Genomic DNA, 68,433 nt, shown 5'->3' on the forward strand with positions numbered 1-68,433 from the left:
CCTTTACAGTATCACACTGCACTGAGTATATGAGTATAGTACACATATGAAATTACAGCACATGAAGTTTACTATGAAGAATGAACTCCTATATTCATCTAAGGGACATATTCTAAATCTTGATCTTGTGTACACATATGTCTTAAGATAGATAGATAGATAGATAGATAGATAGATAGATAGATAGATAGATAGATAGACAGATAGATAGATAGATAGATAGATAGATAGATAGATAGATAGATAGATAGATAGATAGATGATTCAGGTTATGCTCAGAAATGAATTCAAACAATATATTTCATGACTATGTTTGTACCTGATCCGAGTGGCCTCACTTAAAGGTGATATACAGAGAGGTGCGATGCAATATGATTTAAAGCAACACCATGTAACTCTAACTGAGCAGCAGCGCCCTCTGCAGCCACACATGGGGATTCATTCTGTCAAGGGCCATTTTAAAACGATAAAGTGGTTTTCACGTGAAGAAAAAATAATTGAGTGGAGCTCTGACTGTGTCGTCTCACTGACTGAACGTTAACACAACTGATCGGTGGATGTTACCCATGATCCCCGGCTTCCTGAACCAGAGGAGCTGCTGTAACAAATCCACCAAACTCTGTTTAGAATTCTTCATATTTTAAAAGGTGTTTTTTTAATGACTTCTGAGTCTTTTTAACTGATCTATAGTTCAGCTTTAGTCTTCAACTCGCTGGACCTGATTCTGACTGTAGAAGCTGCGACTGTCAGGTCCACACTTCTCCCAGGAGATCGAACCCACTCACCAAAGAACAGACTTCCAGGGTGAAGAGTAGGAAAGGAAACATTCTCCATATTCCAAGTTAGAGAAGCATCCAACTCCAACTTGCAGCTGCTATACTGAGGTAAAATGTTGCTTTAAAGATGAAGATGATGCTGCAGAATTTCCGACAGCCTCTCCTGGAACACATTTATTCTTGAAGACAACAGTTGTGCAACAAATGAAAAAGAGCTAAAGCGAGAAGTGTAATGCCTGGCTCCTTCACCTCTGCACAGCAGGAAGTGGTTGTGAACATCGGATTGTCAGTTTCAGAAAGTCACACACAATCACCCGCAAACCGTTGCTGGAAAGCTGTGGGGTTGAGTGAAAAGTCAGTTTTATTTATATACCACCAAGTTATCTCAGGGCAATTTTTTCACACAGAGCAGATTTAGACCAGACTCTTTACGATATTATTTACAGAGACACAAGATTTCCCCCATGAGCGAGCACTTAGAGACACTGGCAAAGGAAAACTCCCTTTTAACAGGAAGAAACCTTGAGCAGAACGTGGCTCTGGGTGGGCACCATCTGTCTCGGCTGGTTGGGTGGAGAGAGAGAAAGAGCGACGGGTGAAAGAGCGAGAGCAGGAAGAAAGAGAACATAACACAATGCAAGTTCCACATAGAGTTATATAGTGATAATAAATTAAATAAAAAGTGAAAGAGGACGACTAATGATAATGATTGGAGCAGTGGGTGTTGAGAAGGATCACGGAGGTTTCTTGCAATCACAGGATCTCCAGAGGAGAAAGCAACAGGAGGAGAGAGACGAGAAAACACAGAACTATGGGAGAGAGAAGATGCTGAGTTAGTAACAAGCATCAATGAGATGAACATATACAGATGGGAGAGGAGAGGATCTCAGTGCATCGTGGGAAGCCGCTTGTGTCCTATAGCAGCATAACTGAGGAAAAGTTCAAGGAAAAACTTAGCCAGCTCATACATGAGCTGCATTTGAAGACTGAAGCAGCTTCAGACACTGGACTCTGCAGTTCCTCTGTATTTTCTCTGGAGGAGGTGTATGTGTGAACGCAAATGTCCGAGGCTCAGCAGCTCCTGCAGACTTTATCCGCCTGGCCCCCCTGAAATAAAGTCTTGACTAGAAACAAGGTCATTTACACCATGTTTGTAGCCTCAAATTCAACTGGAAGTTTCTAAGCTAGCGGACGTAGCACCACGATGGTGCGTCCGAGGGTCCGTGAAAGCTCCTCATAGGAAGATATGAGTTGATTTTCAGGCTTAAACATGTTGTAAATGACGCCTTTTCGAGTGGAATATGAATGTCGGGGCTTCTGGACACTTAGATGACACCACAGCAGCAGTATGGAGACATTTTTTCTGTTGTTTTATTACATCTGAAGTATCGGTCACCATTTACTTCAATTGTATTGGATTTGGCTGCAACAACGTTTATCCCTTAAACTCCAGAAGTGTTTTGTTGATTCAAACACTGAACTATCCCTTTAAGATATGTGTGTGGGGGGTGTGTGATTGTGTGACTCTGTGTTTTAACTGAGACGTGTATGACCACATGAATTTCCCCTTTGCGTGATAATAAAGTTTACCTTGACCTTCACACACACACACACACACACTCACACACACACTGGAGGTCTGGCTGCACCCTCAGGCCAGATTAGTCTGAGTGACTCAGACTATCTCAGATCTCCTGCTGTGTAACTTAACACTACCTCTGTACCCTCTCTGCTCACACCCTTAAAGACACAAGCACAAGGGCATGTTTACGTGCATGAAGGTCACTGAGTTAAATAATACACTGTGGAGAATTCTGGAGGAAAAAGATAAAGCAAGTGTGAGAACGAGAAGAGAGGACGGGAATATTAAAGTGAGGAGAGAAAACCAGAGAGAGGGGCACAGAGAGATGTAAGATAGCAGGGTAAGAAAAAAGCAGGGGATCCTTCTCTTTCCTAAATCCTCCTGCTGAGATGCTGCTCCGCTGATCAAATGGTGAGAGAAAGGAGGTGAGGGGGCGCATGTGGGAGGAGGAGAGAGATGAAGAGAGAAAGGGAAAGAGAAGCTGCTCAACAGAGAGAATGAAAAGAAGGTAGAGGAACAGTGAGCGCCGGCAGCCGTCACATTAGAACCGTAAGAGGAGTGATGGCACGGACAAAGATTTGACTTCTACAAGATATCGGGACCCTCTCGGCTCTGTGAGCTGTCCACGTCTCTTTCTCCCTCTCTGTCAGGTTTTATTTCATCACAGAGGAGTCAGCCACACACCTGTAACACTGACATCAGCCCACTGGCACTCGGCTGATGTCAGTGACGTCCGCCATCTTAGGGATCTATCGCACGGAGGCAGAGAGGGAGACACTGTTTAGGGGTGTCCTGCTGAAAGGGTGCTCACAGTGTGTGTGTGTGTGTGTGTGTGTGTGTGTGTGTGTGTGTGTGTGTGTGTGTGTGTGTGTGTGTGTGTGTGTGTGAGACATTGGGTCTGTCCTGGACTTTTGATTATCCTTGTGGTCATTTCTTTGAAACTCTATAGTTTGGATTAGGGTTTTTAATTCTTTAATTGTTGCACTGTGAAGTTAGATTGTGGATCCCTAAGCCCGTCAGGAACTTACCCCAGCGTGACACAATCTCAGTGCAGCTTAAATTCACTGCATCCGGCTCAGGTTTGGTTCGTTCACAACAAATGAAGAGCTCGGACGAGTTTGGTTAGAGAAATTAGGTCCTTGTCTATTTAAAGTTTGATGTCGGTACATTGGACTTGATATTTCCCTCTGTGTTTAGACTTGACCCCAAATTCAGGCTTTAACCTAAACTGACAGTCAGAACACACACACACACACACAAGCAGGTTTGCACGGTTACTTGTGAACTCTTGAATTAAATTTTGCAGACTGTGAAACTATTTGAAACCTCCTTTAAGAGGTTAACAGTATTTGCTGCCTTTATTTGACTCCATCAATACCTCATTAATAGAAATGGGACGAATGCCCTTGAAATTCAGACGACACAAACATGGACTGAGATACTTGAGAAACATTTCAAACAAACTCTCTGCTCCATCAACATGGGCAATAGGCTAAAATTTAAGGCAGAGGAAATTGGTATTGTTAATATTAATGTGTGCCCTCCAGTCTGTTGCTCGGTTGTTTTATTATGTCTGTGAGGAGATTTTTTCCATCTTTAGGTCCATAGATTCTTTCTTAAAGTCTCATTTCTTTCATCAGCTGATGTTTCTGCGTTGCTATCCATCGCTTGCTCTTTGTAAATCAAGAGTAATTCCTCCCAGACGAAGTAGATACCGAGTCGGTGACATGGCAGAGACTGTGTTATCTTTTGTGTGAAATGTCCGGGGCTGAAAACTACACAGAAGATTGTTTCTGTCGACCTCAAGATCAAGTGCACGCTGAGCGCCTCACAAACACTCCACTGGACGCTACCTGGCACTTCAGCTGTGAGATCCCCTGGAGTGAAATGCCATCAGAGAATATTAGGGAGGTTCAAAAAACAAAGAGCAACCAGAAGGACAAGAAAGACATGAAGTGATTCACTTGATGCTGGTGGGAATCTTATCTGCCCGACACCAGGGAAGTGTCACCTTCGTGAAACAGTTTCACCTCTTCCTCTGTTGTTCACAGGTGTTATTGAAGTTGGAGGTAGTAGTTATGACTCTTATCCAGCACTGCCGAGCAGAGTTGACAACCTGGTTGGGGGGGGGGGGGGGGAATCTCCCCTTACCTACAAATAACAGGAATCAAGTCTAAGTGAGACAGAAGACCTATTTTTTAAGATGATGAGACTGGACGCATATTGGTGTTTTAGTTGGCAACCAAAGAGGCAAAGGGAAGAAGAGCAGAATAGAGGAACATCCTAGCCGGCCGGGAAATCACCAGAGTGAAACGTCTAGATTTGGATCGTCCCAGATCTGTTTTGCTGTGTTTGAATTCAATTAACTTCTTTCCTTTGAAGTGATGTGCTTTTATCTTTTTGTCACCCTTGGTTGGAATGAGGGCTCGTTCATTATGGGACCGCATCTGATCAATACAACTGTGGGATGTCGGTTTAGGGTTAAAACACGTGTCTCGTGATGAGAGGTCACTTTTTTTTTGTGCGCTAACCACAAATATTAAAACCCTGTTCCTGGTAGATCCTTGAATTTACTTGTAAAATATCTCAGAGCTCATTCAACTGATAAACTTGTTGTATGTATCAAACCATTTGATTTAATTTAGCTCTTTGACCAATTATAATAGATATTTGAAAACAATTGAGGTTTATGAGTTTCATGATAGGAGCTGGATTCATACTCATACAGAGTAAAATCTCTGTCTACAACACTGTTGTCTGTGTTGTAGAATATATTTTAAATTATGTTTCGGGCAAATAGTGAAAATAGGAAAACGTCATTTACCTGAAGTAAATAAATCCAGTGCAAGTGAGACAGAAGAGTCCATTATTTGAGACGATCCCGGTGAAGGTGGAGATGTGGAGAATTATGAGCTTAAAGGGATAGTTCACCCAGAAATGAAAATCCACTCATTATCTACTCACCACTGTGCCGATGGAGTGTTTGAGTTTCAGGGCTAAAAAGCGTTGCAGCCAAATCCAATACAATTGAATTAGTGGACTCAAACACTTCACCCCCCACCTCCATCGGCACAGTGGTGAGTAGATAACGAGTGGATTCTCCCTTTAACTTTGTGTGTAGTTGTGTGAAGTCAACACATTAGACTCCTTCATTCGCATTGACCCTCACAAGTGCGTATGTCATGCATTTATTCATACATTAATTCAATTAATTCATGCTGAGTCTTGCGCTTATTAATATATGAATTACTGATAAGTCACGTACACTTATAATTAAATGTTACATTACTTTATGGAGCATTTTCATCAGAACATAAAAGTCAAGAATCGGCTGTCTTTTTTTTCATTAATATAAAGGATAGCGGGGTCTTTCAGGTCAGAAATGTGAGCTATAAAGAGATCCTCAGCGTTGTGATGCTCACTTATGTATTCATAATTCATAACTCAAGCAGCAGAGCAGCAGAGCAGCAAAAAAAAAGCCTTTGTTTAACCATTAGAGACGAACCCCACTGAGTAATTAGAAGTAGACCTCTACCAACAAGCATGGGTTCACACTCTGTTTTAGAGCTAATCTGAAAAAGCTTTTCAGCCAAGACATTATTGTACTGTACTGCAAGTACTTTACATGTGTACAAGGTCATTTGATATGTGTAAACACTTGGAGGAGAAAAAGAAACATATATTTTGAATTATTGTGAACCACAGAAGTCTGACTTGGGAAGAAAAGACAGCGGAGAGAGTTAGAAAAAAAAAAAACTCATTATGTAGCTGTAAAATTAATTTTCCGTGCATCCACCCGTCCCCTTTCTAGACATTTATTCGGGTCAGAGCGGAGCAGACGAGTTTCCCTCCAACAACTTCCCTCTGAAACTTCTTCCAAGTTCTTCCAGACGCTCCGGTGGGATTTCTGGGCTTAGGGTTGACTTGATTCCAGGAGAGTGAGCACAGCTTTCTCTCTCCCTCTCTCTGAGGGGCGAAAGGACTCAAACCTCATAGCAGTGACCCTGGCACCTCACACTCCTGCGCCTCCTCCGACCGGATACCTCGGGGGGGAAACAGGGATAAGCCGTTTCTAAATCCACAAAACACATTTACACAGGATTAACACGTTCCCCGGACTCATCTCTTATCTCTGCGAGGAAAGAGCGTTGCTTCGCCGCTCCGTGGTCGAACATATTCTGACTGACAAGAGGTTTGCGTTGCCTTTTTGGAAACACTGACGTCCATCTAGACAAGACTACTGTAGCCCATAATAGTTTTCTATCTGTAATTATTCAGGCTTTCATTCAGGGATTGAACAGCATTTCTGTTGAAGCCTCCAACGAGCATCCAAAATTAAATGTCAAGTAGGCAACAAAATATAACCCCAGTCTACTTGTTTTTCGACATTTTAATGAATATTTGTTACATATTGTGTCTTTAAGTGACTCTTTGTTTGGACAATCTCTGGAACTACTCACCGTCCGTGTCTCTTGGTTGTTCCTGTCCTTTTTCCTTCCGTCCTTTTTCTTCCTGCTCGTCCTGATGCGTGTCCAATACTCCCAACCTCCCTTGTGCATTTGGTGAGTCTCCGTGCTCCCTGTCCGTGTGTCTGCTGTGTCCCTGGTGTTCCCGTGGGCTCCTGGTTGTTCCTGCTGGTTTTCTGTTGTGCTGGCTACCTGCTCGGAGTTATTTCTGTCTGTCCCTGCCCTTTGTTGTCCTCCCGTCACCTCATCTGGAAGTAACCTTTGTTTTTTCCTTTTATTGAAGTTTCTGCGTTGCAACTTCCAGACTGCTGAAGCTTCATAATTGATTCAGCTGGACTTTAATATGAAATAAGGACTGTAGATTTCCGTCTTGTAAACATGTGTAGTCGTGTTATGAAGGGATCCGTTTCTGGCCAGTATGAATAGGAGGATTTATTGCAGCAACCATTATCTTTCAATGTACACGTAGACATAAGAGTATGAGATAGACCCCTGAAAAATTCATCACATATCCTTTAAGCACAGCGGCACGTCAGGATAAATCTCATCCTCCCCTGCGCCTTCCCACTTACCACAGGTGTAATTTTCCGAGGAGACAAGGAGACATGTCATCCCCAATATTTCATATGGATAATTTATCCTCCTCAATTAACTCTATAGAGGCTCCATGACCATCTCTCCTCTGCTTCGATGGAAGAGAAACTGACAGAAAGACGTGTTTCAAAGTCAAAGTGGACTTTATCATTCAGGCCATGCAGCAAGGAGAGCACGGTTCGATTCTGAGAACAGCAGCCCAGCCGCACAGTGAACTAAAGGTTAGGTCCAGGTGATAGTCAGAAGCAACACTTATGGTAATGCACAACAATAATTATTATGATTTAAAAAAGGGAATACAAATCTTTGATGGTTTGTAGCAGATGTAGCTCCAGTTTCTTTGACCTGTGATGTTACAAAGGAGTTGATGATGAATTGTGTTGTTCTGCTCTGTTGATGGATGTTTTGTGAAGGAAACTGGAAAGACGCTTCTGTGCAACACTTGTAAACCTTCGGAGGAAATGTGCCGAGAAGAGCAGCATAAATACGTCTGACATATTGAAAGTTAAACACTTGTTCACTCATCGATCTTTTTGTTGTGTGTGTGTGTGTGTGTCTCTCCCCGTGAGTGCGGATTCCTTTGTGTCCCTCTTCCCGGAGCCAAAGGCATTGAGAGTGATGCAGTGCACCGTGTCAGGCATCTGAAACTCCGGCTTGACGTCACTGCCCTTCACAGGGACATTAAGTGGCTCAGGGCCCTGGTTTTCTGCTGCTCGTGCAGACAGTAGACAGGTGGAAGCAAAACTGCAAGAGCACAGAAAGTGACTGTGCAAGAAGAAAGTAATGATCCAGCAACATAGGGGACAAGTTTCCCTGCTTGTGTTCCAGATGTCTCCAAAGCACTTGACCAGATTAACAATTGGAGATTGTTTGAGTTGATTGGCACAGATATATTTTGTGAACATTGGGGTAGTATGTTTTCTGATTTCTAACAATAGTGCTCTGGAGGGTAGCAGCTTGCAGCCCCTTGTTGTTTAGTATAAGTATAGACGAGCTGAGTTGAGTCATCTCCATTAACCACCTGTTTCATGCAGTTGGCTTATAGTATATGAGCTGCCCCTCAGCAGAGGCACTTCACCAACGACTTTCTGTCTGGGAAGATTTTGATCATTTAATCGAAGCTATTTTTAGTGAGTCGTTTAGTGTGTCTTCTCTCCCTTGGTTGTGCCCTTATTGGACTAACACCGCTCATCAGATGGTATAATATAACTTTGCAATGTTAATTCCACTAACTATTTTAGTAATGTGATTACTTCCAGCCCTGCAGCTACATGCAGGCCTCCTGGGAACAAACGCTTTACACATCACTTGATGTTTTTATAGTGTCTTTTATTCAGTCTGTGCTGAAGTATTTTAATTTGTCTGCTATTTTATTAGGTCTTAGTCCTGTGTCCTATGTCCTTGTTAGTTTTCTCATTGGAACTACACAGTGACAGACCCACTAGTCTCATCTTGTGATGATAGTGCATGTTGATAATCACAGTTTCTGTTCATCATCATCTCATCTCGGTCATGAAAAGGTTTGTTGACGAACATATTAATTCATAGTTTTCATTAAAGAATAAACACGTTTTTGGAAATAAACCTTGAAATGGTATGTTATCCCCTGCTCCACTGCTGCTGGTTAAATTTGAATAACAGCCTGTTCTCAATTCACTGTTCAGGTCGGTATCTCATGTTCAGTGGCAGTATATGCAGTATATTACACACTTGAACTGTATCCCATTAAGAAGAATATAATTGTAGTAGCCAGAGCAGTTCCCAGTGGATGTCTCCGCCAAAGCTGAAATGAAATTATGCCCTTTCCTTTAATAAGCTTTCCTCCAGCCCTCCGCTGCACAAATGGACCTGGAACCTTTTGAGTCTGCTGAGAACTGTGTCCCAAATTATGTGTCTGGCAGCTTTAGGAGTTGATGAAATTTTTTCCTCCCAACCTTCAGACAGAAATCTCCCCCAGGATCAGCGTGTCCTTGCACCTGCTGAACACAGGGGGAGCCTGGGTCGGGTCAATGATCTGTTTCCTCATCCGGAAGCACCAAAAACATTTTTGACATTGACGTTCCCCAACACGAGTCCAAACTCTCTCTGAACACCACTTTGTAGCTCACAACCTTTATTCTGAAGTCTCTTCTTCTCAAACAGGCTATAAAGATCCACTCTCGCAGCTGGACAGCTTCATTCAACATTCATGTTCGCCAGCAGGTTCCTCGGTTGCCATGGTAAATTATTTGTTGGCCATAAAAACAATCTTTCATCTTATAAAGTTGCTGCAAACAAGTGACAACAGCAACATTGAGGTGTCGGGACGCTTGAATGTAAAATACGTAACTTCGGCCTCTCAATCAAAACAATAACCACCGAACCTAGTTTGAGGACATTGTGAAGCAGCCTGATGAAAATCTGCCTGACGCAACTCAGACGCAAAACATGTTCATGGGTGAGATACATTTTATTCTCATTACATCACAATGAATAATCCTGAACCATTACGACCAATACAAACAGGGGACGGAACAGCCAACTGTCTAACTGGTGTCAGTGGGTTTTCCTTCGTCAGACGTTGCTTGACCTGGAAGTGACAGCAGAGACGCACAAAGCCACGGATAAAGCAGAAGCAACACAATTAAAAGGCGACAAAAATGAAACATCCCATTGAATAAATTTGGGGATTTTACTGAGTTTGCATAAAGTAAGTACACATAATAAAGAATTGTTACATGTTACATCTTTAAGACCTTGTTGGATGTTAACAGAAACATTTGACTGTGGACGAAGCCATTGACATGTTTGGAATTTGATGTGTTCAAATGACACACATGTTGTCAAATGGACAAAGTTCAATATTTTCTCTCTTTTTACTGCACAAAGATTCTCTCTGTTTGTTTATCTGCTATTGAGCATTGGAGTGGAGAAGGTAGTACACCGTTATTTGACACTACTGTTTAACATTATCAATGTATTGTGACAGAAATGCCCATCACTCATTCCCAAAGTACAGGATGATGTCTTCAAGATTCCCCCAAGAAATCAGATTTACATCCATAACTACATGTCCTGACAGTCTCATGGTTGTAGCGCTGGTCATTATCCACGACGTCGACAATTCCCCAATCTCTCTCCTCCCATCATTTATTTTCCTCTCTCTACTGTTGTCTATCCTATACAAGCAAATAAATCCCCCTCTGCCAAAAACAATTAAAAAAAAGGAGACAATTACACAGCGATGAGAGAAGCAGCAAATGCCGACATATGGCAGGTTTATCATTATTTTACTACATAAAACACAACATCACAAACTCAACGAAAAAAAGCAAGGATTTTATCCAGTAATTAGTCGACTTTTTACCTTTTATGCTACAAAATACTTAATTTTTATTGTTAAATTACTTCGACATTCCAAGTCTCTGTTAACTTTGATTAACAGACAAATAGTCGCAGCAGACTCACCGACAACATTTCATCATTTCATGCCCTTGACCTCTAAGAGAGGAGCACAACAAGGTAACAGTTAAAAAAACCACTGGGCGGAAAACAACATTTTCTGTTTCGTGGGCTCACAGGTGGAGTCCAGCGAGGGACTGGGACTCGAGCGATCGACCCACAGAGGAACTGCACGGTGGGTCGGGCACCTTCAGAAGCTAATGGCTCCACAGAGTCAGCCCGTGTGAAGCCTGCTGAAAAATTCAAAATGTGCCAAAACAAAATATCACTCCGAGCTGGGAACGTTGGTAAAATGGAGGAGTGCTGAAGAGAGGGCAAGTGGGACTGTGAGTGTGTGTGTGAGGGCAGGCGTGTGGGTGTATGACTGCGTGAACACGTCGAGGAGCTGATCCTATCGCACTCTTTGTCAGCTCCTGTTGTGTTTTTCTTTATAAACCCGTGAGCGAGGAGACTTATGCTGCCCAAACACTTTTTAACCCCCCCGTCCACTATTCATCTGTCGTTCACACACTCGTCCGTCTCATCTCTTTCTGCATTTCCCCCTTTTCTCACATCATTAGTCTCTTTGTGTGTCTCCTTGTTCTCTCCCAGGAGCTCACCGAGGATTTAGGCCTCCTCTCCTCCTAGACTCACCTACATCGTTTCATCCTGCTCCCTCCCTTCATCCTCATCCTCCTCCTCCTCCTCCTCACTACCCCCTCTCTCTCTCTCTCTCTCTCTCTCCTCCTTGCTTAACCTGCTTCCTGAGCCCAAAAAATAAACCCACACACACACAAACACTCTCTGACACATTACACACTGTGCACTCGCATACAGAATCAAGCCCAAACCCATCTGCAGCCAGAAGCACAACATCTAATCCTTATGCTCGGGGAGGAGGGGGGTGGCGGGGGACCTTGCAATCATTCCTGCTCTCTTTCTGCCCTACCATCATTTTCTTCTTTCTTCTCCTCCTCAATCATTGTCTCCATCTTTTTATTACGTGCCCTGCATCCCACTGGTATAGGAGCTGGTTTTGGAGGATGCACTGGAACCGCTTCCTCTCGTGAACCTTTTTTTTTTAATCTGTCCAGTTCGGTGGTTTGTCACTTATGTGCCGTGGAGATTGTTTGAAAGTTGACCTATTGATGTGCCCTCGGATAAACACTGGAACAAGCTGGTGTTGGTAGTGTCTTGTCGGGGGGGGGGGGGGGGGGGGGGGGGGGGGGACCTGCAGCCCTGTGAGCTCTGCGTGGCACAGGACTGAAAGCCACTGGTCCTGAGGGGATGGTGCCTGGTGATGCTGCGCTGGACGCTGCTGCCGCTCTGTGGCCTCGCACGTAAACTGCAACCCCTGCTTCAGTAATGACCGTTTGATTTTTTTGGAGGAGTTGCATCACAGCCCCCACAACACACACATACACACACGCACAGGCACACACACACACACACACACACCCACCACCTCCACCTCCCCTCTCCATCTACCCCACCACCAACACAACCCCTCCTCTCTGGATTGGATAAATACTGCTGGAAGATATATAACGTGTTGCTATGGTGATCAGCTCGTGGGTTAGGTTTTTTTTTTTTTTTTCTTGCTCCATGGCGTTTGTGGAAGACAGGGACATGCTGGTGCACAGGGAGCTCTGAAGATCTGGTGTGTGTGTTTGTGTGTGTGTGTGCGAGTGTGTGTGTGTGTGTGTGTGTTGACGTTTGAGAGGAAAGGATGGAGGGAAGGGGGACGTGGGGGGGGGGGACTCCTTTTGAAGAGGAGGAACACTCACAGAAACAGAGGAGACCCAAAAATAGGAGGCAATCTCTCAGACATTGTGTTTCCATGCACGCCACGCACTGCTCACCTGCCGTGGCCCATGTGCACAGAACTAAGCGCCCTGACGAGCAGCTGTCTCTGGGGAGTGTTTAACCTCTCTTCCTCCTCCTCCTCTCCTCCTTCCCACTCTCCTCCGCCACCTCTCCATCTCCCACCCGTGCTCTCCGGCTGCTCTATCTCTCTGGGGACACGTTCTCAGTCTGCCCGATTGGCTTCTGTTTATGTGCATGCGCTAATGTGCTAATGTGTGTGTGTGTGTGCGTGAGTGTATAAGCACGCCCGTCCTCTATCAATTAGCGCAGGCTGGTGCAGCAATTACCATTAGCCATTGTGTTTACGCTGTGTACGTCGGCGCACATCCGCACATGCACACCAGGGACAACTAGTGCATCACTGATCGCCAGCTGTCTGCCATTGAAGACTCCCTAATGGTCAAGCCCACACAAACCCACTATGATGGAGCGGACGTGTGTGTGTGTGTGTGCGTGAGTGTGTGTGTGTGTCTCTGCAAAGGTTCACAAGACACCACCAACTCTCTTTCAGACCAGACGGCATCCTAGGAGACACCTATATATGTGTGTGTGTGTGTGTGTGTGTGTGCGTGCGCGCGTGTGCGTGTGTGCGTGTGTGTGTGTGTGAGAGAGCTGATATCAGCGCAGCCCAGATGGCCATCTTCGAGGGGTTTTCTGGAACATTCAGACACTTGTTGCTTCTCGTTATCTCTCTTTCTCCCTCCCTCTCTCTCTCTCTCTCTCTCTCTCTGCCTCAGTCACACACACACACACACACACACACACACACACACACACACGCACACAGTGCTTCTTTTGAAGTGTGAAACAGCTTGCGGTCAGCTCTGCTCCTCTTCCATGGTTCCATCAAATAGCAGCCTTTAGAGCCTTCAGATACATGATGAAACAAAAACAACTATGCAGTGTTAGCAGGGGGAAGAAGGAGCAGAGACATCCTCTCTTTGTCCTCCGCCGCACTGATGGACCGGCAGAGTCAGGGGATCTAATGGTGGCGTTTACTTTCCCATAAAGTGTGAGGTCAAGTGTGTGTGTCTGTTGTTGGCACATGGTGTCTGTAGATCTAGAGGTTCTTTGGCAGTGATTTAGTGAAGACAGACAGCAGGGTTTTACAGGTACTGAGAGCAGGTGTGAGACTCTGTGAGTCTGTGTGTGTGTGTGCGTGTGTGTGCATGTGTGCGTGTGTGTGTGTGTTTGCTGGCACTGAGGTCAAATCTGCTGTCAGATCAGAGGGAGACATGGAACCAAAGACTCCTACTAAAGACGTTGTTGTCTCATTTTAGGGACTGTGTGAAAGTTAGTTTAACAGATCAGAAAAGGGGGCGAATATCAAAATCATCTAATTAATAACTAGTTACAGTGTGATTCAGTGAGGTTTGTAAGTTTGTCGCAGTCGTGGTGGTTGTGGCCGATTTGGACGATAGATTTGGAAAAAGATCAAATCATTTCATTCTTTTGATGAATCATTTTTTATTCAAATTTAAGGAAATGTTTTTTTCCTGTGCTTGTGATCTTGGTTTCCAGGATTGGTCATTGAAATCTGTACATTTGAAGACTGAAGACAACAGGACATGACTAAATCAGTAGTTATTACAGTTTACGCTTCTCTGTTACCCCTAATTAGTTTTGACTTGTTACCCTCTGATATTTTATATAATTGTTATATAATCTTGATTTGTCCTTCAGCAAATCTGTGGAATTAATACTTAGCTAAATTAATCTTCTACATTTTGGAAGCATAAATATACTTGGATTGACAGAAAAACGAATTATGGAATTAAGAATCGACTGGAAAAAAATCTCATTAACAAGCACAAAGCAAAGAAATGATTCTGTTGGGAACAAAAATGGGCTTTAACAAAAAAAAAAGAAAAAAGAAGCAAATCTCTGGTTGGACTGAAGAAAGAGTGAAGAAAGACAGTCTGGAGTTACAGAGGACGTTCCACCATCAACAGGCTGACAACTACTGCTGTGTCCGTAATCCCTGAACTTCTGTCCACTGGGCCTGCAGTGAAACTTTCTGAGAAACAGTCAAGCAGTCAGTTCCTCCATGTGAGGAACAGAGTGTGTGTTCCACATGTGCATTTAAAATCAACTTCCAACATCTGAAATTCTCTTCCTGCTGCCTCGATATTCTGTCAACTGGCTTTTTTCAAACATATTCCTCATTGCACGGCATCAGATCTTCCAAAGATTGTCAAAACTTCTCTCATTTTTTATTCAGGTGTTGTGCTCCCACAGGCTCTGAAAGCTGCTGTCATCACGCCCCTCTTTAAAAGGGTAACTTTTAAGGTTAAAATAAGTAAAATAATTTAAAAATCAGTTTTCAAACCGATTACAAGTTCGATTAGATTAGGAATAGAGTTTGCTTAGAGGTCTCTTGGATCAAAAAGTTGATCCAACAGCTGCAGTTAGATTCCGAAACAAGTCCTCACAAAGACGAACAAAGAGAATCGTATCACTTCAGTTGTCGGATCTTTACACTGAAGTAAAATAAATTAGGTTTTTCTGATTTGCTGCCATCCAGACCCCCCAGGTCGTCTGGGACGGGTCTTCTTTCAGTCTGAGGACAGAACTCCCAGTTCTTTTAAATCAAGGCTGACTACCTCTCTATCTTTTATTCAATCATCATCAATGTCTTTTGAACTTTAGATTTTTTTGTTTGACTTCTATTAGAATTTCTATCTAAATGTTTTTTTGTGTGTCATCTTATGTAAGGCACTTTGAATTGACTTGCTACTTAAATGTGCTTCCACATGTTTAAAACCAATATTTGAATGGAACAGTACTTATTTTATATGATCAATATTTGATTATCATTCTATTATTGTGGCATTTCAGGTCCGTGTGTGAGTGTGTTTGTGTATCTGTGTGTGTGTGTTTAGCTAAGAAGATACAACGGCAGTCTGTGTCGCCCTCATGTGTTGGAAAAGGTAAACTACACATTGTTCTCAGAATTGGAGTTTGTTGACAACCTTCACTGTGAAGCATAAACAGTGATAAACACACGTTCTCCTTTCAGCAGATCCCTTGTTCTCCTGCTTTTGGAGAATTATGACAGAATAACTGCCAGCCGGTTTCTTTCAAGGGGAGAAATGAAAGAACTAAAAGGAACAATGCACTCGGAGCGAGGTTAATCATAGACATGGTTTTCTCAGCAGCCATTTTGACATGAGGTGAGTACAGTCAGCTAATCACATCAATAAAGGTTTTCCTCCTATAGAATAGAACCTTGATTAATGTCATTTCAAACCACTCTTTACCTAATAAATTTCATTTCAAAATGGCTGCTGTTAAAGTTCTACAGTAGAACATGGAATCCAACAAACGGGAAACCAGACAACTTAGTTAAACTCTTTATTTTCTTTAATGTCAGAATTGTTATTGTACATGGACATCCCAATGGATTTGCACTTCTTTTTACAATATGTACCACATATAACAGCACCTACATGTTATTTACACACATTACACAAGATTGTATCACAAAGCAGTGTGTGAAACTAGCAAAAAACAAGTGGCCCTAGCCTCGTCGAACCATCACACCCAATAGTCCATGAACTGGCGAGACAAAATAAAGTATCACAGCCGTTGGCCCCCTGTAATTTAACAGGTAACTTCTGTTTAAAGCTGAAATCACAAGTGTCAAAGTGTCGCTTCTGAAGTACAAGAGACAGAATGATAACAAAGCATCTGTTTGGGTTCTTATCAGTGGGACAAATGTAAACATGTCGGTAAAATGCAAGATTTGAAACACTGATACTCGTCTTTATGCAAAAGTCCAATGCTGACAGGGAAACTCAATGTTTCGGTATTTGGAAACTAAATACAAAAACTTAAATACGATTTGGGACAATGGTTCTTTAGCAAAGAAAACTGTTGAAAATAAATCTTGCTTACTCTCGTCATCCCACCATTCAAGTGGCGAACTTACAGTTAGCGATGGTCACCGCTACCTGTGTGAATCGGACTGACCTGCTTTGTGATAAAACCCTGGTTTGGGCTGCAAAGAGCAACTAAAGAAAAAAAGGATGAATTTAAGTAAAACAGAAAATTGGGTCAAGTGGGTGCTGATGCAGAACCCTGCATCCACAAGCGCACACACATACTCAAACACACACACTCACTGTTGCACAACAACCAGAGATACTGTAGCAGCTTTCTCAAAGGCAAAGACGAGTACAACACAGTAAGTGGCAGTTCTGCTGTCAGATATGCAAAAAACACAAAGCAGCAGCAGAATGAGAAACACGCTGACAGGCGTTTGAGTGGAGCCACACAGCAGGGACGCTCAGCCCCATGGAGCCCGAGGTTCAGTCCAGCCTGGTCTGGCCAGCACTCCACAGAGGAGGAGGAAGTACATTTGAGGGCGGAGGGGAAGAGGACAGCAAACAGAAGGCTACAGCCCGGATCATCTGATAGTTGGATGTGAAGCACAAAGGAACCCGGCCATAAACAATGTCTAAATGCAACATTCTGCAGTTTAAGGATTTCAAGAGTGACGTGTGCTCGCTTCTGTTTTAGGTCTACGGTGGGAAACCCAACAAAAAGGAAAGAAACATACTCTCATAAAGACTACAACCCAAACATGGAGGATGTCTGAGACAACAGGTGTCAGGTGGTGGGAAACAAAGAAGGGGAGAACTATGTGGGTTGGTAATAAGGAAGGTTTTCTTTATTTGTAGCATTGCAACTAAGATGAATAGGAGGAAGATTTCAATGGTTGGCCAAGGCATCAGTCCTCATCAGCTGTCCAGTCGGCCACCGAGGAGAGGACAGAGGAGGGATTAGTGGTGTAGGAAAAGTTCAGAGCATCCTGTTACGTTTATGAGTGGGTGAGTCTGTGATGACGTCACTACAGGGGGCAGGGCCGCGTTTGCGATTGGCCGTGGAATCCAAATGAAGCGCCATCTCCTCAGCGATGAAGGTGTTGAGGTCCACGTCATGAAGGCCGTTCCTACGACGGCTGAGGGACTGGGCAGGATGGGTTGGGGAACCAGGAGGACCCGAGCGCACAGAAATGCTCGCCATGGCCCCGCTAAGACCTGGAAAGACAAAAAATGGATAAGGCTACAGCATACAGTAATGCAATCCAGCATCACATCATTCTAATGAAACAGATGCAAACTGAACAAAGCCTCTTGACTTACCGTGCAGTGCAATGGCCTCTCTGAAGGGCTGCAGGTCGGTCTCCACAGAGCTGCCTGTCTCAGGGGGCGCTGGTCGGCTTGCAGAAACCATGGCAACCCTAGGTGGGGCCCGAGCTGTTCTTGGAGGTGGAACTTTGCCACACAGGAAGCTGATGAGATCCTCTCGCCTGATAGTTCTTCTGCGTTTCTTTACCCATGCAATAACCTCCTTATTTCTGCGCTGGTAGCCTAAGTGTATGCCCAGGTCATAGCTCCTCTGACGGGCCTCCATACTCTCTGAAGACAGACAAGGACAAATGTTGTTAGGGAAATCTGAAGTCATTTAAATACATCGATTCAGGACTTGAAAAATAACGAGGAAACTGTTACTTGCCTTTGTACAGGTTAGTGACAGCTGTGGCTGCGTTCTGGAAGGGCACCCAGAGGGAGAGGCCTTGCTGCTGACAAACTCTGTCTGTAAATGAGATGCAAAGAGTTTAATTACAGAAACTTTAAAATGCCAACACTGCTGCATAAAGACCAAGCTCCTCCTGCAAAACTCACATTTCCCCCTCTAGAGAAATTCCAGCAAAAACAGTCCAACACTGACTGATACAACCCACAAACGTGTTTAGGAGACAAGTAATTGGGATATAATTCCCAGGGCTACTTTAAGTCTTATTATACAAATTAGTTCATAGGCCTAACAATAACAGTGTAATTATAGAAAAAAGTGACAAGTGATTTGAGCAAGTCTGTACCAATCAGTGTGAAAATAACTGCAATGGTGTTCTAAGGGAAGCAGTATATAAACAGTATAAATAAAGAGCTGGTGACTTCAGCCAGTGTTTAACAACAAAAACATGTATGTTTATAATAGGTGAAGGCCTGAGCTGCACTGTTTAAACCCTGACTGCAGTTATTTACACCCAACCTGCAGGAGCCTGCTATAGGGTTCATCTGGAAGTGACTCACTCAGTGGTATATAATTTTAAGAAGCTATTCTAAACATACAGTGGCGGGGGGGGGTGGGGGGGGGGGGGGGGGGTGGGGGGGGGGGGGGGGGTGGATGGGAGTTTGGAAGCTGAAGCATCTCACTGAGCAAGCTTTCCAGACTAAGTGGAGGAAGCAGTAAAACAATAATGCAAAGGATGATGCAACCGTGGAGTCAAATAGAATCTGCCTGGAAAGAATGAAAACAAAAACAGCCCTGGACATGTTCCTCTCTTTTACCCAAATTAAAGTCTGCGTGTCGATGTTTACTTCCCATTTCAATATGAGCCAATAGCAGAAGTCGATTGAACAATTTCCTCAGTGTCACGGTAAAACAGCTGATTGGAGACTTAAAGAAGACAACACTCAAAGATAACCATCTCGCCATTTTGTTCTGGATATTGCCCACACAGCTGTAAACCGTGTTAAGTCTATTGGATTACGTGTTGGTACAAAATGGTCTGTGTCAATAAGTCATCAACATCCCGGTTCTGCACCGCAAAGAACTATCGCTGCATTTCGGTCGTCAACAGTCGAGTTGTTTTCAGTCGGAGGAACTCCTCCCTTTGTATCGCCATTTTGACTGAGCTGGGTAACTGTTAACGGGTGGACTAAACATTTTTAGTGTGAGTCAAAGGACCAGTATGTGCTGGAAACAATGATCCCACACACAGGCACCGGTGGGGGGGTTTAGAGAGCCCGTGTTCGAGAGCCTCTGAGCGGGGCTGCTTGTCAATCTGTTCTATCCCTGGAGGTCTCCCCTGTCAGCTCCAGGCCACCGGGAACCAAAATCCAGCCCCGAATATCCCTGTCTGACACGGTCACCGGCTGCTAGCCCTCGCTGCTAGTTGACGTTAGCTCCGGTGAACTAGCTACAGAACCCGGGTCACAACATGGAGGAATTAACAAACACGTGAACTCGTGAATTGGATGCACGATTTATTGGAGGGTATAAATGTAGGTGTCACCCAACACAGCCGGGCACTAGCATCGCTGTGGGGGAAACAGCTGCTAGGAGCTAACACCGTTAGCCTAGCCGGTGCCCTTTGTGTCTCTGTGGCCGGCGGTGTCGCTAGCTAGCGGGATTAGCGTTCATTAGCGTTAGCCCTGACAGTTAGCTTGGGTACGGACCTTTGTAGAGCTGCGCTACGGCGGTGGCCGAGTTCTGGAACAGGTGCCACAGCTTCTGTTGACTCTGTTCCGACTCCTCCTCGGTCGGCTCGCTCTGTTCGGCCTCGGCCAGGCACTGTCGCTCCCACTTGGAGAACCAGTGCTCGGGGCCGTGCTCCTGGATCTCCCCCTCCTCCTTCCTCTCCTCCATGGCTAAGGCGCTAGGCGTTAGCCGGTTAGCTCCTGGAGCTAGCCCCTCGGTGCGGTGTGCTGGATGGTTCGGAATCCGGGGGGGGGGGGGTCGGCTCACCGTCGTCCTTGTGCGCGCTGTTAGGGAAACACGTTAGAACGTCGCTAGCGGCGCGGGGGGAAGTGAGACGGCGGTTAGAGCCACATTGTTCGATTCTTCCACGAAGCCCGTCCGAAGCTCAGCGTGAAACAAACCGAACAAGCGACCGCGATGACAACATCTAAAGGGCTCCGCTGCCGGACACGCCCCGCTCGTCGCTGCACCGACCGGGGATTGGCCGGAAATACTTTTTAGGGGCGGTACCCCCGTGCAAACCACGAGGCCTGATTGGCGGGTGGCGAGAGAGAGAAAAGGTCAAGAGAAAAACAGCGTTGATCCCGCCCACTAATGCGCGTGCGTCTGTGTCCGTGTTCCGGTAATTATACCTTTGTGAGGACCATATAAAGCATATGTCCTTACAAAGTGAGGACATTTTGGAAAGTGAGGACATTTTGGAAAGTGAGGACATTTCGACCCGTCCTCACAAATTCAAAGGGCTGTTTCAGGGTTAAGACTTGATTTTAGGGTTAGAATTAGGTTTAGGTTTAGGTTTAGTTTAGTTTAGTTTAGTTTAGGTTAGGTTTAGGTTTAGGTTTAGGGTTAGAATTAGAATTAGGTTTAGGTTATAATTAGGTTAGGGTTAGGTATAGTTTAGGGTTAGAATCCAGTTTGGGTTAGGTCTAGATTAGGGTTAGAATCCGGTTTAGGTTAGGGTTAGGTCTAGATTAGGGTTAAGCATCTTTGGATGGTTAAATTCTAGGGAATGTATTATGTCAATGTGTGTCCTCACTAAAATAGAAGTACACTCATGTGTGTGTTACTTATGTTGTGGGGACCTCAATCTGTTTACCCAGTCGCATTATGGGGACTTGTCTTCCTTATGGGGAGAAAAAGTAAGTCCCTGTAACGTGATTATTGAATTTTAAGGTGGAGACATGTTTTAGGTTAAGGTTAAGGTTAGGCAAGTAGTTATCATGGTTAAGTTTAGAGTAAATCTCCTGGAAATCAATGTAAGTGAATGTAATGTCCTCTGAAGTCATGCAAACACAGTCTCTCTCTCTCTGTGTGTGTGTGTGTGTGTGTGTGTGTGTGTGTGTGTGTGTGTGTGTGTGTGTGTGTGTGTGTGTGTGTGTGTGTGTGTGTGTGTGTGTGTGTGTGTGTGTGTGTGTGTGTGTGTGTGTGTGTGTGTGTGTGTGTGTGTGTGTGCATTCTATCCAGAAGGGGGCAGCCTGATCATGGAAATATTACCCATGATTCTATGTGGCCAAAAGTATAAAGACAACCCTGTCTGCAATCATTGGTAAAGGAAGCTTGGAAACATTTAACTAAAGTAAAAGTATATATACTCAATAAAAGTACTCCATTAACTTTTATACTTGATTAAAAGTAAGTAAGTACTTTATTTTAAACATGCTTAAAGTATTAAAAGTAAAAGCACTTGATGGGTGTAGTCTTTTCCCTAATGCAACGGTCTACAACATCATGAACTGTGGCCACAGTAAATTCTGTCTAATACAAGAATAATACAGACATATTAATAAATGGCTGAGTCTCGGTGGTGGCTTCCTCTGAATCAATTTAAGATGTAAAGAGTACAAGTGCAAAGTACCTAAAAGTTATAAAGTAAACTATGGATGCATGCAAAATCCAACTACTTATGTACAGTAAAAAAGTAAATGTTCTTTGTTAAATACCACCAAGTAAAAGTAAAAGTATCAACAAAACAACATAAATTCCAATCTTACAAGTAAAAGTTCTGAATGCATATTTTTCCAAAAGGAAAATAAAGAAGTTATCATCTAAATTAACTTAAAATATAAAAATAAATGTACTTGTTTTGCAGAATTTCAGCCCCTGTGATTGATATGTAACTATATGTTACATTATAGATGCTGATGCATCTCGCAAGCGTGGTTTCATAGAGCTGCTTTTAACGTGGACCCCTTCAAGAGGTGGTGAAATATTGAATGGGGGAAAAAAGAACAAACAGAATACTCACACACAATGTTCTACGTTTTCAGACTTTTCTCTAATCTTTGTTTTTCTTTGTTAAATAAAGGACAGTTTTATCTCTTTGGGCGTCAAACAGTTGTTAAAGTTGTCCAAGAAGTTAAGACGGGAAGTGTCTCTGGAACTGACAACATCTCAGACATCTGAAACATCACAGGGAGACACAACAAGGCAACGCTTCTCTGTAAGTGGATCACAACAGATATGGTTTTGATGTCAAATTTAAATCTCAAAACGAAATTGTAAACATAGATGTCAAATGTAGAAAGTACAATACTGTGAAAGTGTGAAAGGGCATAAAATGGAAATACTCAAGTGAAATACAAAATAAGTCAAAAGTGTACTCAAGTAAAGTACATGTGTAAATGAACTAATATGTTAAATTTAATTACTCTGTAAAGTACATCCCCTTTGTGTATTTTGGTCTGAAGTAGTTTTTTCATTGTTTGTTTTCAATTAAAGAATACACAGTTTTTGCTTAACATTGGCCACTAGAGCCAAGTTTTTAAACTGAACATGTATTGATGATGTCTGAATGGAGAACACATGAGCAGCAGTCATTTACACACAATGTAAACACTGTCATCTGTTATCTTCATCATCACAACCCGTAGTTATGTATTTATTGTTGTAATTTAGATTTTGGGGACAAAGTTCAATGTTGCACTATCTTTCTGACACCAGTCATAAGTCTCTGGGTGACAGATCGAGGGAGTCCAAAGATCTGATGATTTACAACAGAGACACTGAGGGCAAGCTCTCTCTCTCTCTCACACATGTCTGTCTCTCTGTCAGACTGTGTCTCTCTTTGATTCTTCCTTTCTTTCTCTCTGTTGGTGAAATTCCTGTTTTTCAACAATGTCTAAGGGGAAGGAGGATTTTCACAGCGTTGAGGAGCATTTCCAGGAACGAGGGCCAACTGTCACGTTCAGCAACTTGCACTACTGTGTCCAGGAGACGAGATTCTGCCGCAAGATAGGTCCTGAAAAATACATCCTCAAAGATGTGAGGTAGGACATGATAGCTCCCAGTGAGCATGTACATAGATGCACCATAATATAAAGTGTGTTATCACAAAAAGGTGACTGTAAATGCTCTACAGCTGCTTGTTGACCATCACACTCAAGGTGCTTTTCCTTTGCTTTCTGTTTTTATGTATAGTATAAATATGACAGACAACTTTGAACTATATTACCATTGTGGTTTTGTACATAGCATGTTGGTCATTAGGCTTTGAGTCTACAATATTTCATGTTTTAAAGGAGCTCCTGTCAAAATATTGACTTTACTTCGTATTTATTTTGCAGTGGCATCATGAGACCTGGGATGAATGCTATCATGGGTGCGACAGGAAGTGGTAAAACATCGTAAGGAAAATGTTCTCACTCACGCAAACACAATATGTCTCACAATCAAAGACAGCTAAATGAATCTCCTTTTCCTCATCAGACTTCTGGATGTAATAGCAGGAAGAAAAAACCCTGCCGGACTGCGTCAAGGAAGCGTCTTGGTGGATGGAAAACCCGTCACGTCTGAACTCCGGCTCTGCTCTGCCTATGTGGTCCAGGTGCACATATATAAACACACACACACCTTTTATGTTGCTGTGGATTGTTACTGACTGGTTTGTGTGTACGTTGTGCTTGTGTCTGCAGGATGACATCCTGATGGGCACTCTGAGTGTGAAGGAGAATCTGTTGTTCAGTGCAAACCTCCGTCTCAACCCAAAGCACCACTCCACCACGGATAAATACAGCAGAGTAAACACCATAATACAAGACCTGGGCCTGACAGACTGTGCAAACACTAAGGTACAAACACAAGCTCATTTATTGTGCATTGCAGTAAATCAGTTTGTTAAATATTATTATTTATTAGTTGAATATCAGTGATGGTACTTGTTTTATTTTGGAGCCGAGGACAAGGTGGAGAACCTCTCTTCAATGTTGAGGGTCTACCGCACAATTTAAGATGCCAGCCACCAGTTGGCAGTATGTTATCTATTATGATATTCTTGAATTAGGTTGCATTATAATAATTACCAGAACTCGGTAGATCTCATACCTCTGCTAAGACCCAACACTCTCCTTAAATTCAACCAAGCTGCACCACATTTTACACACTCATAAATATCAGTCACATAAATATGCCTTATTTCTTTCATTAAGCTCCATGAATTATCATCTGGGAAATTGATGAAAATGTTGAAAAACGTTCCATCCCACAATGTTAAAGAAAGTGAAAAATACTTCCTGGATCTGCCCATTTTTCTAGATCTGCTCCAAAATGTTATGCGTTCTTTCTTATAACCTCCTCGGCAGCTTTAGTTAAGAGTATCTATTTATTTACTGGATGATGTGTTTCTTGTGTGTGTGTCCAGATCGGGACCGAGTTTATTCGCGGTATATCAGGAGGTGAGAAGAAGAGGTGCAGCATCGGGATGGAGCTCATCACCTCTCCTTCTCTGCTGTTTCTGGATGAACCGACCACAGGACTGGATTCCAACACTGCAAACTGTATCATCAGTCTGCTGCACAAGTACTTGTATTAATAACATAACACAATAACTAATTAATCACACGGTAGACACATAAAATATAAATTACATCAGGAGCTTGTAATGCTGCGAGAGATGGTGGGTCAAACAGCGGGCATGGTTCTGTTTACTGTCTACTGAGATTAACATTAACTGTGGTTGGAGCAGCCATTATTGATGATCTCCGAGCAGCTTCCCTTTCTTCTGCCGTCTCTGTGTTGTTAACGATATGTGAGCATGAATGTGATTTTTTTTAAACATGTGTCCAGGCTGTCCAGGAGAGGTAAGACTGTGATATTCTCCATCCACCAGCCACGCTTCTCCATCTTCAGGCAGTTTGACCACTTGACTCTGATGCATAAAGGGGAGGTGGTGTATGCAGGAGCAACAGATCACGCACTGGACTACTTCACAGACCTTGGTACATATGTGTTTTGATATAATTTTATATAATGGTCATTAAAAAGATAAGGATGTTGTATTGCCATATGAAATGCTGTTTTATACATAATGTTCTACTGCCTTACTATGAAGGTCTAGATCGTGAACTACTGTTCTATGTACACTATCAAATACCATGTTGTATGCTCTTAAAGACACTTACTGCAGTTGTGCACATGTTGGATGCTGTGTGTGTGTTTTTGTACAGGTTATCAAATTGAGGCCTTCAACAATCCTGCCGATTTCTTCATGGACGTCACAAATGGAGAGGCAGTCTCCACATCACAGTCACTCACTGCAGGTACACACACACACACACGCTCACACACACACACACACACACACACACACACACACACACACACACACACACAGTATGTGCATGTAGTCTATGTATAATCAAGCTAAATCTGGTTGGAAATGACATTTGTTAGATAGATTATATATAATCATTGTTTCAGCAGTATTTTGATAATAGTATTTTTAAATACGTAGCTGATTTTATAATATAACTTACTATAAAGACACTTGAAAGCCTTTGAAAGTGGTGCTTATGTATGAGTATGTTGGGAATATGCTGGGAAGAGATAATGACTGTTATAAAAAGAGAAGTTCATTTATCTCTGTCTTTATGTTCGGTCTTTCCACAGATGATAGTAAAAACCCATTGGCAGGAAAATATCGCCAGTCCCAACTCTGCCAGACGGTTCTTCAGGAGCTGGACCACGTAAATCAGAGCATGGGTGACGGGGTCAAAGGTCAAGAGGAGGTTCTCACCTACGTTACGTCTTTTCTCTATCAGGTCAGACAACTCTGGAATCCCAAAGAAATGTAGATTAAAGATCAAACAATAATAATATTTCTCACATTAAAAATTTAATAAAATAATTTGAATTATTTGAATAAATGCTGATAACATTTTCTGATATTGAAATTGCTTTATGACGTTATTATGTTATTAAGTAATATCAACTCAACCTGCCAGACGTTATGTCATGGTGCCGAGCTGCCCGCAGAATGAACCCAGTTTATAATTTAAGTGTCATCATGACCATAAAAGATGTTTTCCCTGTGTGTGTGTGTGTGTGTGTGTGTGTGTGTGTGTGTGTGTGTATGTGTGTGTGTGTGTGCGACAGATGCGTGTGGTGTGTGGCAGGACGGTCATGAACAGTCTAAGGAACCCTCAGACTTCTTATGCCCAGTTTGCCCTAAACATCTTTTTTGCGATTCTGGTGGGACTCATTTATTACCAAATGCCTCTGACGCTGCCTGAGGGTTTACAGAACAGGTACCAGGTTTAACCAGCACTAAGAAATCTATTCGATCAAATCTATTCGATCAAATTTCAGAGGACCATTCTAGTTTTGCATGATATAGGCAGGAAAATGTGGTGAGACAGCAAACTGTGAATATCTCCACATTACAAAAGGCTGAAAGAATCGAATGAACTCCTAAGATAAGATGGAGATAAATGTTAAAGTGACTTTTAAGACAATGATGTGATGAATTCAATTTTAAAATGCAGTAAATGAGTGAGATAAGAAGCCACGATGTCAGGATGAGGAAACTACTTTTATGATGCTCTGGTTTATGGGCAGAATGACACAGGTCAGAAGTTGAATGGCCTTTGCTGACATTTTCTGCTGAATTGAAGATCATATAACTTGGTCTCACCCTCTGTCGTCAACAGGAGTGGAGCGTTCTTCTTCCTTATCATCAACATGGTGTTTGGGAACCTCTCCGCTGTCGAGCTCTTTATCAATGAGAGGGCGATCTTCATGTGAGTGTGTACAGATGTTTTGAAGGCATTAAATCTCTATTTTTAATTTCCCTTCATAGTGTAAGGCTGACATTACCATTTTTTATTCTTAAAAATAAATGCACAGAAAAAGACGAGATACAACAATGGTTCATTCCTCCGTTCATGGGATTTATTGACAAATAAAAAACATACATAATCAAACAGGTTACATCAGAGGCATTCATTTGTCTGTTTATTTCCCATTGTTTATATTTGTTCGTGTTTCTTCTTTGCAGTCACGAGAACTCCAGTGGCTATTATCGTACCTCTGTCTACTTCCTGTCTAAGATCTTTGCTGATCTTGTCCCCAACCGCATCATCCCCATCTTTGCGTTTTCAGCCATCGCCTACTATATGATGGGTAATTATTTATCTGTATACAAGCACGTGTATGCAGGTGTGTGTGGACCATATTACTGTACATCATCCAGATCAGAGACTGTAAATAAGGATGCGGTACGGGTGCGGCCATCTTGTGCTTCTGACACCCCGTTTTTTTGTAATCAAATAACTTTATTCAAACTAAACTTATTAGTGAAATTAACACTTGAACATACATCGGTGTGAAAATAACTACCTATAATGTATTTAACATGTACTTTGATGTCTTAGTTTGTTCCATGTCCTGTTTACTAACATGGAGGAGGTGGGGTTTATGACCTATACTGCAGCCAGCCATCAGGGGACGATCAGGCTTAGGCTTGACTTTATTCCAAGAGGATTCCAGTTTAGAGAAAGGAAAAATCTAGATGAATGGAGACTCCTCTGTCGTCTCATTTACACGTATCTTCTCCTCCAGGGTTGAAACCTGCCTTCGTGTCCTTCCTGTGTTTCGCTCTGACCATGTCTCTGGTCAGTCTGGCAGGAGTCAGCCTTGCTTTCCTCATCTCAGCAAGTGTTTCCTCCTTTGCCATGGCTAACATCCTGATTGCTCTACCCTTTGTCTTCATGATGGTGAGACAGAGACACACAGTTTAGACTCCATGCAACAATAACAATTAGGCTTATGAATATGGTGCTTTCATGAATATAGAGTATAGTTCTCTCCCTCATTCCCTGTTTGTTCTGCTGTTTCAGGTTTTCGGTGGGTTCCTTGTCAATCTCAACGCCATGCTGAGCTGGCTGTCCTGGCTGAAATGGCTCAGTATCTTCAGATACGGATTGAATGTAAGATGTGGAAGAGGAGGAGGGATTTTCGTTACGTGAATGAGATCAGTGGGACAGAGTTTAAAGCAACTCCCTGTCACTTTGCCTGAGAAACAGCGCCCTCTGCAGCCGCACGTGGTGAATAACTCTGTTGGGCTTCATGTCGGCATTAATGTCAAGTTCAGACCACAAGACTTTCAAAGTCGTAGAATCAGTGACTTCTGATCACCAGGAGAAAGGAAGAGGAAAGGATTCAATCCCCCCTTTTTAGTGGGTTGAAAAACAAACCTGCCTGTACCTGCTACTTTTGGTGTGAAAGAGGTAAATCAGCACTTCTCATAGGAGTTCATACACCTGCTGACTTGAACAGACGTTCAGGCCGAGGAGTGGGAATGAACGAGGAAACATTCTCCCTATTCCAAGTTAGTGAACCATCAAACTCAATTTGAAGCCGCTGTTTAAAGGTTAAAAAAAGTCAGTGTTGCTTTAACATGTCTTTATCTGGAGCGAGGAAGTTGTTCAGGCTCTTCTCTTCTCGTCTCTCATTTCTTCAGGCTGCGTTCATCATCGAATTGAAAGGACAGCTGTTCTACAACAACCAAACCATGTGAGTGTCATAACACAGTACAATACCCCCCCCCCCCCACCCACCCTCACACACACACACACACACACTGAGCTTCTGTTGTCTGTGCTGCAGCATCCCAGGCGAGGTGTTCCTGAAAAGCCAGGACATCGACTACTCTGTGTGGGGCTTCTGGCAGAACCAGGTGGCTCTGCTGGGAATCGTCACTGTCTGTATGTTTCTGGCCTACGTGCAGCTGCGACGCATCAACCGCTGGAAATGAAACCGGCGTCCAACTGTTGAAATGTATCCGTCAACCATGCACTACGTCTTTTTCCTATTTATTAAGCCGGGGGGAAAGATAGAAAGCTATTTGGTTTATGTGTGATCATTTAAAGTATTATTACAAATCATAATATCTGTTGAACATTACACATAATACTGTGTGTGTGTGTGTGTGTGTGTATGTGTGTGTAAACAAACACACGTGCTGTAACATCTGACCTCCAGGTGGATAAGCTGCAGATAAGCACACTTGGTCCGTGCACGAGGGGACATGTCCAAGTCAAAGTCAAGCTCTTACAAAGCTACTTATAACGTGTGAGACATGAGCTACAGTCAAGAAAACAGTTAAACACTTTGAAGGGAATCTTTTTATTTATTTATAAAAAAACGTTTTTCCCCCAGTTCTCCATGTGAAGAATAATAAATATAATATAAAACCATTTATTAAAGCCAGTAAATGATTTGTCATTGTATAATAACATTTTTTACAAGCATTACTGTATTATCACAAAGTAAAGAAGAACAGATGCTTTGACACCTGATTATAGAAGAATGAAAAATGTACAGAAAAGAATTAAAATCAACTTCTCAGTTTCCTCCTTGATTTACATTAGATTTAAGGTTGGAATATCTTCCTTTCCCACGCTGTCTGTCATGATCATATATTATATGTATCATCTCCCACCTCTGCATTGAAGCTGCATGTGTTTACACTGGGTGACATCTTCAAACCCAGAACTTTCTAATCTCCACCAAGGAGGTTGTGTTTTTACCCATCTGTGTCAAGTTTAATTGTTTGGAGGTTTAATCCAAAGCTACTGAACTGACAAACTAAGTGGAGGGGTGAGGCTTTGGCCTGAGATGAACCCATTAAAGTTTGGTGCAGATGCTAATTAATGGGTGAATCCAGGAATGTATTATTTGCTTTATGAAAAACGAGAGTGACATACATTTTATTTGGATCTGCACCAAATTCCACACACTCATAGATATCAGACTCCTAAAATGATCCGGCTTCTTTCATTAACATCCATTAACTATTTCCTGAGAAATCAACAAAAACTATCTCACAACTTTAAAGAAAGTGAAAGCACTTCCTTGATCTGTCCCCTGATCCAATATTAAATTGAATGGCGTCTTCCCTGAATCCCATTGCATCATTCCACCAAGTTTTGCAGAAGTAATAAGTCTAAAAAAATGTCTACTATGTGAACAAGACAATCATGTGTAGGACTGTTCAGCTTTGGCTGAGGTTTATGCACTCAACTACTTATAGCTGCATCATTCCATTAAATATAAGTATTCTAGATACATCACAGTTTTGCCCTTAGGTTCCCATCTGAAGAGACATTAAACAGAGTAGTCGAGATCTTCAGGTTCTGTGATATGTGTCTGCACCACATTATCAACACAGTCAGTTTTCTGTGCTGGTGAATTACTTGTCATCTCTATACAAAGAATCTGCCTCCACTTGGATACAGATTTTAAAAAGTGAAATTACAGCTGAAAAATGAAAATTATGTGACCAACTAGAAAAATAGCTTCAATTGGTCACACACAAATAAATAAAGTTTGTTCAACTTAAAGTAAAAAAAGTTATACTAACACAATTGCTAACTTTAGTTTGAAAACACTTAATTTGTGTGTTAGCAGCTGAAGTATTATCTTAAGTTGGAAAACAATTTCTTTTTACAATGATTTAACACACTTGTATGCCAGCACTTCAGAAGCACCAACACTGGTTCACCTTGTTAGAAAATGAGCACGGATCGGTGTAGGATACATTTATCTCAAAATCACATGTAAGACATTTTACTTGCAGCCACGTGGTCATTTCGACTCTGAAGTGCAAAAACTCTGCAAATAACTCAAAAGGCTGCGATGACTGACTTAAAATCTATAGGTGATCAACTGAAAAACAAGTGGGCCAGTGAACATCTGACAAACACAGAAATAGAAGCTGGAGTCTCATCTCTTCACCTTTAGAAACTTTTCACGCCGCTCACACTCTTACTCAGGCTGTTCCCCACAGTCACCGGAGTGTTTTCCAGCCCACGGAGCCACTCAGTACATTTCAGCACCACTCGCTCATCCACACCGTAGTCCCCCTCGTCCTCGTACTCCACGTCGTCGTACTTGTGCTGCTCGTTCAGAAGTGAGATTTTCAAAATGGAGCTGATGTCTCGCAGCTCGTCCACGCTGTTGTTTTTCCCAGGTGCCCTGCTGGTCGGAGCGCTGTGTCTCTGCGTAGGCGTCTGATGCCTTTTGGAGACGTTCTCCCTCCGGCGTCTGAAATCGGTGGCACTTCCGGAAACACCGGCCACACTCTCAGCGTTTCTTACTGCTGAACGTTGAGGCCTCTCACCGCTCCTCCTCTGCAGCAGGAGAACAGCCTCAGGTGTGAGCATCAGGGTGAAACGGGCCTCCTCCTCGTGCCTGGGCCTCGTCTTCACCTCTGGTTCACTCTTCACAGAGCTCTGATTCACATGTTTCTGCCTCTGGGTCTTCGACAGGGACTCACCTGAGCTGGAGGCAGGGAAGCTGTCCGTCTGTGATGAGGGCACCAGTCTGTCTCTTCTCTTTGACGCTCCTTTAGTTGCGGTTGGCAGGTGACTCCTGGGTTGACTCTTTTTGCCCAGCTGTTTGAGGTTCAGCGTCAGCCGCTCCTTCACTGAGCTGCCTTTGTCTTCTTTTGACTCCTCCACTTTGGCCACAGTGGGTGAAGATAAGGAGCGGTTGATGGTTCTCTCCTTCCCCGTCAGTCCTGACACAGAGCGAGTGATCGACACGGGGGGTATGAACGGCATTTTGACAACACACAGTATCAGGTAGGACAGGAATTCAGTTTTGCAGCTAAAGCGCTGGTAGAAAAACGAAGAGGGCGCGAGGGAGGAAACAGATTTACCGAGGGAGGTGAGATACTCTGATGCATCCTTGGCCATGCAGGGGTCAGCAGACAGCTCGAGTGCAGCGGCAGCCGGGATCCAACTCTGCTCATCTACACTGAAACGGCCGACATCCTGACATACGTCCGAGGTCCGAGGAGGGTGTGGGTCAAAATTACCTCACAGGAAGGGTAATGAAGGGTTTTCCTGCGTCTTAACATGCTCATTACTCCCAGGCTCAAAGATCTAAAAAAACACCTCCACTTCTAATCCTGTGGTGTTATCAGCGAAGGCACGTTTACTACACCCGGCTCACATGCAGGCTTAATGGACACAGGCTGCAGGGATAACTAGAGGGAGCGGTGGAAAGTAGTCAGGGTTCACTCAGTCACTTCCACAGCATTCAACTGTTTCTCATGTTCTTCATCAGCAGAGTGAAAAAGCCACTTAGTAAATCTTTGTTTTCTGTTTTGGAGCAAAATATAAACTAGAATGACAGTAAAGTTCCCTTAAACTCAGTGAAGCTGCACCAAATTTCACACAAATATATTTATTATAGTTCCCTAAATTCACCTGATGTTTCTCATCACAATCTTTGAATTATTTTTCTGGGAAATCAGTGAAAAATGACACAAACTTCATCTTATGTAATGAACTGCACCAACATTTTATGAGTTCTTCCTTGACCCATATTCCAGTTTCCAAGTTTTGTGGAAATCCGCATAGTTGATAATGAAAACATAATCTCCTTGGGGGAGGAAACAATCTGCAAAGTTCAGAAGTTTTTTTTATCCAATGTGGTCATTTTTTTTAAGGATAGAAAACATGAAAAGATTTCCATAGAAAACATTTATTTGATTGGACTTTGTAACAAAACATAAGTTAAAAATGTATAGTTAAAATCTTTTAAGTAAATGATGCATCGTTTTATATATTATACGCTCAAACATAAATCCAACTTTTTCCGTTTGCACATTGGTCAGGGTGAAAAACAAACTGTTGGTAGTTCGTGTGTGTGTGTGTGTGTGTGTGTGTGTGTGTGTGTGTGTGTGTGTGTGTGTTTAGTCACAGCACGTCTTCCTGTGAACATGCAGAACCCGTCGACAGCGAGGACAAATGTGATAGGCGTCCTTGAAGTGCTTCACAAAGAAAGGAATCAGGCAGCATCCAAGCACCAACCTGCGGGAGAGAAACGACACGTCACTGTGTGTCGGTGAGATGGATGCTGGGTAATTAGATAACTACATTTGAACGCGGCTCTTCTCACCCGAACAACACAAACAGAAGACACATGAGCCACGCGTATGTCCCAATTTTGTAGTCGACCTGTGTGGTGACCTGAGTCCGACAGGAATGACAACACGTCAGGCCCGGAGAGCGACACAGCTCGTTCTCATAGCTCACAAACTTGGGCATGGGGGTACATGGATAAGGACCGGACACTAGAGAGAAGACATCAGGGGGATAAAAGTGAAAGTTACTTAAAAAACATAAGTGTTTGCTTGCAAGTGTAATCAGCATTTCCCACCTCTTCATTGAAGCTGCACGGTGTTTATACTGGGTGACATATTCAAAACCTTTGTGTTTGAATCTCCACCGAGGAGGTTGTGTTGTCATCTGTGACGATTATGCAAAAACTACTCAAACTGATTTGCATAAGTTTTGGAAGGTGGGTCCTGATATACCAGTTACATTTTGGTGGGACTCCCGAAATTTCTCTGTTTTTCAACTTTTTAGTTGATTTCTCAGAGAATAATTCATTGATCTTGATGAAAAATGTGTTAAATTTGGTGCAGATCCGACTCAAAATCCAGATCTTGTGGTTTTAAATGTGGTTTCATGAAGCCACTGTTGAGATGACAAACTAAAATGACACTCAAAGCTCATACCTCCAACACGGCTCAATATAAAACCACATTTAGATACAGATTTTTTATTTTAGATCTGCACCGAATTTCACAAACTTACAGAGATCAGTCCCCTAAAAATGCATGCTGCATTAATTATTTCTTGGCAAATTGGTGAAAATGTGCACACACAAAAAACACCCTCTTACAATGTTAAAGAAAGTGAAAAAATAATTCCTGGATCCATGGTCGTTCCACAAAGTTTTTGGGAAAATCTGTTTTGCAGTTTTTTGCGCCATCCTGATGACAAACCAACAAACTGAAAAAAATCTACTCTGGTTGAAAGTATTTCTAAATACAAATATTTTTAATTAAAAACTACACCATCACATGTAACCAGCAAAGCGACCATTGTATATACAAAGAGTAAAAACTGACACTACACCAGCTCATAGTCGAAAAACGTCTCTACAATCAACACATCTCACTCATTATTGCTGAATATTAGGAAAGGAAAGGAAAGCTAAATCACTAAAGTGCAGAGACATCGAGGCCTCAATATAATCAAAATGGAGGCCGAGTGTAAGCGAGCATGTACCTGGCAGAGGTAAATGAGTTTGAGTGGAGCGGCCATCGGAAGAAAAGGAGAAGGAAGGAGGAGGAGGTGGAGGACTGAACGGTGAATGGATGTGGTAAATCCTCACATCTTGTCCTGTTTGACTTTCATCTGGAAATAAAAAGATAATGAAGTACTTAAGCTTTTACTGTGACCACGTATTATTTCAGGCTCTGCAAAGCAAGCAGCATGGAGCGGGGACTTTACCTGGTAGGGAGTAAGGTGGAGGTGAAGGAAAAGCCTCATCCACTTTAGATAATGACTCCATTTAGTGGGTTAGGTGATGTTCCACAGGAAAACAGGGAGTTTGGATGTTTGCAGCAGCAGCAGTTAATCTGCAAGCCGCCTGCCAGGTGCAGTTAATGAAATCTCCTCTGATTGGTTGAACAGCCTATTACCCAAAAGTCAACCGGCAGGATGTTGTTTTCAAATGAGGCTCAGAGGAACATTTACTTTTAAATGTGCATCTAAATTCCACCAAACTGCTCCATTGATTGGATCTGCTCGCATGTGTTGTATAACCGCACTAACTTTAAAAAGTTAAACAGGAAGTGGGTTCTGTTCATTAACCAAAAAATGATTCTCTTTATCTTCCATTATGACTGTTAGTGGCTGACTCTCCTGAAATTCATCAGTTTTTACTCATTTAACATGCACTTCAATTTATACTGTCACCTTTTCAATCATTTAAACAGAAATTTGTTCAAAATGACCCAATGCAGATGGAAAAGGACGTTACATTCTGGAGGCATCAGTTTCATTTGTCAAAGCCTCCATTTAGAGAGAACATTTAAAGTTTACATTCAACACTTTTATTTATATGAGATACTATTTTATAATTTTGCTTTACTGTGAAACATTATTGATATTTATATACTTACATCATCTATCTATCTATCTATCTATCCATCTATCTATCTATCTGTCTGTCTATCTATCTATCTATCTATCCATCTGTCTATCTGTCTATGTCTCTATCTATCTATCTCTCCCTCTCTCCTTCTCTCCCTCTCTCCCTCTCCTCCTCCTCTCCTCCTCCTCCTCTCCTCTCCCTCTCTCCCTCTCTCCCTCTCTCCTCCTTCTCTCCTCCTTCTCTCTCCCTCTCTCCCTCTCTCCTCCTCTCCCCCTCTCTCCCTCCACTAGATGGCGGTATTTCGTACCCGGCTCCCCTCCCACTTTGCTGCTTCCACCGCTGGGGGCGCTCTTTCCCCCCCTCGTCGCGGTGGGAGGACTCAGGCGGATGCTCAGTTGAATGTAGCAGCTAGCGTGATGATGCTAAGCTAGCTGTCAGCCAGGCATCCACGGGTTTCGCTGCCGACTTTAGCCGCCGGATGCTCCGGGTCGTGTCCCGCTGGCCGTCTTGACATTCCCTCCTCGACACTCCCGGACGAATTCGTGTCGACTGACCAGAGTCCGCGAATTCAGGTCCAGCCCCGACCGAACCTTCTCCCCCCCTCCACACACACACACACCGCTAGCGTCGCTTAGCTCGCCGGGCTAACGACACCGACACCCGGGGTCTGAGGAGTGAGGTGAGTTAGCACACGGCTAGCGGAATGTCGGTCCCCTCCCCGGGTAGTGAAGGCATCTGCCCGGGGGGGAGAAACCCCGGGGGCTGGTGTGGAGGATTTGGGGCCTTTTGGTTTTTAAAATGTGGGCGATAATATACATATTAATGCGGCTTCCAGGCCTCGTGAACACCGGTGAATCACCAGCTAGCAATTAGATGAACCTGCTAGCAGCGGTAGGGATGTTTTCCCCCCGGTGGGATCGAACATGTGAAGCCGTTTAAAAACATGTCACATCCCCATTAGCAGCTAGCTAAGTCCAGTTCTATCTATACGAGTGGTTAAACACGTTAAAACCGGTGAAAGTCATCTGGCTCATGCTAACTGGGGGGGATATCCTCCTAGCTAACATTAGCGAGAAGAGTCAGGATTGTGGGTGTTTTCACCGGGTAACGCAGTAAAAGTTAATATCTAACTTGTTGTTAAGTGGATTAAACAGTGGAGCAGGTTTGTTTTATAGTCGTTTAGTGGCTTGTGTGGGGATTTATCGCTGATGGAGGCAAAGTTCAGCAGGAGCCGGTTTGTTTGTCGCTTGTTGTTAAATTCAAGTTTTATTGCTGTGACTTGTCAGACTTGAAGGGCCACACCCAGACAAGATGTCCCTGCATCAGTTCCTGCTGGAGCCCATCACCTGCCACGCGTGGAACCGCGACAGGACACGTAAGCCGCAGACCTTCAAGTCCTTTTTTATCACCGAGTCATTCATAATTACACGTTAATAATTGATCTGATATAAGAAGAGGAGTCATTTCAGGCTGTGGCAGTTTTATTTCTATGCTTTTCACTCCGTCTCCTCCTTGCTGGTCACCGCGTTTTTTGCAGAACTCGCCATCAGTCCCAATAACCACGAAGTTCACATCTACAAGAAGAGCGGCAACCAGTGGGTGAAGACCCACGAGCTGAAGGAGCACAATGGGCACATAACAGGTTTGTAATTCGACCCCTTGTCAGGCGTATTCAAAACAAAGTATTTGCAGTTGACCCGTGTCATATGAAAACCTCACAAGTGGAAAAAAGGTTTTAACACAACAAGCTGACACACATTTGATAGACACACGATCTGTAAATGTGAAAAATCCCTCACTTACAACAATAAGGCTGCAACTAACACTTATTTTAGTTATTAATTGATTTGCTGATATTTTCTCAGTTAACCTCGAATAATTCATCCGTCTATTAAATGTCAGAATATCGTAAATATCGTTGCTTTAAGCGAATTGTTGATTATCAAAATAGTTGCTATCTATTTGTTGCAGCCCTAAATATCATATCATCTCTTTGTGTTTATATTCCTTCTTCTCCCGTCTGTGTAGGTATTGACTGGGCTCCCAAAAGTGACCGCATAGTGACGTGTGGCGCCGACCGCAACGCCTACGTGTGGTCCCAGAAGGAGGGCGTGTGGAAGCCCACGCTGGTCATCCTCAGGATCAACAGAGCCGCCACCTTCGTCAAGTGGTCTCCACTGGAGAATAAGTTTGCAGTCGGCAGTGGAGCTCGACTCATCTCTGTCTGCTACTTTGAGTCTGAGAATGACTGGTGAGTCCTGCACAGTTAATATAACGATGACCTTTTCTGAAATGTGTCTCGTGAAACTGAAGACAACAGCAGAGACGAGTACATAACGATTCTCCGTGTGCCTCAGGTGGGTGAGCAAGCACATCAAGAAGCCAGTCCGCTCCACAGTCCTCAGTCTGGACTGGCATCCCAACAACGTGCTGCTGGCGGCTGGGTCCTGTGACTTCAAGTGCAGGTAAAAGTCAGGAGCAATGAGAAGTGTTACAAAATCAAAATTCTAACGGGGACAAGAGATGAAGATTAAATGATTGAAAACCTGCCAACATCCTCTCTCCCTCCTTTTCTTTCTGTTCCGTTCTTTGCTTCTATTCTTTTCCCCACCCTCCCTTCCTCCCTCCCTCCCTCTCTGGCCTCCAGGGTGTTCTCAGCCTACATTAAGGAGGTGGAGGAGAAACCAGGACCCACACCCTGGGGCAGCAAGATGCCATTTGGGGCTGTGTTAGCAGAATTTGGAGGAGCGGGTCTGTATCTCCTCATCTCTAAGTGCTACATTAAAATCCTCCTCCTTGTGTTTGACTCTCAGTTTTTCTTTGAACTAAACCAGATTTGGTTTGTGTGTGTTGTGTTTGTTAGGTGGAGGAGGTTGGGTCCACTCTGTCTCTTTCTCTGCATCTGGTAACCGCCTGGCCTGGGTCAGCCACGACAGCACTGTCACTGTGGTGGACAGCTCCAAGACTGCCAGGTATTTTTATTGCCAGACACAGGGGGGTCTCATTTACAGCCTTTTTTCATTTTTTCAGATTAACTACTAAAATTAATTGCAGAAATAATTTGTTCATTTCATATTTTTTTTCTAGGCACATATGGTAAAATAGAAACTGTGAGGATTCAGTGTTAAAATGCCTGTAGACCTACTGTCTGTGTCTGTCCACACATATCTGTGTTTTCAGGGTTAAGTAAACTCAAGTGATTCTGCTCCAATGATTAATATGAGAATATAAAAATGAGTTACGCTACGGACAGAGAGCCTGATGTTCTCAAGGCGACTAAAAACAGGAAAGGAGATCAAATGTTGTTACATTAAACCAAACAAAGAGATTAAGTGGAAAGATAATTCATTGTCAGTAACAGATGAGTAGAGAATTACTCCCTTTATGCAATTAAATTATTCTTTCATCACATCGATAAATTCAATAGATCCTTTCCGTTTGTATTTATTCCGCCACATGAGAAATCTGTCAGTGTGGTTTGATGTGTTTTGTATATATAATGGCCCCTGAACATAAACAGTGATGTCAGATTCCTGTTGGTGCCAATAGGTTGAGTAAGGTGGATTTAACCAGATCCATGGGCAGACTCATAATAACAGGCTGTCAACAAATTGCAGGTGACTTGAACTGAGGGGGTGTGTGTGTTCTGACTGGGAACCTGCCCACGCTGCCGCAGTTTTAAACAAATCACAAAATCAATGTGGATTTTCTTGTGTATTTGTTGGAAGTATTGTTGCCTGTGAAATCTTGAATCTCTGTGTGTTTGTGTTTAGTCCTTCACAGATGAAGACGGAGTTCCTTCCTCTCCTCAGTGTCCTTTTTATCTCAGAGAACAGTCTAGTAGCAGCGGTAAGAAAAACCTATAAGTGCCGTCGATACATTTTCGTACTCCAATGTGAGGAAAAGGCATTTAAAGTGTGTCGTCTGTCTGCCCAGGGCCACGACTGCTGCCCCATGCTGTTCCGTTGCGACGACGGTGGAACGCTGACATTCGTGTCGAAGCTGGACCTCCCGAAGCAGAGCATCCAGAGGAACATCTCCGCCATGGAGCGCTTCAGGAACATGGACAAAAGAGCCACCACCGAGGACCGCAACACCGCCCTGGACACACTGCACCAGAACAGCATCACGTAGGTCCCACAGCACAGAGAATCACATTTAATATTCTCATTAAAAGAACAATTTACAAAGTTTTTATTCTCTTAATTTACATTGTAGAATAAAATGTATAAATCTCATAAAAGTCATAATGCCCACTGTAGATTGTGAATATGTATTTATATTATATACTTTTTAAGAAAATTGGCAATGATTCCTAAGATGTCGTTGTCAAACCCTTATGACAAAGAAATGTTATTGAATTATTCATTTCTATTACAACACAATAAAAGGGGTGTTACCCTTGAAAGTGTAATTCATCCCCCGGAAATCTTCAGCTGCACCACAGCTCCTGTTCTTCTGTATCAAACCATGTTGTTAGAACTCAGTCACTGTTAATGCCACGAGTTTTGTTGTCACTGTGTTTTTTGTTTGTGTTTTCACTTTGTCCCTAACATCACACTCTCGTGGCAGTTTTCCTGAACTGCATCACGATGACGACTTTCAGCTTCATCACCTTCGAGTGTCTATATTTAATCTGTGTGTTTGTTCCTCAGCCAAGTGTCTATCTATGAAGGAGACAAAAGGGATTGTCGCAAGTTCTGCACCACAGGCATCGATGGAGCAATGACTATTTGGGATTTCAAGGTAAACACACGCATTCGCTCACACACACAGAGACACACACACACACACTCCTTCTTTAGATCTTTATTTTCCCAGCTCCCTCGGCTCTAATGTGTTATTCTGCTTTCATCTCCACAGAGTCTAGAAGCTTCTATCCAGGGTCTCCGCATCATGTGAAGAAATCTTGTGAATGAATGAAGAAACGCCGCAGCCTCACGTGTCCCCCCCCCCTTCCTCGCCCTCACCCCTCCCTCCTCACCCCCCCTCCACTCCTGCAACGCAGCCAGTAACGTACATAACTGACCACCTAATCTCGTGTCTGCTGAAGCACTGATCAGACCACAACACACTGGTGGGTGTGTTCTAACACACACACTAAATTACACAACCACACACGCACACTACACACACTGAGCTGACGTGTGGCATCACTGTTCATTTTTTGTTTTGTTTGTTTTTTAAATGAAGGTTAACCAGGTGTCAAAGTGGGACGCTCCTCTGACACGTATTAAGCGTGACGTGAACTGTGTGTTTTTATGTTCTCTAACCTCCTGTACCAAAAGTTTGAGCACTAAACAGTGTATTTTATCCAAAAATCAGACTGTATTTCACCTCAGATCAACCTCAACATGATCTCACAACATCAGCATTCGGGTAAATCGCAGGACGCGATTGTTTACTTCCTGCAGCACCGTGAGTCACTGCTTGGATCGGGACCTGGTTCTTGATATGGTGAGGTCATGTTGCTGGTTGGCTGCAGAGAGCTGTGCAGGATCTGATGGTGGAGAGAGAAAGCAGCCGTCTAAACTCTGCGCGGAGTCACGGCTGCTCAGCACTTGACTCTAAAGCTACTTCACTAAAACCACGAGAGATGGAGGATTTCTATGTAACTGATCATGAGGTAGACATAAAATAAAGATGAATACATTTACAGTACACAACTCACCTGACTGCTCTCTTCCTTTGTCTCTGCCTCTCTGGCGTAGTGGGTGGTCAGCATCAAAATACCCTGAGTGCATGTGCAGTACTTGTATTTGGGTCTTTTTACAAAACTGCAGGTCTTATTTCTGCCCAGACAAAAACATTTTGGGTAAACCTCCCCTTCTTGTAAACAAAGTTGTTTCCAGTCTGGAAAAAATACTGTGTGTTGTTGAAAACTGTTTTTTAAGCATTGAAACATTTGCAAAACCAATTTAAAATTCATCTTTTGCTCTGTTTACATAGGGTTTTACCAGGTTGAGGTCTTCCACATTCCACAGTTCTTTGCACGTTGCTGTCGATGAGCAGAAAAACCTGAAACCAGTAGCAGGAATCTGAGCGGTGTCGGCTGTGTGCTCCTGTCTGGGCCCAGTACAAACAAAACTGAATAGACTTTGACTCCCTCGTACTACAAGTGGTTAAAAACCCCTCCACAGAGTATGTTACAATCCAAAAGTGTTTAATAGGCCTTATTTTAGTGAATAATCACAGTGGCTTAAGATGCACGTACAAGGAGGAATTTGGAGAGGAAACCGTTTTCTCTTTCTAAGAATTTTCATGTCAGTATTATAAACTTTTTAAAACAACAAAAACCCAGAGAAAAATAATGCAACTGAGCAAACTAGGTCAACCAGAGGCAACACAAAATACAAAGAGTGTGTTATATGATCCTCTCACATCCTTTGTTGCTCCTGAGAGAATGAGCCTTGTGCAAACGCCCATTCAACATTTATTTTTTTATTATCTAGTTTTTAGGTTTTCACTGACAGCCACTTGTGTCATCTACCTCTCAACCCTGACTGGAAATAAGGAGTAAAGTTAAAAAAAACTCTACTGCAGATGTTTTCTGATTTTAAATGTGTGTAATAAAATGCAGCATGAAACTTTGGTGCTTTGACTCCAAAAAGTAGAAAAACAGGAGCAAACAGTCAATTCAACCTCTTGTCTCTCCTTCTCCTGACGCCGTCCCGCCTCCTTTGCTCCTCTGCCCTCCCCTTTTCCTTGTTCCGCTTTCTCTCTGCAGAAGTGACCACGTCCCTCCCCTTTTTCTTTTTATGTCTTTCATGCTTCAGACCCCCCCCCCCCCCCCCCCCCCCCCCCACCCTCCTCAGTCTCTACCACCTCCTCCTTTTTCTTTTATGCAGAACCTTGTTTTGTGCTCTTGCTCCACCCTCACTAGTTCCACTCCAGACAAAACTTATCTCCTCCCCTCCGGTTCCTTTAAAGAATATAATGTTTAATCCATATCTCTCACATTCTAAGTATGTTACTCCCGTGATCTTTATTTTCCACGCCTGCATTAACTTCCTGTCTGTCAAACCTCCCGCCCCTCTCACAGTTTCACTGTACCCTCCTCCACTTCCCCCTCTGACCTCTCCTCCCTCTCTGCAGCTCCTCTCCTCTTCCTGAGCTCACTCTGTCGTTGGCGTTCGCGTTGACTGGCCAGAGTCCGCGAGCTGATCTCCCTCGTCTCCCTCTCTCTCTCCTTTCTCTCTGTCTCTGTCCATCTCTGCAGCTCTTTACCCATTCATCTCTGTGCTGCCCTCAGGGTAAGTAGCCGAGAAGATATTTAACAGTTGACTGAGTGTGTTTAGACATGCCACACACACACTCACTCACACACATCCACACACACACACACACAATTTGTAAGTCTAATGCATTACCAGGAATAAGTAGGAAGTGTGCAACAGGCGACTCTGCTGCTGTTCTCTCACGTTATCACATGAGAGTAGTTTCTTTAAGTAACCGACTGTGATGGAGATGTTGGAATTCACTTCCTGGATGTGTGTAACTGTCGAGTTAGCTGGATGTGTGTGTGTGTCACCTTTGACCTGCATCGTTCCTCTGGTGCTTCTGAAAGTCTGGATTTCATTAACACAACCCCAGTGAGATAACATAAGTGTGTTTTCTGTGCCCGGAAAGTTTAAAAGTCAGCTGTTGGCGAGTTTTGCCTCCGATGACGTCAAATAGTTTGAACCAACTCTTGACTGAATATGGGGAAAAACAAAGTTCCTCTTGTTTAAAAAAGATTTCTGTCACTTCTCTTTTTCCAGACAGTTCTGTGCACATCACTTCCTGGTCTGTTTCTAACACCTGATTGGCCATGGCGTACTACAGTTTCCTGCTGGAACCAATTAGCTGCCATGCCTGGAACAAAGATCGCACCCGTAAGTCTTTTTCTCTTTCTCTCTCCTTTCGGTTACTCTCTGCTTTTTCACTTCAGCGGCTCTGCCTCCTCTCGCCTCCTCTCGCCTCCTCACTGCTTCAAACACAGAACATCACGGAACATCTTGCTCCACCGAGTGTCTGCGCCAAAGCAAAAATGGTGTAATAGACGGAGGGTTGTGATTGGCTCCCAGGTGGGAGAAGGCATTTCCTGTTTCCTGTGAACAGTGAGCGTGGCGTCTGGGTTTCTCTCTGAGAGGCTCTTGTGCTCCGTTAGCTGCAGGAAACTCCTGCCTTATTTGGCTGTTTTGATGTGCGTCTCTCTTGGTTTCTGGGTGAAGCGGATGTAGCAGGCGGCTGTGGTCGAGTCACACAGTCGACGTTTCACTCAACCTGCAGGAAACAGCTGCTCTCAGACAAACACTGGTCCTGACTCATCTGCTGACTCAAAACCAGTGCAGGGTTTGCTTCAACATTATGGGGAAGGAAGAGTTCAGATGTGGCACATTGTCTATTTAAAGAGACCATGTGTTTGGGAGCTGCCTCCGGGCTGATGCACACTGTGCTCCTCCTGCTTTTCTCTGTTCTTCTGCAGCCCGGGTCAGCTGTTCACTGTTCCCCTCCACTGAGCATCAAACCATCAAAACCCGTCTCCTGTCAGTCACCCAGTTCATTTCTTCTGTTTGTGTTGTTCTAATTCGTTGATGCACAAAACTTTAACTCCGTCTGGTGTCTCTGTGCTGCAGAGATCGCCCTCTGCCCCAACAACCACGACGTCCACATCTACAAGAAAGACGGGGCCAAGTGGAATAAGATCCACGAGCTGAAGGAGCATAATGGGCAAGTGACAGGTGAGTCATTTACTGGCATAACTTTTATATTTGGTGTCTGTCATTTCAGGTAGTTCTTATAGAGTGTTTGTTCAAGTGTTCCTGTTTCTGATAAGTTTGGTTTTAATTAGTTATTTGATGCTATAAAAAAAGGGGTAAAACTTGGTGATTGACAGCTGAAACTGACTTGTAACATCCAAACATAGTACAAACATTAGAGTGGTGATGATCCTCTTAACTCTCCACGAAACAAATGTGTGTATATTTCCTTTAAATCCTCCTGTGCTTAAAAGCTCAGCTCAAGTTTTGGAATTTTGATTTGATCTTTCATTTTGGAAAAGTCCTGGGAAAAAATCTCTTTGTGGGATAAATGGATTCAGTCTAAGGTCTGTACAGATAATATGAAACTACTTTCCAAAGACTGGAAACAGTGACACAGCTACTCCGGCTCTCTCCAACTCCACAGACCAGCGCAGAAAAAGCTCGTTAATAAACATGTTATATGTCAAAAGCTGTAGTTTTACAAGGGGCTAGATGCTCAAATCTTTCATGGGCGGTTCAATGACTTCCAGGTATATATATCAGTAAGAGTTTTGTTTCTCCTGCAGGAATTGACTGGGCTCCAGACAGTAACCGTATAGCGACGTGCGGCGCTGACCGTAACGCCTACGTGTGGTCCCTTAAAGAAGGCGCCTGGAAGCCCACCCTGGTCATCCTCAGGATCAACCGCGCCGCCCGCTGTGTGAAGTGGTCGCCCAAAGAGAACAAGTTTGCCGTGGGCAGCGGCTCCCGCCTCATCTCCATCTGTTACTTTGAGCAGGAGAATGACTGGTGAGCTTTTTTTCCGAGAGATTGGCTTCCTGTTCCTAGCTCACGTAAAAAAAAGGCTGCATTTTATCGTAGTGAGACACAGTTTGGGTTCATTGTCGTGCGATTCTCCTACAGGTGGGTGTGTAAGCACATCAAGAAGCCAATCCGCTCCACCATCCTCAGTCTGGACTGGCATCCCAACAACGTGCTGCTGGCGGCTGGGTCCTGTGACTTCAAATGCAGGTGAAACTAATGAGCAATGAGAAGTTGCAATGGGACAAGAGAGGAAGAATAAATAATTGACTTGACTGCATTTGCATCAGTGAATCAACAACTTTTATTATTAGATAAGAGGCTCAAATGATAAAGTGGGTCCAGTGCTTGAAAACCTTTTGATCTTGGGCTTCACACACTTAACAGCCACCAGCTGTTATTATAAACACCAAACATAATCCAAATATAACCATATGTCCAACTATAATCCTAAACTAGAATGAAATGAAGCCTCATCCCTTAAAAGTCACAAGAACAATGAAATAGAAACACAATAGTCCATCTACAGATAATGCAGAATAGACAATTAAACCTTTATGAATCTAATAAGCCTCTCAGCCATTAGTCTTAATGGTAACAATGGCTAACGTCAGCCCCTCTTGTTCGCAGGGTGTTCTCGGCCTACATCAAGGAGGTGGAGGAGAAGCCCGGCCCCACTCCCTGGGGCAGCAAGATGCCGTTCGGGGAGATGTTGCTCGAGTCCGGAGGGTCCGGAGCCGCGGATCAGAGTTCAGTAGGAGGCGGCGGTTGGGTGCACAGCGTCTGCTTCTCGCACTCCGGCAACCGCCTGGCCTGGACCTCCCACGACTCCACTGTGTCTGTCGCCGAGGGCGGCAAGACCGGAACGTAAGACAGCATACCTGTTTGTGTCTGTGTGTGTCTGTGTGTGTCAGTGTCAGTGTGCGCACTCTGACCTTTGTTATTACTTCCACAGGGTGAACAGTCTGCGCTCCGAGACACTTCCTCTTCTCTGTGTCACCTTCATTACTGAGAACAGCATCGTAGCAGCTGTGAGTATTCACTACACATCCAGTATTTATTCTGAACACATTCATAATTGATAAAGTGTCACCCAGTAGAGCACAAACCTCCACTAAGGCCCAACAGTCTCCTTAGATTCAATCATGGATAAATAGATATCCGTCCTCTCAACATGCCAGATTTTTAATCATCAAGATCCGGGAATTATTCCCTGTGAAAACTCTGTAAATTATTTATTTTTTAAACGCAACGTTAATGATCCATGCTAAATTTTAATGGTTTCTTTTTTGTCCAACGTCCCGTCCTTCCACCAAGTTTTAGGGAAATCTGTTTAGTACATTTTATATAATCTTGCTGACAAACCAAGGGACAGTGTGAAAACATAACCTCCTCGCAGAGTTAAAATTAACAATCTGCAACACACACATTTAAACACAGACTCTTAATTAAAACTGTTACTCCTCCATTAAGTTAGGTAGTTAGTCAGTTACAGTATTAATCATACAACAAAATGACAAATGACCTGGTCTCTATATGCTACTGATATTCTAACTGCATTGTGTGTGTGTTCCTGCAGGGCCATGACTGTTACCCAGTGTTGTTCGTGTACGACGGGGCCAAAGGCAGCTTGACGTTCGGTGGGAAGTTGGACGTTCCTAAGGAGGCGGCCCAGAAGGGCATCAGCGCCAGGGAGCGTTTCCAGAACCTGGACCGTCGGGCCTCCGATTCCCCGAGCACCGAGAAGAACCTGAACACGGTGCACAAGAACAGCATCAGGTCGGGAGAGGAAACAGTTATCAGAGTGTGGACTGAAAGAATTGACGAGTGTGTGATGCACAAGGAGAGAGAGAGAGAGGAGAAATTAGAAGATTTAAGTGATCTGTTATTAGTGAATTAATCGTTATAGTCCTATTTGCTCTGAAATGGTGGAACAACAATTATCAACGTTTTAATATGAATGACAGAATCAAATTTTAAAGCTAAGCAACATATGACAGAAGTAATAAACGTGTGAGATACATAAAATACAAGGATGTAGTGAAATGCTGCCAAACATTTAGTTTTACAACATTCTGGTTTCCACATAACTTCTCCCTCATGTACAATAACAGTGCAACTGGATTCAAATTAAATTTCTCTCTTATAAGAACGAGGAAGCTAGAAATGTTTAATTATTATTTGAGGAACTCACTCACAGACCTGTTTTAATTTCCCTGTCTGTGTAGGTTCATCAAAGAATTGTGTAAAGACAACGACACAAAGTCTTCACAGTTATACACAAATATTTAAATACAATAAAAAATGTTTGACCAAGATTATTTCTTATTTAAGGTCAAGTCAGATTTATTAAATACATTAAATACAACTGGCTTTTCAATCGTGGCAAAACAAAGCAGCACAAACGTGGATAAAAAGAAATACAATAGAAAGTCAATCTGTGGAAAAGAAAAACTCAGTAAGAGACAAAAGGAAATAAGAAAATGAAATAATGATCCTACTTAAATATAAATATAATGATCAGCTTTATCAGAATCATAAAATAGACTCAAGCTGAATTTAAATGCAAGATTAAAAAGGTAGCACTTTAAATAAATGCATAATTATCATTATCCATGTTAAATTCTTTTGCATTTTCATGTTTGTACAGGGTTTGATTTTCTCTAACTGTATTTCAGCCAAATCTCGGTGCTGGACGGAGGACGGAACAAGTGCGGCAAGTTCTGCACCACCGGCATGGACGGAGGAATGTGCATCTGGGATGTCAAGGTACTACACACACTCGTGATGGATCGATTTAATCAGATCTTATTTGTGTGAATTCCTGCAGACATGATGTTTTCACAGTCTTAATACAGATACTCATTTTTTATTTCTTCTTTCAGTCTCTGGAATCTGCAATGAAGAACTTGAAAATAGTCTGAACTGAAGTTTACACGAAACCACGCAACGTATACTAGCTTCTGGATATATGAAGGAAAAACTGCTGCCTTATCGCTCAAAGCTTCTCGGCCACATTTTAATCAGATGTTTTTATATAGAGGTTAAACGATCAGACTCGGGTCAAATAGTGTTTGTTATCCCCCCCGAAGCCCTTTGAGGAGCTTGTTGAACTCAGAACTGTAAACGGAGGGACTGACCGTGGGTCTGTGAACGGTACTTCATGAGTTAGTGTCATCACAGACAGTTCAGTCTGAGCTCAATGCTTGAAGCAGGGATTTTTATATTAATCAAGATGAAATGCTGCAGTACTTGTTTAAAGCTTATGCTGGTCATAATATGCCTTTAATAAATGATTGTTACGATGCAACAAAGCTTTGTTCATTACAGGTGTGTGTGTGTGTGTGTGTGTCGAGATCAGGTTTTGCCACATTCACCAGTTTCATATTTTCATCTATTTAATGAAATATAAATGAAAATGTCCATGAATAGGCCTATTTATGTTGGTTAATAATACGATTCAGCTTTGGTTTGAGTCAGTGGGTCACATGACATGGAAGCTGTTGAAAAACAATATCAGAAACATAAATGAAAGTCGTGTTGTCTGGGGTCGCAAAGATATCTGATCTGAGCTATTAGAAAAAATGATTTTTAAATGTAAATATTCATATGAAATATCAGAAGCACTAAAAATCTAGTAGTAAGAGGTGTGTCATGTGTAGCTCGGGTATCAATACAATTTAGCATTTGTTTGTCAAGTGCGTCACATGACATGGAAACCATATATTTTTATTTATTAATATTAAAGGACATATTAAAATCCAGGCTCTGTTGCTGCTGCTGTGGATTCAGCCTCTGCTCTGCACAGACTGAAGTCCAGGCTGGACAGAGAGCTAGAAAACGGCATCAATGAAGCAAAGGAAAACTTTGACTCAGCCGTGTCAAACCTCACCATTGATGCCCTGGAGTTCAGGCCGGGTGGGAGGACACAGCTGAAGAAGAACGAGTCGAGTCCAGATGCGACGGCACAGCTGTCCTTTCAGATGGGGCTTCCTCATCCGGCAGTATGGAGGGACGGTGGCCACGTGTGAGTCGTGTAGCACTGCAGCTTTCAGGCATGGCCGCACAGAGACGATCCGACCGGTTACTTCTTTCACCAAACAGTGTTCGCACGCCTTCGTTTGTCAGCCAGCACAGCACAGTGTGGAGCAGCCACAGGCCAATGCTCCAGGAACGCTCCAAATACCATTTAATGTAGGGGGCAACACTTATTTCACATTTTGATTGTCGACATCTGCAAAGACAGATTTGTCACTCTTTAGTATGGACTGGGTACAACACGCACAGTGGGGTACTGGGACAAATCCCCAGCAGTGGGTCGTCAAAAAATCGATTAAGTTTGTACCGAACCTCTATGTCTGCCAGTCGATCCCAGTGACCGTGAGAGAGCGTGCAGCGTGCAGCGTGCAGGTTCCAGGGCTCACTGGCCAATCACATCCAAGTTATTGTGCTTCGACTTTCTCGATTAGCCGGAAGTAGCACACAGCAGTGTAATCAATACGTAATCTACAAGTATCCCCTGTGAGCAGGATACTCAGAATTCCTGCAGAGTGTCCACAAGTCTTTAGAGGACATGTCCACAGTCCTGGAGGGAAAGCCACTCAGTCAATAACAAGTGTTTATCAAAGAAAACCAAAAGAATTTAGTTTAACTGTAAAGCAACAGTCGAACACACGCTATTTAATAGTGTGGGTTGAAAAGTTAAAATAAAACAAAATGAGATGTTTTATAGCGAGAGCATTTTCTTGTTTTGAAAATCATTGTTTTACAAAAATATTTCCATTCATAGGAGTCGACTCGGTTATCATTGAAACCTAAGCTGCAGTGTCTATATCGCAAAGAACACTTATTACATTTTAAACAAGTAGGAAAGGTTAAGTTGTTTCTTCACAGTTTATTTTTTTTATAAAACACAGTTCCATCAAAAGCAAATATACAACAACAGAAACATGAGCTAAAGTAATTGAAATGAGCTAAATCCATACATTTCACATAAAAACCGGTTTATCGTGAGTCGTGACTCCTCCTCCCCCTGGAGGCTGCACCGGGAACTGCAAGCCCCACGTACACTCGTACTCTCACCGGTGAGGAAGAAAGCGCTGCATTTAGAAACGGATGCGGCGGCTTCATCGATGGAAAACAACCTGCTCACCGAGTCGTGATGAGAGAGAGGGAGGGAGGGGGGGGGGGGGGGAGGAGAGAGAGAGAGAGAGAGAGAGAGAGAGAGAGATCTCCACCAACAGCAGCTCGACCACCACCGCCACCGACCGTGCACGAGAACCGGCTCTCCCCCCCCACCCCACCCCCCCCCCACACACACACACACACACACACACACCACCACCCGGACGCCCACACCTCCGGACCGGATCCTCTGGAGCAGCCGCTGGGTTCGGGGATGATGAATCCGTGTCCCGGTGCCTGAGATGAGGATCGGACGACGTCTCCTCCTCCTCCGGTGACACCGCGCTGCCCGTTACGTTCCCGTTCCCGTTACATGAGATGAGTCCGTTACCGCCGGAGCTGAAGTGATCAGATCGGTGATTCGCTCCGGACCGAACAGATCCAGGCTCCAGCCTCACACACACACACACACACACACACACACACACACACACACACACCGTCCGTCTGCTGGCAAACTGTTGCTGATTTCCACTGTAAATGAATCTAGTAAGGTAGGTCCCGTTATTTCACGTCATTTACCTCAATGGTATTATTATTTATAGTCGGGAATAAATGGAAATGTTCCTCATGTTGGTGCCTGGTAGTGATGCTGAGGAGGAAGAGGAGGAGGAGGAGGAGGAGGAGGAGGAGGAGGAGGATGCTGAGAGGGGTTTGGAAATGATCTCTTTATAATAATAACCCTTGTCAATTGTCAATCCTTTTTCCCAATGTGTGTCTCATAACTACTGATGATTGGTCACATTATTTAATATCATTTACCTCGCTGATGATATTATTTATTGTTAGAAATAAATAGAAATGATCCTCATGTTGATGCCTGGTAGTGATGCTGAGGAGGAGGAGGAGGAGGCGGAGGAGGAGGAGGAGGAGGAGGAGGAGGAGGAGGAGGAGGGGGTTTGGAAATGATCTGTTTTTAATAAGTCAAATCTTTTCCAATGTATCTCATAACTACTGATGTAAATGAATCTTGTGAGGCAGGTCACATTATTTCTTATCATTTACCTCTATGATAATATCATCCATTATTATTATAAATAAATATAAATGATTCTCATGTTGATGCCTGATGGTAACAATGATGCTGAGGTGTTGGGAATTATCTTTTAAATAGAATATAGTTATGTATAAATCAACCTTTTTTTCAATGTGTCCAATAACTAGTCATTGTCGTCCATTTTTTTATTTGCTTGACAAACAAATTTAAGAAAAACACACACCTGCCACTTTCCTCCTCCTCCTCCTCCTCCTCCTCCTCCTCCTCCTCCTCATCATCATCATCATCTTTGCTGTCTCTTCACGCCTCCTCTCTTTTTGTGTATGTGCTCATCCTCCTCTGAGACACAGGAGGCCTCACAAACACACAGTCTGTCCTCAGTCTCTGATGAGACTTACTGGACACGTTTGGACGAACAGGATGAGGTTGCCGTGGTTATGTTTGGTGGAGGAGGTCAAACAAAGCAGCCGAACACTGAAACTGACTTTTCTCTTTCGTTAACAGCTAATCTACGAATAGTTATCTCGATTAATCTCTATAAAATATGTGAAAATAGTATATAATGCAAGTGTTAACAAGTTCCCAGAGCCCAGAGTGTTGTTTATCTTACCAACCGCTCAGAAACCTAAAAATATTAAATTAAAATGTAGAAAAGCATCATATCATTTCACTTGAGAGGCCGGAACCATCATATCTTTTGTTTTTTGCTTGAAAAACGACCAAAACAGTCATGCGATAATCAAGAGTGTTGTTCTTTCACCTCTCAGAGACGACCACGCTGCACGAGATCCTTTTAAATCCACATGTTTTCCTCCGGCCCTCGAGCAACACGCCCGTCAGCTGATACATAAACTCAGATATGGAAAAAAACAATCATCTCGTGTGTAAAGTCAGACTGAGGCTGAAGCCAAATAGTTTTATGTAACCTGACATGAGTTGTCCTGCGTGACAGCTTCTGAGTTTTTACACCTTTCGCCATAAATAAGTTATTTTTAATTTATTTTTCAGCTTTTTTGGCCGTCCTCATATTGTGGTTTTATCCTCTTCTTTACAACTTAAACAGAACAAACCTTAGACGATCACCAACAGCGTCTCATAACCATTGTTTGATGAAGAGTTGCTGCTTTCTTGCAATTATAATAATTTAAAAAGATGTGTTTGAGGGACTGTACAAACTTTCCTTGGACCAAATGATTAATCAAAAAAAGAGAAAAATAACTATTGTTTCTGTTTAGTTTGAAGAGTTACTCTTGCTCCTGCGTGAAGGTTGTGGTTTTAAACTAAATGAGATGAAAAACTGTTGATAAGATGCAAGTCGATCAAGTGTCTGTTCCTCACAATGCAAAAGCAATGTTTCGATATATAGGGAATCTTTTATAAGGTTGCAATTGAGGAAAATTGTGTTGTGATAATAATTGATATTGCGTTATATCCCTACAAACATTATTATCAAAATGTTTTCAGATTACTTTTCTAAATGGTCATTTCTAATCTACTGGCATTGTTTTTTGTTTCGCTTCACGTTTCCTTGAGTACTTTCCCTCAGCGTCCATACGTGGACAAAGGGCAGCGCCGCCTTGACCGTAAACCAGGCTGTAATATTAATTCATGCTGACCATTAAGTGAACTGAGGTCGTGGTCTTCAGGCTTCAATCAGACGACTGAAGCAGAGAGAGTTCCTTCTGTCCGGCCGGCTGCTGCCGCTCTGTACGAGCTGATGTTGCCACAGCTCCGCTCCCCTCTGGATCTCTGCCTGGCTTCTGGCCTGCTAATTATCAGCCAGCTTGATAAAGTCATTAATGAACCGGCCAAGCCTGCTGGGCCTGGCACTGACACACACACCACAGACAGAGCCAGCCAGACAGCGTCGGATGCAGGGCGGCGGAGCCTCGTATCGGGGACGGGACGGTGTGTTTCTGGGTTGGGTCACTTCGTATTAATAGCTCTGAATTAGTGTCACTTAAAAAAAAAAAAAACAGCTGCTTGAGGAACGAACACACGATGGAGGAGGAGGGAAGAGAGAGGATGAGCCGATTAAGATCCCTGACGTATAATTTCCACTATGAGAGGTGGATTCTGGGTCTTTTGTCACCTCCTGTCCTGTATCTGTCCGTCCAGAATCACTGGTGTCTGATTTAAACCAGCAATGAAGAGACAGTACATCACATAGAGACACAGCGTGGTTTGATTTAAGGCTAATTTAGCTCTGCTGATACTGAAACACATGATTTTTCTAAATGCTAAAGGTGGAGAACATGTTAATTTTCCTCTGTGAGTTTGGCCTAGCAGTGTATTCCCCCCCCTGTGATATGAGACATACACTCATGGCTCCATAGATGCATAATGTGCGTGGTTTGTTAATGTTGGCTGAGACATCTTCAAGTTTTAAAAGCTAACTGACTGTTCACGTGTATGAATTTTTAATGGTGGTTTTCCCTTCCATGGAAGCCTCTGTGTCCTTCTAACTCCCTGGAATCTTAGAACAATGCGTGTGTGTGTGTGTGTGTGTGTGTGTGTGTGTGTGTGTGTGTGTGTGTGTGTGTGTGTGTGTGTGTGTGTGTGTGTGTGTGTGTGTGTGTGTGTGTGTGTGTGTGTGTGTGTCTCAGAGAGAGAGAGAGACAGAGACATCGCTAAATCTAGGTCTCTTATGAAATCTTGTTCTGCAAGATGCAGCATAAAAACAGGGAGGGGTTGTGGTTTGTGTGAGCGTATGTGTGAATGTGTGTGTGTGTGTGTGTGTGTGTGTGTGTGTGTGTGTGTGTGTGTGTGTGTGTGTCTACGTGCATGTGAGTGTGTGCACACGTGTCCATGTTTGTCTGCGTGGACATCGTTTGCTGTCCTGCATGTTAATTTAATCATCGGGAAGCAGAGAGGAGACGCAGCCGGGGAACAGGAGACCGAGATGGAAGAGATGAGGGAAGAAAGATGAAAGAGGCGAGGAGGGAGTTTTCTGCTGTGGTATCCCTGCTCGGTGGTTTCCATGACAACAGTGACATCAGTGACAGAGCGCAACCTCCTGAGCTGATCTGTGCTTGTTTGGGTTTCTGAGCCGTGTTCATGTTGTAAAAAAAAACAGAACATGTATGTGCTTGTGTGCATGTGTGTGTTTGTATGTGTGTGTGTGTGTGTGTGTACATGTGAAGTGCTTATGAAAGAGATCATCTGGAAAAATCTGTGGTTCAGTCGGTACGCGGTTACCCACTGTTGCCAGGCAACAGCAGCCATGGCAACAAGTTGAAGCATGATCTAGCGTTGCTAAGCGAAGGGACGGGGTGGGGTGACATTTTATGAGCATCGCTGAGATACAAATGGAAACAAACTATGAAGATGTTTGACACGTTTCCACGACAGTAAGAGGAAAAACATTGATATAAGGATTGAAATGTGAAGAAGATATCACATATTAAACATGTGTTGTTTCCACAAAGGCTGTTTGTAAGACGAGAAATCAATAACACTGCTGTAAAAGATTTGTATTTTCTTTATTTTCAGCTCTGCTAGAGGGTTCATTTCATATGTTTCACTGTTGCATAAATGTCTTCGATTTTAGTTCAACCTGAGATATTTCCACTTTCAGTTATTTTCTTGATTAACTGATCTGTTGTTGTTTGGTTTAAAATTATATTTGAAATATATTGTTTCTGACCATCATTGAATATTAAAGAAACCGGAAAATTCTCACACGCTGAAACCAGAGAATTTGTATTTTTTTGCAAATTTTTTTGGCTAAAAAACAATAATGGATTATTGCTTTTCTTCCATTTGACTGATCGTCTACTTGTTGCAGCTCATGAAGATGCTGTTGAATATTTAATTCTCAATCTGCTGATTTGTGACACTTCCAGGTTTATGAACAACCGCGTTCCTCCTAACAAGAGATACCAGCCCACAGAATATGAGCACGCTGCCAACTGTGCTACGCATGCGGTGAGTGCGCACACACACACACACACACACACACACACACACACACACACACACACACACACACACACACACACACACACACACACACACACACACACACACACACACACACACACACAGCCACAGAATGATGAAATAACACACTCCAGGAAAGCAGGAGAAAAATCCAGATAAATGAGACACCATCAGGGTTTTTTTCACACCACACACACACACAGTGCATGAAATAAACATTTTCTGTTTATCTCGAACATCGTGTATTCAGCATCCGTCTCATGTCTCATTTGTGTTGTGGCTTCATGTAGTTATGGATAATCCCCAGCCTGCTGGGCAGCTCCCTGTTGCACCTCCATTCAGAGGACCAATGGGAGCGGTTGTCGGCCTGGGTGTACGGGGCGGGGCTCACCTCGCTCTTCATCATCTCCACCCTGTTCCACACTGTGGCCTGGAAGAAGAGCCACTTACGGTACAAACACACACATTCAGCTTTTCCAGTATTTCTTCTTTTTCTGTGGAGATTGAGAAGAATTATTTGGAAACTGTCCCTGGAACAAATCCCTGCATCCCACACTGACGCTACATGTATGAACAGAGTCCCTCCGTGGTTATGAGGCCGCTTGGTTTCTCTCCCCAGGTCCGTGGAGCACTGTTTCCACATGTGTGACAGGATGGTGATCTACTTCTTCATCGCTGCCTCCTACGCCCCATGGTAAACAACTCAGCCTGTCGTTCACGTGTGTCTCTGGAGGTGTGGACAGTGTTCGTGTGAATATATTCTATATTTGTGTTTTTTCTGTTTCACGACCAGGCTGAACCTGCGGGAGCTGGGTCCTTGGGCGTGCCACATGCGCTGGTTGGTGTGGGTCATGGCCTCTTTTGGTACCACCTACGTCTTCTTCTTCCATGAGAGGTCGGCTCATACATTCAATCATTATCTGATTTACTGTCTATTTATTGATCCAGTTAAAATTCCAACGTGATAAAACAATCTCAACTCAAAGGTCCATTTACTAGTTTTTCCATCACATGCTTAGGTTTTCCTCCCAACACAACAATGTCTTTCTACCAGAATGAAAATCTTTAAATCTTACTGTGAAGAGACGGTTAAAACATGTGTTGGTTTATGTTATGCTGCAACTAGAGAACAGACAATAATTTAAGCTGAAATTTAAGTTAAAGCACTTATACATGATTTTAAGAGTTTTCTTCTGCACCTCTTCATGAAGCCACTTTGTTAAGTTGCAGGTATTAATACTGCACAGGTAAAGTGTTGTGAACATGTTGTCTAGTATCTTCAAAAAGTTGCCTCTTGCATTGGCCCATGGATCCCGTGTGATTGACAGTTAGTACCGTCCAATGGGTGCAGGTCGTAGGTGTAGGTGGGCGTGCAGCGTCCCAGAGCTCTCAGTCAGGCTCCGCCTCCCTCTCTTCCAAATATGGTTACTTCTGGTTTCAAAACAAACAAGATGGCGCTGTATGAAATGACAAACTCTTACCACCCTGGTGCCCCCTAAAGATAAGACCCACATCTCAGGGAGTCATAGTAGATGGATCTCTGAGCTGAGATTGTTTCGTCGCTCACACTGTTGCCGTGGTGGAGAATGAACAGCCATGCTCGAACCTCCCTCTCTGTATCAGGTACAAGATCATGGAGTTGATCTGCTACACAGTGATGGGTGTTTTTCCAGCCCTGGTCATCCTCTCAATGGTGAGTCCACCCTTTCAGCCTCTCCTCTGTGGTTTTAACACGTCTCCTCTGCAATATCTGCAAAACAATAAACTTCCTTTCTCTTCGCAGCCGGAGCAGTCGGGCCTGTGTGAGCTTCTGGTGGGCGGAGCCTGCTACTGTCTGGGGATGGTCTTCTTCAAAAGCGACGGCATTGTCCCGTTCGCTCACGCCATCTGGCACCTGTTTGTAGCTATGGGAGCAGCCATACACTACTACGCCATCTGGAGGTACCTCTATGCCCAGCCGCCCAATCAGGTTCAGACCTCCAGATGACATCAGCAGTGACCTCACGGGGGGCAGCTCCTGTGTTTGCGCGACAACACTGAGATGATGGGAGCTGTGTTCAGATTCAGGGGTTGCCTCGCTTGGAGGATAGATGGGCGACCATGTGCCTCCTCCCCCCCAAATAATACAGTCTAACCTCACACAGACCAAAACTGATGCTGCGTTCAAGTGTTCCTCGTTAACCCGTAGAGTCAAATATGTCCGTGTTTATCCCAGAGAACTAGTGAAAAACAGTGATAATACTTGGCCGTGTTCGATGATTACATCCACATCACTTTAATTTAACAGGCAACGCTCTGTTTACCATCATCTACAGACTGTTAACAAGGATGAATAGTGTAGTGTACGCCTGGCGTCCATTATTTCATAGGCATGGGTTTGGTTTCAGATGCTTTCTGCAGTATCAGTAAAGCAAGAAAAATAATGTGAAATTTCTGTTTTATTAATGCAAATCCCTTAAAATCCTTTTAAGTTTTATTGATGGGTTTTGCTGGATTTGCAAAAACGTGCTACCGCCTTATCTTTTGGTGATGATGTTATTTTAAGCTTCTTTTTAGGCGAATCTTAGCTGCCAATCAACATTCAAATTTATACTTTTTAAAAGCCCTGACAAGCATTTGCAGATATTCCTGTGAGGCCACATATAAGCCAACAACTTCCGCCAATCAGAGAGTCGGGCCAAACTTAAATTTAGCCTGTGAGACGATTCGTAGGGCACAAACGTTCAGCCAAAATGTCCTCTTACTTTGAAAGATTGTCGCTCTTAGTGCAAAATAGAATATCAATCCAGCGTTTGTGGATTGTGACCGCTGGGTGCTGAGAGGACGGAGGTGTTTACAGAGCTTCAGTGAATAAATCATCCCCAGTGGAAATTAAGACCTTGCATGGATCGCACCCTGTACCGGTTTAGTGACTGATGACCACCTGAAGCCAAATACCTCGTACTTATGATGTGACATTTCCTGACTTTATGAGGGGAAGAGGAAATTTGAACGCACCATTAAGCCATTGACCGGCATGCGATAGATTGTAGGACACCGAGAGTCGCAGACACCAGGGTTGTAAGAAGGCTGCGTTTGGAGGAGGAGCCTTTTTCCCTCTGAAACCGCCCCGTCAGCCCGGTGAGATGAGTTGGTTCTTCCAGGGAGGCTAGCCTGTAAACTGGGACACAGCTCAATTCATTTCAATCCTAATTTACAGCGTTTTTTTTGCAGGACTTCAGTTTCATTCCAACGATCAGGGGTTCAATTGCTATTCTTGAAGATTTCTCTCTTTGTGGTGCGTGTCCACATTCAGCGCTCGGGAGCTGAATCAGGGGACATCGTCTTATTATCAAGAGAACGACAGTGTTTACAATGAACTGACTCGACTATCGTGATTATTTAAAGTACTATCATCGTCACAGACAGAAGGTTTTATTTGGTGTTTATATTTAAGAGGTCGCAACATCAGTAATTTACTATTCCAATTCAGAGCTCTAGATTGTATTATTACTGTTATTGTTATTAGTTGTGCTATCTACACTCTAGTACACGATATGGTTTTGACAGCAGTTGCTTCAGTCGGTGATTTACTGTGATTTCCGGATCAAGCATGACACTAGAATGCTTTTATTTTATGTTGACTGATATTGATGGTTTCACTCTGGAGGACTTTACCCGTGTGCTTCCACCGTTATCAAGCTCTATTTAGTAGATTTTCCTAGAATATTTACTGAATTCTAATAGTTTACTGTTGTTGATTAGGTTTAGTGAGTGAAGATGTCATCGGTACGAATTATACAGTATATATTTATCAATGAGGTAGAGTATATGTTGACTTCATCTATATTTTATCCTGACGTACTTAGCGGAATATCTTCGTCATCGCCATCTTAAATGACCCGTCTGTCAAAGCTCCGTGGTTAAAGCTCCGAGGGGACAACCGCTCGTCTGACTCAGCACTGCCAGAAGACTCACCCACTGCCGCAACTGATAGCACACGACTTCCATATATGTCTCACACTTGAAAGGAAACTGAAGCTATAGTATTGTTGAACAATCTGGCCCAATAGGCATCTCAGGTGTGTGTGCGTGTGTGCATGTGTGTGTGTGTGTGTGTGTGTTCGTATGTATCCTATACTATCTGACTCCCATGAATCCAAAGCCTATAATCGGCTGAGTCTATGTTTACACGTGAACGCATGTACTTTGAACACATAAAAAAAAAAAAAAGAAGACATTTGAATATGTATGTATTCTCATGGTGTTAAAGTGTATGTGGTGGCACATGATCTATTGGACGGGCTTGTGTGGTGTGATACATGTGGCTAAGGGACCAAAAGGTCAAACCGTCTCGTATTTAATAATCAAAATAATCATTTTAAAAACCTCTGCTTGTGTTTGACATAACTCCGCTGCTGTCAGTCTCTCAGGATTTGGATCATTTGGGCTCAGAAGCCTGTGAAGCCACATTCAACCAGCTGTAAAGCTGCTGTGGGTGTTTGGGCTCTGTCTGCTGCGGCAAAAAAATTATCAAGTAGCTGTGAAACTGTTTTCCTTTAAGCTGTCCTCGCTCCACGCTGCCTCACTTGCTTAGTCACGTCCCCAACATACGGCAGCAGCCTCTACACATGGGTACAATTTATACAGTAACCAAACAGGAAGAAGCTTTAAAGGTGCAGGGTGTACACTTTAGTGGCTGCTAGTGGTTGAGTTGCAGATTACAACTCTAGATTATATATAAAGAAAGATGAAGTTACAGCTCCCCAAGGTGTTTTGGTCGCCTCCTGGTGGCTGGCTGCAGTATAGGTCATAAACCCCACCTCCTCCATGTGAATGGATAGGACATGGACCAAACGGAAGAGTTAAAGTACACGTCAAAAAATGTTTTTCTCAAATTTGATTTCTGCCGTTTTATGTATTGTCACACGGATGTTCAAGTGATCATTCTTTCAGTAAGTTTAGTTTTAGTTTGATATTTGATGCTACAGATCATTATCGCTACTGCAGAATCGTATTCGTTTGTATTCAGAGGTATTTTGGTTTCTTTTCTGGACCGTGGGAGGAAGTGGAGACGCGTCGTCCATCTTTACAGTCGGTGATTGCAACCAACTGCCCCTCGCCTCACCGTCCCCTCCCGAGCATTAGAACCCAAAGTGCCCCTTCATGAGGGACCCTCGAGAGCCAGTGTGTGGTTTGTCCGCTCTGGGCCACTATAGAAACATGGCGGGGCAACATGGTGGAGGAGGACCCACTCTGTGGATATGAAGGGATCATTCTAAAATAACATAAAACACAACTATTTGTAGTTTCAGGCGATTTAATGATGAAAACATAATGATGAATCCAAAATAAATCCTTCACACTGGACCAGTAAGGTCGTGAGAAATCAACACAAACCGGCTGCATATTACGGCAGAAAAATATGTTCATTATAGTAAATAGAAGTAGAAACCTATCTTCACCAAAGCTTCAAAACTGCAGCAGATGTTACTGCAAAAAATACACTGTGGTAGACACTCACCTAACCCTTTTTTATATATATATATATGAATATATAGAAGTTTAAAAAACATTGTTTGACAAACCTTTGCTGCGTCCTAGCAACACGTTGTTACGCAGACAGAGGTCGTGCACTGTGTGAGAGTCAGCAGCTGTTTTCACACATGCTCTGCAACCGAACCTTTTCCAGACATCTCCCACAGGAGCTGTGTGTGTGAACGGAAATATCCAAGTCAGCTGAACTTGACATTAAACGGAGTCAAAGTGCTTGTTCTGTCCAATTGAGTTGATGTAGAACAGATTAAGAGCCGAACCTGCTGGACACTAGGCAAAGTGAAAGTATCACAAGTACACTACTTTATATATTACTGTTCAACAACAGTTTTTAATGTCACACATTGATCATACACAACTCAGCCATATGCTACGTTTCTGTTTCTTTCAAATAAGAGCAGTCGTTCAGGAGAAACTGCTTTATTTTGCAATGTTAAGTGGCCATTAAAAAAATGTCTGCATCCACACTTACAATTTCCCCCTCCTGCCAAGGTCCAACTTTACAAACTTTAAAGATATTTTATGTAACTTGCAAACTGGCAAACTGAGAAAAAAATGAAACGTCCGTGGCAAAGGTTGCTAATAATATGATTATTAATCCTGTTACTGTTGTACAACTCATATTGAACAAATCTGCACATTGTTAATAAAAGAACATCTTTTGCTGGAAGTTTCTGAACTGCCACTTAACAGGTCTTTCCTCAAAACAAAAAAAAAACAAAAAACATTTACAACTTAACCAGCACATGAACGAAGCTCTATAACAAAAAGTAAAAAATCATGTTATAACAACTACTAATACCATCGATGTCTTCTTTTATCATTACAATATCTTTGAGATATTTGACCAATAAACACAGTTGAAATAACTTGGAGTTAACACATATCTTTGTTATCGTCTTCGGTTGCAGTTTAGTTTTTGATAATCAACAGCAAGTTGTTGTTTTTTTAACATCAGATTAAATGAAGTGTTTTCGAGCTCCCCCGCGCAGTTTGAACTGAACCTCTCCTGAGTTATTCTAAAATGAAAGAGCATCTTTGAGTATTTGTACTCTCTGTGTTTGGCCACTCTGAGGTGAAGCATTCGAGGGTTTGACGCGTGTCTGTCTCGTCCATGTGTCTCATTAAGACATGCGACGCCCACCTGACTTTGTATAGAGCTCCGTGGTTTTATAAACCCTCCATGACGCCTTCGTGGACCCTCTGTACATTGTTTCCAGACGCTCTGTGATTGTGGCTCTGTTCTCAGTGCTGCTGGTGTTTTCTTTTTCCTGATCCAACACGACTCATCGTATGATCAGACGTTCTCTCTGTCTCTTTCTCCTTCATTTGGGTTGTTGTGTCCGTGGTGCTTTTTGTGCTGTGATAAGAACCATATGATGCCAACAATGCTTTTATCTTTTTCTATTTCTCTTGTAATAAAAAAAAGCTTTTTTCATGCAATATATATTTCAAGACTCGACCATTCTTTTACAGTTTTTTCTCACCTTTTCAAATACATCAAAGCTTTATATTTGTTCATGTCGTGAAATATAATGTTGTGAAATACTTGAAAGCTATTTTGGACAGTGTACAATACACACAGTACACAGTACAGTCTGCAGATGTATCCAGCAGCGAGCTATAGCTTTTTCATAGGTCAAGTAATTGGTGATAAGCCCTGTTTATAAAAGAAGCTATAGAGTGTCACTACTTCATTTATGAAGCATTATTTGGATGATATTACACTGCAATCATAATTGTGAGAAAATGGGAAATAATAAAACAAACAAGCCATTTATAAACCTCGTAAAAAGTGTAGTTTTACCCATTCTTTGTGTGAATCTAGAAATTAGTGATTTAGCCAGATTCTTAGCAAAGACCCAGAATAACAATCTGAGCCTTTTATTGGTGGAAAAACAACACTGACTTCTATTGGACATATCGTGGACTGTCGCAGTTTCCCCATAAGATTACATTGTAGTCACTGCTGCAGTGTCGGAGTGATCCACTGGACCGACCCACAAAGGTTTCTGTAAGTACCTTTCATTTACACACACACACACACACACACACACACACACACACACACACACACACACACACACACATTTAAAAACATAGGGCCCAGGTTGAAAACTACCAGAATTCCCTTGATGTCACATGTCGCTGGTTGGGATGAGCTGGACAGACGGTGAAGGGAAACCTGCAAGTGGAAACTTCTGCAACAATGTCAGGACTCATTTTTTGTTCATGAGACATTAAATCATGTGAATATTATTACAAACTCGTGGTGCACGTGGACATTTTGTGGACTGTCCCTGTCGCACTTTAAGATTACAACATAGCCACTGCCACCATGATGTGGAGGAGATGATCTACTGGTCTAATCCCAGTACCATTTATCTACACACACACGTGGTCAGTAGATAATGAGTGAATTTTAATTTATCAGTGAACTATCCCTTTAAGCCCAATGACACAAATTGTGTTGGCTCTACAAAATAAAGTGTGATTGATTGACATTCTACACTTTGTTATATCCTGTAAGTACATTTCAATACGACCCGGACTCGTGCAGCTGCTCGTGCTGTCGGAGTTGGACGTCACCTCCCAGGGCAGCGCCTCCCTGCAGTTCCCGCCGGGGTCCGCCAGGCGGAGTCGTCTCGGGTACCAGAGGCAGGTGCGCCGAGGTGAAGCGGACGCGGGGAGCTCGGGTGTTTCCGTCGCGGCTCGGCTCTGAACCGCGGCGAACGGGGGGAATGCGGCTCGGCGGACGGTCGCTGGCCACTCGGCGGAGATGTGCGCACGGAGCGGGGAGCGCCCGGCGGCCGGCTGCGGTCCCAGTTAACCGGCTGTTTGTGGGGATGAGGGCGGGAGGGAGCCCCGGTCGCTCGGAGCAGGGTTAGCTGGGGGGGGCGGGGGTGTTGTTGTTTTTTTTTTTTACCCTCCCCGGGAATTTTCTGCCTCTCGTCGGGGAGACGGAATGCGAGAGGAGCCGAGGAGGAGTCCCCAGCTCCGGGGAGCCACGCACTGCAGGCAGCGTGAGTATGAGCACAGCCCCCGAGGGGGGACATACCCCCGGGGGACAGACACCCCGGGGGGACACGGGAATCACACCTCAACTTTTCACGGACCTATTTTATTTCATCTTTTCCACACAAAAAAAAAATCAGCCTCATCTGTTATTTAACCACAGATTATTATTATGAATCTCCTTGTTGTGGAGTGTTCAGGGGGAGGAAAACTGATATTTATCTTTATTGATTATCGATGTGTAACAATCACCTGAAAACACCTGCGGACGCGCACAGGCCGAGTCCGCAGCTTTTCACGCGGCGCCTCGCGACTCCTCAGCGGATTAATTCCTGAGGATTTCTTCCTGCCTTTTGTTGGTACGGCGGTTGCCACTGACGACCACTGAGGCCGAAGTCGTAAACAGACGTACTGACGCGAAATAAAGCGCAAGAACCGCAGAGATCACAAGTTGCGTGCGATTTTTTTATTTTTTATTTTCCCATTGCGTGTTTCTGGTCTGCGCGTGTTTTCCCTCACGCAGGGTTTGATCGTGACCTTCCCTCAGGCAAGGCAAGGACAGACAGAGGAAGTCAAGAAGCTGCTGGAGAAGTTGGAGTGTGTGTGTGACGTGGTTACCAAATGCAACACAACCCCTGTAAGGTCACCAAAAGAAAACACACACAACCCACCACCAGTGCAACATTCAGGCCTTTGAGTGTGTTTCTTTGTGTGGAGGTGTAGGAGGGGTTTGTTGGGCCCAGGATTGAGTTAACTGCGGCCAAGTGGCCAGATTACTGCGGATTAGCAGGCATTTAAAATAGTCACGTTATCCCACCGGTGCCTGCAGAGTCAGCTAGAACAACACCTTTTAGGCCCGGCTCCAGATATTTGCTGAAAATGAATCATTTATTAATGTATGTGGAGTAACTGAGGGGAGGTGTTGCCCTTTTTTCCCCTGTGGCCGTGATATGTTCCCGGTGTCAACAACCTGCGTTAAAGAGTTCATCCGAAAGCAAAGATTGAGCCGTGACTCACCTCCTGCAGGGACAGACATGCATGACCTGGATGCAGGCAGAGGAAGAGTTCCCCTGCCTTTCAACCATATTCACCAGTTTCACCAAGTTATATGTTCAGTTTGAATCACATCAACTGGTGGAAGGCATTGATTAGTGCAGAATACAAGGGATATATTGTCCATCTTTTCCTATGTCCTAAAATGGGACAGTGTTTAGTTTAAAAAACGTATCGAGGTAATGACGTCTGATCTACTGAGCGGGCCACATGGTTTTCATAGTGCTGCCATACAAACCAGTAGTAGCCAGTCAGATTCACCTTCAGCCTCAGCGTTCCATCAAGTTCGGCCTGTGTCGATGATTAAAAGGACAAAACACTTGATGACGCTCAAGTGCACAAAGTTATGTCCCTAACATCCGCTGGTAGTTTCTAACAGCTGCTAACATCTAATGGTAACTTAATTTGTGCAGGAGACCTTCAAACACATAAGTCCTATTGGAAAATGCATGTAGGAAAATCTGAAATGAAAGATAAAGGAAAACAAATATTAGTGGGCTGATCAATGCCAACGATTTTGATGCTCACTTCATCATGGAAGTTGTAAATCAAGCAATAAATGCCAAGTATTCGCTGATTACAAAGTCTCAAACGTGACATCTTATCCTGCTTCTCTGTTCTATATCACTGTAAAGTGAAAACTGAAGAGTGACTCACCTGCTGCTGCAGGGACACCGGCTGGAGACAGAGCTGTGTGTGTGTGTGTGTGTGTGTGTGGAGGGAGAAATACACAACCTGGCTGCAGAGAGAGGAAGAGTTTATACCTGAAATCCACCAGTTTCTACCAAGTTGTATATTCAGTTTAACAAAAGAACAGGGAGGAACATGCATGTAGAAAACTGACGAATGACAGACGACGCAGCAAGGCAAAAAAATATGAAATATTAGAGAGCTGATAAATCGATTAACAGTCAAAAGGAAAGGGCAACACTTTCTAAACACATTCTATATCCCTGCAAAGTGAAAACTGAAGAGTGACTCGCCTCCTGCAGGGACACTGACTGGAACCAGAGCTGTTTATCGGAGGGAGAAATGCATGACCTGGATACAAGCAGCGGAAGAGTTTATCCCTGTGACCGATATCCACCAGTATGTGTTTTATTTTTTACAAGATAGCCGGGGAGAAAAATGTAGGAAAACAAGACGAGCGAAAGACGATGCAGCGAAGCAAACATCTGAAATATTATAAAGCTGATCAATCGTTTGAACAGTCAGAAGAAGATATTTTGCCTATACCCATTTTTCAATTTAACATAGGATATAAACATATTGGACCCCAAAACACATCACATGATTTGATTGTTAGAAATAGATAATTTTTTAAGTGCAATGCAACTTATTCTCTTCTCTCTTTTGCTGGTTTTCTTTGCTTTTTATTCTTGTAAATTGAATAATTTTGAGTTCTGAACTTTTGCAAGATATTTAAGCTGTAGCTTTGGACTTGTCCATGTTTTATACACCAAATAATAAGTTGTTCAAAAGAAATCAGTTAACAATTGCACCCCTATTGTAAGATGTCAGAAATCAAATACAGACACAACTGTAACGGGCCCTGATCTGAGGTGTCCACTGTCTCAGCCTGGACATCTGTGGTTGGTTCCAACAAACCCGGGTTGGAAAATTGGTTCTTCAGGCAGCGTGATGTTGATTTGCAGTTTGGACTCTGGTGTGAAAACAGCTGAGCTCAGTCGAGAAGTCATTTAGAAGCTGAAAGCCACAGCAGAATGATATGAGTCCCAGAGGTTTCCTCCGTGATCCAGAACTCAACGAGGGGAAACTTCAGTGTTGCTGTGAAGTGACATTAATCTTGTCTCTTTTTCCTCCAGTGTGAGAGGTGACGGTGAAATGAAAAGCAAAGCCTCTGACACTCAACTCTAAACCTTTAGAGCTGCTGCAGATAGAGGTGACGACACGTGACTGCATCAAGGTACTTTGTAAAAATATATATATCGCCTTTCATGCATGTCCATGTGGGCTTTTAACCTCTGTAGATATTGAATCCTGTACTGTGGTTTCAAACAAAGCCTTTAAATGTGTTTTTCTTACTCACCAGTTGTGAAGTGTGTGTGGAACCAACAGCAGCATCATGTTCTACGGTTCTTCCTCTGGGGCGAGTATGTCCCTGCCGTCCAAGAGTCGCCTGAAGCGCCAGAGCAGGACCTTCACTCAGGTACATGCACGCACACGCACACACACACACACACACACACACACACACACACACACACACACACACACACACACACACACACACACACACACACACACACACACACACAAACTGAGTGACTACCCAGCTGAATAGAGGTAAAAATAAATGTTGAAAACAAACACCAGAAAATAGTTAATACTGTATTTATTGAACTGCCTGGCTTTGCACTATATCTAAATATGTTGTTTGACATGTAATCACAGGTCACTTCACATTAAATACAAAAATAACATATTCTTTACTTAGTGAAATTTATCCCTGTAGATGAATGTGAGTGCATTGGTTTAATTGTAGGGATTCTTGGTCAGCCAGCACCATTTTGGACTGAAGTACGTGAACAGCTATTGGTTGGACATCCATGAACTTTGGTTGAGATTTGCACTAATACAAAATAATATTAATAGCAGTGGATGAATCCTGCTGACATTCACGTTCCCGCGGTTCTGAATGAAACGTCTGTTTGTTCCTCTCAGGATGAATCATGAGAACTTTTGGTGATCTGTCACAATCACCTGGAACTTTACTTTACTTTATCAAGTTGACTGAATACCTGTTAAACATCAGCTTTTTTGACTCTGTCACTGAGTATGTTTGCATGCTGATGTTAGCGTTTAGCTCAAAGCAGCACTGTGTCTTCGTGCAGCCTCACAGAGCTGCTGGCATGTCTATAGATTCTTATTCTGGTTAACATGTAGTTTTTAAGAACTGTGAAAACTACAATTGAAATCAATTATTCATCTCCAGTTTATTGAGGCCGCAGAAATGAGACCTATGCATATCGCCCATCCTCAGCAGGTCCTCACGGTTGAACGCCCAATCAGTGAACTGACCCTTTATTATACAGGGACACATGTACTGTACACGATGTCTGTGACACTCTGGCCCTGCGGGACATCCATTGTTGTCTGTCTGTTCTCCAGGTCCTGTACCGTACTCTGAGCTACAGAGATCGTGTTCCAGCAGAAACTGGAACAAACACCCGAGGGGACCGGCGCTCCACGACCGAACCCCCAGAGCGACCAGCGGACGACCCGGCTGAACTCTCCACGCAGAGCTCGGCCCCCGGGGTGCTGAAGATTTTTGGAGATGAAATTTGTGCCGGTGCCAACTACAAGAGCGTCCTGGCCACGCCACGCTCCAGTGCACATGAACTGGTCAAAGAGGCACTCGAACGTTACTCGCTCAACAAGGATGCTGCCCACACGTACGTCCTGTGCGATGTGATCGGACATTTGGAGGGGGGAAGTGAGATAGAGGGAAGTGTGATAGGGGGAAGTGTGATAGGGGGAGGCGGGATAGGGGGAGGCGGGTGGCGGACTGAGTGCTTGCGTGCACTGGGAGACAATGAAAAGCCGCTGTTGCTCCAAGAGCTGTGGAAGCCCAGAGAAGGACACGCTCGCAGATTCGAGCTGCGCCGGAGAGCAGAGGTGGAGGAGCTCAACGCCAAGGAGAAGGACACCATCACTGCTGGTGAGGAAACACACAAACAGGGACACGTAAACACAAACAGGCACACACACTCGTCAGATAGACAAGGGACACACATACAAAGCTGTGCGAACACACACACAGCAGCTGGTCTAACTCCCGTCCTTTCTTAACATGTCAAACTCAGCAGAAAAGCACAGCTCGTTAGCTCCTCTGCAGAGTGTGTGTGTGTGTGTGTGTGTGTGTGTGTGTGAGTGTGTGTGTGTGTGTGTGTGTGTGTGTGTGTGTGTGTGTGTGTGATGCAGAATAAGACTT

At 43.4% G+C, this 68,433-nt stretch overlaps 9 protein-coding genes across 17 annotated transcripts in view; 6 read left to right on the top strand and 3 right to left on the bottom strand.

Annotated features, from left to right (window-relative positions):
• Positions 1–3,221, top strand: part of grin2ab (glutamate receptor, ionotropic, N-methyl D-aspartate 2A, b) — a 120,145-nt gene extending 116,924 nt beyond the window's left edge. The window contains exon 21 of one of the 2 annotated variants that reach the window (XM_034596724.1): positions 3,172–3,221. The gene's annotated coding sequence lies outside the window, so the exon portion shown is untranslated. The remainder of the gene's footprint in view (positions 1–3,171) is intronic. The other variant, XM_034596715.1, reaches the window with a different exon arrangement.
• Positions 3,222–16,043: 12,822 nt separating this feature from the next.
• On the bottom strand, positions 16,044–20,436 carry zgc:77849 (UPF0472 protein C16orf72 homolog). Its single transcript, XM_034592059.1, has 4 exons — positions 19,955–20,436; positions 18,225–18,305; positions 17,852–18,127; positions 16,044–17,746 (listed from the first exon to the last, which is right to left on the bottom strand). The coding sequence occupies exons 1-4, from the start codon at positions 20,142–20,144 to the stop codon at positions 17,508–17,510; spliced, it is 786 nt and encodes a 261-aa protein (XP_034447950.1). The 5' UTR covers positions 20,145–20,436; the 3' UTR covers positions 16,044–17,507.
• A 2,654-nt stretch (positions 20,437–23,090) lies between these two features.
• Positions 23,091–29,598, top strand: abcg2b (ATP-binding cassette, sub-family G (WHITE), member 2b). The gene is made up of 15 exons (XM_034592762.1): positions 23,091–23,242; positions 23,540–23,599; positions 23,682–23,799; positions 23,888–24,043; positions 24,613–24,770; positions 25,038–25,189; positions 25,418–25,510; positions 25,860–26,011; positions 26,346–26,497; positions 26,900–26,989; positions 27,247–27,371; positions 27,810–27,964; positions 28,088–28,177; positions 28,711–28,763; positions 28,857–29,598. The coding sequence occupies exons 1-15, from the start codon at positions 23,091–23,093 to the stop codon at positions 29,002–29,004; spliced, it is 1,854 nt and encodes a 617-aa protein (XP_034448653.1). The 3' UTR covers positions 29,005–29,598.
• A 1,390-nt stretch (positions 29,599–30,988) lies between these two features.
• On the bottom strand, positions 30,989–31,948 carry LOC117763468 (proline-rich protein 18-like). The gene has a single exon (XM_034588645.1). It carries the CDS (start codon positions 31,946–31,948, stop codon positions 30,989–30,991), a length of 960 nt encoding a protein of 319 aa, XP_034444536.1.
• Positions 31,949–32,770: 822 nt separating this feature from the next.
• LOC117766124 (lipopolysaccharide-induced tumor necrosis factor-alpha factor homolog) lies at positions 32,771–34,713 on the bottom strand. The gene is made up of 4 exons (XM_034592847.1): positions 34,562–34,713; positions 34,337–34,465; positions 33,159–33,333; positions 32,771–33,070 (listed from the first exon to the last, which is right to left on the bottom strand). Exons 1-4 carry the CDS (start codon positions 34,620–34,622, stop codon positions 32,953–32,955), a joined length of 483 nt encoding a protein of 160 aa, XP_034448738.1. The 5' UTR covers positions 34,623–34,713; the 3' UTR covers positions 32,771–32,952.
• Positions 34,714–35,571: 858 nt separating this feature from the next.
• On the top strand, positions 35,572–40,875 carry arpc1a (actin related protein 2/3 complex, subunit 1A). Of its 4 annotated transcripts, none has more exons than XM_034592798.1 (11): positions 35,572–35,889; positions 36,481–36,582; positions 36,745–36,849; positions 37,236–37,458; positions 37,565–37,672; positions 37,855–37,958; positions 38,071–38,179; positions 38,981–39,056; positions 39,144–39,337; positions 39,863–39,953; positions 40,071–40,875. In XM_034592798.1, the coding sequence occupies exons 2-11, from the start codon at positions 36,519–36,521 to the stop codon at positions 40,107–40,109; spliced, it is 1,113 nt and encodes a 370-aa protein (XP_034448689.1). In that variant the 5' UTR covers positions 35,572–35,889; positions 36,481–36,518; the 3' UTR covers positions 40,110–40,875. The 4 variants fall into 4 exon arrangements, with proteins under 4 accessions (XP_034448689.1, XP_034448684.1, XP_034448695.1 ...); XM_034592793.1 differs by having other exon boundaries at positions 35,572–35,886; positions 36,494–36,582; XM_034592804.1 differs by having other exon boundaries at positions 35,572–35,882; positions 36,492–36,582.
• A 1,421-nt stretch (positions 40,876–42,296) lies between these two features.
• LOC117766060 (actin-related protein 2/3 complex subunit 1B-A-like) lies at positions 42,297–48,066 on the top strand. 3 transcript variants are annotated; one of them, XM_034592780.1, is made up of 10 exons: positions 42,297–42,460; positions 42,968–43,081; positions 43,826–43,930; positions 44,518–44,740; positions 44,855–44,962; positions 45,383–45,619; positions 45,708–45,783; positions 46,332–46,531; positions 47,431–47,521; positions 47,638–48,066. In XM_034592780.1, the coding sequence occupies exons 2-10, from the start codon at positions 43,018–43,020 to the stop codon at positions 47,674–47,676; spliced, it is 1,143 nt and encodes a 380-aa protein (XP_034448671.1). In that variant the 5' UTR covers positions 42,297–42,460; positions 42,968–43,017; the 3' UTR covers positions 47,677–48,066. The 3 variants fall into 3 exon arrangements, with proteins under 3 accessions (XP_034448671.1, XP_034448663.1, XP_034448678.1); XM_034592772.1 differs by lacking the exons at positions 47,431–47,521; positions 47,638–48,066 and adding an exon at positions 46,661–46,722 and having other exon boundaries at positions 46,332–46,617; XM_034592787.1 differs by lacking the exons at positions 47,431–47,521; positions 47,638–48,066 and adding an exon at positions 46,661–46,716 and having other exon boundaries at positions 46,332–46,627.
• Positions 48,067–49,926: 1,860 nt separating this feature from the next.
• Positions 49,927–57,861, top strand: LOC117766117 (monocyte to macrophage differentiation factor 2-like). The gene is made up of 7 exons (XM_034592832.1): positions 49,927–50,430; positions 54,779–54,860; positions 55,166–55,326; positions 55,495–55,569; positions 55,669–55,770; positions 56,499–56,568; positions 56,659–57,861. The coding sequence occupies exons 1-7, from the start codon at positions 50,417–50,419 to the stop codon at positions 56,860–56,862; spliced, it is 708 nt and encodes a 235-aa protein (XP_034448723.1). The 5' UTR covers positions 49,927–50,416; the 3' UTR covers positions 56,863–57,861.
• Positions 57,862–63,108: 5,247 nt separating this feature from the next.
• The window catches only part of radil (Ras association and DIL domains), a 24,107-nt gene continuing 18,782 nt past the window's right edge, over positions 63,109–68,433 (top strand). Inside the window, exons 1-4 of one of the 3 annotated variants that reach the window (XM_034592733.1) lie at positions 63,109–63,433; positions 66,305–66,405; positions 66,532–66,648; positions 67,611–68,160. In XM_034592733.1, the coding sequence (XP_034448624.1) occupies positions 66,565–66,648; positions 67,611–68,160 (634 nt within the window). In that variant the 5' untranslated portion in view covers positions 63,109–63,433; positions 66,305–66,405; positions 66,532–66,564. The remainder of the gene's footprint in view (positions 63,434–66,304; positions 66,406–66,531; positions 66,649–67,610; positions 68,161–68,433) is intronic. The other 2 variants (XM_034592715.1, XM_034592724.1) reach the window with 2 other exon arrangements.

This window comes from Hippoglossus hippoglossus, chromosome 1 (assembly GCF_009819705.1).
Source record: "Hippoglossus hippoglossus isolate fHipHip1 chromosome 1, fHipHip1.pri, whole genome shotgun sequence".
NCBI classification, from domain to species: domain Eukaryota; kingdom Metazoa; phylum Chordata; class Actinopteri; order Pleuronectiformes; family Pleuronectidae; genus Hippoglossus; species Hippoglossus hippoglossus.

Coding starts and splice junctions, on each gene's coding strand:
- arpc1a (XM_034592798.1), top strand. CDS start 36,519: ATGTCCCTGCATCAGTTCCTGCTGGAGCCCATCACCTGCCACGCGTGG. Junction 36,583..36,744: donor GTGGAACCGCGACAGGACAC/GTAAGCCGCAGA, acceptor CGTTTTTTGCAG/AACTCGCCATCAGTCCCAAT. Junction 39,338..39,862: donor CTGCACCAGAACAGCATCAC/GTAGGTCCCACA, acceptor TTTGTTCCTCAG/CCAAGTGTCTATCTATGAAG.
- LOC117763468 (XM_034588645.1), bottom strand. CDS start 31,948: ATGGCCAAGGATGCATCAGAGTATCTCACCTCCCTCGGTAAATCTGTT.
- abcg2b (XM_034592762.1), top strand. CDS start 23,091: ATGTCTAAGGGGAAGGAGGATTTTCACAGCGTTGAGGAGCATTTCCAG. Junction 25,190..25,417: donor GGACTACTTCACAGACCTTG/GTACATATGTGT, acceptor GTTTTTGTACAG/GTTATCAAATTGAGGCCTTC. Junction 26,990..27,246: donor AATGAGAGGGCGATCTTCAT/GTGAGTGTGTAC, acceptor TCTTCTTTGCAG/TCACGAGAACTCCAGTGGCT.
- zgc:77849 (XM_034592059.1), bottom strand. CDS start 20,144: ATGGAGGAGAGGAAGGAGGAGGGGGAGATCCAGGAGCACGGCCCCGAG. Junction 18,306..19,954: donor CGTAGCGCAGCTCTACAAAG/GTCCGTACCCAA, acceptor TCTCATTTACAG/ACAGAGTTTGTCAGCAGCAA. Junction 17,747..17,851: donor AGAGGCCATTGCACTGCACG/GTAAGTCAAGAG, acceptor TTGTCTTTCCAG/GTCTTAGCGGGGCCATGGCG.
- LOC117766060 (XM_034592772.1), top strand. CDS start 43,018: ATGGCGTACTACAGTTTCCTGCTGGAACCAATTAGCTGCCATGCCTGG. Junction 43,931..44,517: donor GCATAATGGGCAAGTGACAG/GTGAGTCATTTA, acceptor TTTCTCCTGCAG/GAATTGACTGGGCTCCAGAC. Junction 46,618..46,660: donor GAGAGAGAGAGAGGAGAAAT/TAGAAGATTTAA, acceptor TTAATCGTTATA/GTCCTATTTGCTCTGAAATG.
- LOC117766117 (XM_034592832.1), top strand. Junction 55,570..55,668: donor GCTGCCTCCTACGCCCCATG/GTAAACAACTCA, acceptor TTTCACGACCAG/GCTGAACCTGCGGGAGCTGG. Junction 55,771..56,498: donor GTCTTCTTCTTCCATGAGAG/GTCGGCTCATAC, acceptor TCTCTGTATCAG/GTACAAGATCATGGAGTTGA.
- LOC117766124 (XM_034592847.1), bottom strand. CDS start 34,622: ATGGAGTCATTATCTAAAGTGGATGAGGCTTTTCCTTCACCTCCACCT. Junction 34,466..34,561: donor TCCACCTTACTCCCTACCAG/GTAAAGTCCCCG, acceptor TTTTATTTCCAG/ATGAAAGTCAAACAGGACAA. Junction 33,334..34,336: donor AACTCATTTACCTCTGCCAG/GTACATGCTCGC, acceptor TCTTCTCTCTAG/TGTCCGGTCCTTATCCATGT.